Source organism: Chiloscyllium plagiosum, chromosome 31, assembly GCF_004010195.1.
Source record: "Chiloscyllium plagiosum isolate BGI_BamShark_2017 chromosome 31, ASM401019v2, whole genome shotgun sequence".
NCBI lineage: Eukaryota > Metazoa > Chordata > Chondrichthyes > Orectolobiformes > Hemiscylliidae > Chiloscyllium > Chiloscyllium plagiosum.
The window spans coordinates 35,871,114-35,943,202 of record NC_057740.1 but is presented as its reverse complement, the minus strand read 5'-3'; the positions used below and the strand labels follow the sequence as shown (position 1 = coordinate 35,943,202).

The 72,089-nt window shown below is 43.5% G+C and overlaps 1 protein-coding gene and 1 long non-coding RNA gene across 2 annotated transcripts in view; both read right to left on the bottom strand.

Annotated features, from left to right (window-relative positions):
- Nucleotides 1-22,728: 22,728 nt before the first annotated feature.
- Nucleotides 22,729-49,135, bottom strand: rgmd (RGM domain family, member D). The gene is made up of 3 exons (XM_043720745.1): nt 48,886-49,135; nt 47,915-48,453; nt 22,729-23,638 (listed from the first exon to the last, which is right to left on the bottom strand). The coding sequence occupies exons 1-3, from the start codon at nt 49,058-49,060 to the stop codon at nt 22,979-22,981; spliced, it is 1,374 nt and encodes a 457-aa protein (XP_043576680.1). The 5' UTR covers nt 49,061-49,135; the 3' UTR covers nt 22,729-22,978.
- A 14,864-nt stretch (nt 49,136-63,999) lies between these two features.
- LOC122565111 overlaps nt 64,000-72,089 on the bottom strand; it is a 68,984-nt gene continuing 60,894 nt past the window's right edge. The window contains exon 3 of the long non-coding RNA XR_006316090.1: nt 64,000-64,040. This is a non-coding gene — a long non-coding RNA (uncharacterized LOC122565111). The remainder of the gene's footprint in view (nt 64,041-72,089) is intronic.

Genomic DNA, 72,089 nt, shown 5'->3' with positions numbered 1-72,089 from the left:
AGAATCACATTGGAGGCATTCAGAGAAAGCTCAGTAGAGTGTTTCCCGAGATAAAAGGAGGGGGATGGATTAAGAGGAGGGATTGAGCAGTTTAAATGTGTACTTGTTAAAGTTTAGAAGAATGAGAAATCTAATTGAGGTATCTAAGAGGTTAAAGGGAATTGAAAAAAATTCCACATCAAGTGGATGTTGCTCCTTGTGGGGCCATCTAGAATGACATCATAGTTTTAGGCTAAATGGTTATAGATTAAAAAAAACCACAGTTGAGGAGAAAATACTTTTCTCAAAAGGTCGCGAGTCAGTGGAATTCACCACCAGGATGTCATGGAGACTGGGACACTGAATAGATTTAGGGAGATGGACACATATTTAATTAGTAGTGGGTTATGGAAAGCAGGCAGGAGTTGAATCTGGGATGAGATCAGCCATGATTGTATTGAATGGCAAAGTAGGCTCAAGGAGCTGAATTGCCTACTCCTGTCAGTTCTTATGTTCTTAAAAACCCTGAATTAAAACACTACAGCCTGTAGTTTAACCAGAGAGCATTCCTTCCCAATAATTAAGTAAATTGGGATGGTGCTGTGTTCCCAATTATATCTCTGATTGTCCCCTGGTGCAGACTGCAGCATTTTGCTGCCTTAAGTCTGAGCGATGTTTATATGGCACAACTAGATGGGCCATTCATCATCATATTTGCAGTGAGTGATGAGGATCTGGATTGTGCTGCTTCAGAGTGAGCCATGAAGACAGCTTCACTCAGAGGCTTTCAACAGAGAGTTGGGTTGTTACTTGAAAAGGAAGAATGGGCTGGACTGTGGGAGAGAAGGTACGTGGCTCACTCGGAGAGCTAGTGCAGACTGTGATGGGCCAAATGGTGCTATAACAGTTCTGTAATTCTGCCTGACCCACATCAAACACAATGTAGTGTTCCACCAGCAAGACATCTCTGTACCCCGAGTCATCCTCGAATTCAACCTCTTCTGTACTACCAGCTATTTCCTAAAAGCCTTCTGGTACTTGGGAATTACAAGCAGGCCACTCAGCCCCTTGGGCCTTCTCTACAATCTATCGACCTCTCCCTGAAAAATATTCAAAGAACTCTGTATCTAATACCTTTAGAGGCAGAGAGTCATAAAGACTTAGACATCTCCTCTAAGTCTGAAATAGGGCCCTTTATTGTTCAACAATGATCCCTAGTTCCAGATTCTTTCACAAGAGGAACCATGCCACAGTCTATCCAGACATCTCAGAATCTTACATATTTCAATCAAGTTGCCTCTTACTCTTCCAAACTCCAGCAGATATAAGCCTGGTATGTCCAACATTGCCTCATAAGATCACCTGCCCATTCCAGCTATAAGTCCAATACTCTCTCCTTTTGCATTCTCACCTCCAACAGCCAGTTGGAGAAGTTCTAGAACCTCCTATCAAAAGGTTGAGACCATCTACTCAGCTGCCCCTTTCTCTCCTTTTCTCTGTTCCCGCCTGTTGGTATTTCTACCAAGGCCTAAGAACAGATCTGAACTAATGTCTCTCTCCATTTTTTATCCATTTCCCCTCATGCTTAAGTTTATTTTATCTGTTAGAACCATATATTTCTTCCTAAACTTCCAATGATCCAACCCGTCCTCCTTGGCACCATGAAAACTGATACCGTAAGTAATTTCCTCTTTTCACCTGGATTATATCTTTGACTAAACAAGATCTATCGGGCCAAACCTCTTCTAGTCACTACAATCTGTGTTTAAGTTTCAAACAGGACCCAGGATCACAGTACTTAAAACAAGATTTTTTTTTAATTAAGGAGGTGTTTAGTCTACAAGACTAAACTGTTATACTCCAAAAAAGTTGAAGATGACATCATCATATCACATTCTTATAATTGAGTCCAACTTACTTAGATAAATACACAACAATGTAAATATATATTATCCATACCGTAAGAAGACAAAGGAAGGGCCACTTTTATATGAAGCCTTATATAGCGAACTCCTCCCTCACCCTAATCATATTCAGCTTTATGTGTGAAGATACTTCTCTCGATCAACCAGGTATTTTTCATATGAGTATCACAGTGCTATGTCATGTTTTTCACATTCACTTGTGTCTCTTATCTCAATAATCCAATGATTAGCTGTTTAGGGGATGAGACTTTTCAAATCCATACGTCCATAGAAATAAACAATTCCCACAGCCTCAGGTTCCCAGGTGTTTGCTGTGAGTAAGGCCTTTTAAAACTTCATATAATTTTCCCATCACCGTGGCATCTTTCTATATTGTGTCCTAGTTCTAAGTTTTTCCAATTTACAAATTCCTAATAATGTTATATCTTAACTTATAACAATAAAGTTAGATTTTTAACAATTAGTAGTTTATTAATCTTACACCAGTGCCACTTCCCCAGTGTCCTGTATTAATCACCTGAAAAATCATTTTGATACATTAGGTTCCTACACTCTTCCTCACCCAAATGCATCATTCTTATTGGTTAATATTCCATTCTTCATTCCATCACCACCCACCTCCCTCAAAATCCCAAATTTCCAACAACAAATAAATGTTTTAAGAAAAGTATCTAAATATATTTAAGAAAAATATATAAATTATATACATATGTATAATTTTTCAAATGGTTCCCGTAGGTTCTGACTTGAGTTGCCAATTCATAGAGTCTATGGGCCATTTCTGGAGGATTGATATCCTGAACAATGATCTGCTGTCTGGTGTCACTCTGTCACAATGCTAACAGCTTCCCATGTGTTGTCACCATATGTTTTTGTTTTAAGCAAATTGACGTTTTAGAAAATGCAATGAAAAGCATGTTTTTTATAAAAGATTTTTTTTGTATTCCTTGCTTTTTTTTTGCTTACAGCTTGAAGGTGTGTAGTTTTTTATCACTTCGTCTACAAATAGTAATATGATAACAATCAAATGATGTTGGTTGAAGGATATATTATTGGCCATGACATTCTCCTGCTAACACTGTTCCCCACAAAAGCATTCATCCTGACCAGGCATTGTGATTTTCAAATTAAATGGTAGCTTTCAAAAGGGAAATATACACACTTGAAAAATAAAATCTGTATTCTTAAGAAGAAAGATTTTGAAGGTTAGAGTTTCAAAGAATGAGAGTGATCTTCTTGAAATGTAAGACTCTGCAGGTAATAACAGGGTAGAGGTAGGATAGATGAAGAAATCTGGGACTAGGAGGCACAGTTTAAAACAAAGTGTCTCCCTTTTAAGGCAAAGCTGAGGAGGAATTTGTTCTCTCAAAGGGAGATTAATCTTTGGAATGCTCTTCCCCAAAACTAGGGAGTCAATCAGAATAGCCATGATCTTATTGCATGGTGTAGCAGGCTGAATGGCCTCATCCAGACCCTTTTCTGACATTAGAGTTGTATAAAAGAGAAGGAATATGCTGGGCTTTGGGGAAAGTGCCAAGGTAATGGAACTAATTGGTTAGCTCTTCAAAATATCTGACAAAAGCATGATGCAACACAGACTCTTTCTATGGTAATTAATTCTAGTATCTTACTAGCTATGTTAATTAAAATAACTTGCTGATATTGAAACCACTTTTTCCCTACTTCAGGGTCTCCAATATGCACTGCACATTCTGCGTCAGTTTATCTAAACTCCCGCTTAGACAGTCTGTGGGATCATTCCCCAGCCCAGTGTCATCACCCTGGCAACATCAGGCATAAATCCTGCTGTGTGTAATGGGAATGCAGGATGGTCAGGTGGTAGGAAGTGCACAGGAGTCACCATGTCTGGTACATTTCTGTCAATTCTTAAACTTTTCTCCCATTGAAATCTGTAAGATCTTCGAGGATGTTGTGCCAATGGCTGTAAAGTGGGCGGCACATAATCTGTTGGAAGGAAGAAGTCCATGGAATGTTCCTATATTTCTTGATTTTGTATGGTCATTAAAGTGTAACCTTACTTAACTAATGATACTGACTTTCAAAGGGCTATTACAAGAAGCAAGCTCAGAAAGGGTAAAGTTTCACCACCTCTGGTCCAAGGTGACCCCCAGGGTGGTGAAGAACAGGACAATAAAATCATAAGACATAGGATCAGAAGTAGGCTATTCAGCCCATTGAGTCTGTTCCATCATTCAATGAAATTGTGGTTGAACTGATAATTCTCCACCACACTTTTCTGCCTTTTCCCATAACCATTGATTCCCTTGCTGAATAAAAATCTATCTAACACAAATTGACAACCCAGACTTGACAATTGAAGTATCTGGTCATTCGAAAAGTCATTCAAAAGCAATTGCTTCAGCTGGACAAACATCAACAATCCTGATGCTCCTCCAATTCTAGCCTCTAACCTGAGCATCACAGATTTTCTTTCCTTCACCACTGGCAGTCATGTCTTATTCTAAGACTAAATCCTGGAATAAGATTAGATTTGATTCCTTGCAGTGTGGAAACAGGCCCAACAAGTCCAAACCAACCCTCTGAAGAGTAACCCACCCAGACTCATTTTTCCTACATTTTATCCCTGACTAATGCACCTAACACTATGGGCAATTCGTTGTTGAATAGCCTCCAAATTGAAGTGAGAAGCAAAACAAGGAGAATAAAACGGTTCCAGAAATGGAGCAAGGAGCCTTCAGTATTAGCATCATGAAGTTTAAGAATAAGAAGTTTAGGAAGGTTTCGTTGAACTCTTGGGAATTCAGGAGAGGACAACTCAGGAACAATGACCCTGAACAAAATAGAGATCTGTCCTCTATATGGATCCTTGTGACCCAATGGCCTGTGAGAAAAATCTTTACATTAAAAATATTCATCTCAGTGATGAAGTAATGACATCCTTGAACATTTCCGAATTCAAATTAATTGTGACCCGTTATGATATCATTGGCATTCTGTTCTTCCTATTTTGAATCTAATAGCTGACAGTTGCATAGCAACAATTTCACTATAACGGAATAGGATTTTCCTTCTACACTGCTAGAACTATAAAACAATTAATTGAATAATATTTGTCAAGTTTAATATGCCCCGTCTATGAAAAGTTCTTAATTCTCAATTGTTGCAGTTCATTCAAGAATTGGATATTGTTCTTCCATCTGCTTTTACTTTACTCCTAGACAGGATACAAGAAACACCCTATAGCCTGATGGGTAATCTCTCTCTCTCTCTCTCTCTGTCTCTGTCTCTCCTGTTGAATTGCTCTCACATTGACTCTCCAATTCTTCTCACCCGCGAATCGCTTTCTATTTGTTTAATAGGATATTAATTCATGTGAGCACTGTCTCGAGGAAGGCTTTTAGTTCATCTGCTGATGCTCCATCTGGAGCCATTTTGTTGACCATTGCTTTTGATGATGGTTTTCCATCACTTTCCATCGCTGTCAGGGGCACGACAGGGAGAGAGGTCCCAACTCACCTCCTCCTGGACAGGACACAAACCCATACTTCTAAGCCACTATCTGAGCTAACTGACCTCTCACATAGATTAGACAGCATAGAAACTAACTGTTTAGCTCCAACCAGTCTATATCATTGTTTATGTATCATGTAAGCCTCCTTCCATCCGCCTTGTCTAACTCTAATAACAGTTACGTCAACCCTCTTCTTCAAGTGGACATCCAGATTTTAAACACATCTATCCTATTCACTTGAACTACTCCTTGCAATAGTATGTTCCATATTCTCACCCTTTGCTTTGGTAATCAGTCTTTTCCAAATTCCCAGTTGGATTTCTTGATGACTGTCTCTTGTTGATGGCCTGATTAAGCTCTTTCTCACAAGGGCAATATTGGAAAGCCACATTAAACTTGGCTAAAGAGATTTCATACAAATCCTTTATTGAGTCATAGAGTGTTTGCAAAGAGACCCTTCGGCCCATCATGTCTATGCCAGACAAGCTGTCCTAAAGTTATGACCCCTGGTTTTGAACTCCCCCAGAAGAAGAAACATCTTCTCAATGTCCACAATGTTGGTTCCCCTTCTAACTGTAAAGTCTTCTTGGGTAGACAGTCTTAGTTATTTCTAATACTTACAGCTTTTCGTAAATCTTCCTTTGCGTCTTGACTGAAGAATTCTTGCCCTTCAAAGGGTGATTTGCTCACTTTATTTTCTCAATACACTTGTTGACTATTATTGCATTTATCACCCAAATTATTCCCTTTTCCCACTCAAAATGTGGATTTAGGCTTTGTGTGCAGTTCCATAGGAGCTGTTTTTCCAAGGGACCATCCCATCTGTATGTGCTAAGATATCGAATATTATTATCAGAGCTGGGTCTGATCCCTTTCCCACCCAAAGTCCTCCAAGGTCTACAAATGGCAGATGGCAGTATGGGGAGGGGGTGACAGAGACATCATTGGGGTACTGACACTTTTGCCATTTCTAGACCAGGTCACAAGGGGCAGTAATAGCACTGATCAGGGGTCAAACTAAGACCAAAATATGGCTCAATACAAGGACACATCCATTCACAAACTTGCTGCCCAATGTCAATTAGCACCTTGACCATAAGTTGCAGAAACAGTCGTGAGGTGGCACAGTGGCTCAGTGGTTAGAACTGCTGTCCCACAGCACCAGGGACCCGGATTCGATTCCAGCCTCAGGTGACTGTCCGTATGGAGCTTGCACATTCTCCCCGCGTCTGTGTGGGTGCTTCCTCCGGGTGCTCTAGTTTCCTCCCACAGTCCAAAGATGTGCAGGTTAGGGTGAATTGGTCATGCTAAATTGCCCATTGTATTCAAGGATGTGTAGATTAGGTGCATTAGTCAGTGATAAATTTAGGGGAATAGGTGGGTTACTCTTTGGAGGGCTGGTGTGGACTTGTTGGGCCAAAGGGTCTGTTTTCACACTGTCGGGATTCTATGAGATTGACGGTGGTGGTTACCCATTACCGAGTATTCAGAGGTTTCTTCTTTAGTCAATTTGTTCAATGACCTCACTCATGTGACATCGTTTTACTGCTCTTGCAGATGACCCACATGGCAAAAGAAACATGGGAAGTGGAATGGAGGAAATCCAAGTGATGCAAAGCCCACCTTTTGTTGGAAGAGCCATGAATCACTTTTCAGGGTAGGAGTGGCAGCGGGTGGTGATACCCTGCCTCACTGCCTCCCAATGGGAAACTGCAGGACATGAGGAAAATCCCTCGGAGGTCAGCTCCCGATCGTACTGTGTCAAACAAAGCCAGTTACCCCTGTGGGTTTTCAAATCCCCTCTTCTTGGCCTATATCCAGAATGTAAAGCACTCCAGTGGAAGAGATTCAAGGACTAACTGAAGATAAACTTGGTGTTGTGTTATTACTTTTCTACTAGATGTGATCATTTTTATTTTTAATTTATTTTTCTTCATAATGTTTATTTGTAAGATTGTGATACAAATAAAATATTTATTCCAAATGGTAGGAGCTACAGATTGGATACCCAATCCTGATTGGATCGGAAACACCGCATGTTCCCTGAACTATGTACTTGGATAACTTTGTATTAATTTTAAAAAATGGCTCGGTGCTGAATGAGATGCCAGTGTCCGAACATGTGGGGGTGGAGGCAGATGGAATCATGACCTTTAATAGGAAACTGGGTGATAATCAGTAAAGATAGCTTTGTGTGGCTACAGCGAAAAGGTGGGAGGATGGGATTTACTCTCGTAAGAGAGCTGGAAGAGATATGATGGGCTCACTTTAACATCAGAGTCCCTCTGACAGTCTCACAGAAACACCTTGGAGTTTCAATCTTAAATTTTTCTGCTGAAGTCACGACCATAACTAAAAACAAATGGTGTCACCATAGCTGTCTGAAGGAGGTGCTAAAGTCTCCCACCCAATCAATTGTTTTCATTTCATTCTGTGTTTTATCTGCAACATTGATTCTTAGTTAGTCGCTGCTTTTTGCTACAGTAAACACACATTATAATTCTGCCGTCATCAACCTGATCTAAGACATCACCAGTACCTGAGCAAAATCGCTCAAAGGATCTAACTTTCAACTTATTCCGTAGCAACTACACTAGGGCAGGACCCAACGTAGCCCATGAATCACTTAAAGCAGGAGTGCGACTAGTAACATCAGATCAGAGGAACATCCCTCAAAAGATGCTCTCCTGTTGACAAGGGCTATAATATCACTTCTCTGCTCCATCAACGTGATTTCAGATGTTTGTCTTCCCTTCATCTTTGTCAAATTACCAGCTTCATGCCACGACTGTTGCAAATTTAGTAACCACTTTTGATCATTTGTTGCATTTTCCACTGTAAGTTTAAGCATGGGGGTTCCAATTACAAATGTTGTGGATAATTGCTGCGTGTTCAAGAAATCCGGTTCATGTACCAAGACACAATATCAGAAATTGCTGGAAAAGCTCACCAGGTCTGGCAGCATCTGTGGAGAGAAATCAGAGGTAATGTTTTGTCCAATGAACCTTCCTCGGAAATGCTGGTAGCTAGTTTGGAGAGAGGTGCAGAATTTCTTCAAGGTGCGAATGCCACTAAGACAATGTACCAAGACTATCTCTACATCTTTCTGGAGTGCTCATTGTGTTCTAAACTGGGGCTAAGAGAAAACACTAGTACAAGTCCATTTGCTTCCAAAACCACATATGAGCAGACTTTCTTCCCAAGGACAAACAGTCAAAGGACATAGTCACAGCCTCATCTCTTGAATTTTCAAGAACCATCTTTAGATTATTTTCATTTGTAAATTTACCATCACGAGGAATACAATCTCAGCAGGGCACACCTGGTGTAGCCAATGCTGTCCATATAAATGTTAGCAGGACATGGATTTGTGACGCTGACACCCACTGAACAGTAGATGGCCATTCAGCTCCTTAAGCCTACTCTGCCAATCAATAAGATCATGGCTGTTCTCATTACTTCACTATCCTACCTACTCCTGATAACTTTTCACCTCTTAGCAACAATCTTTCCATCTTTGCTTTACAAATATTCAAAGACTGTGCCCCAAGATCTTTTGAGGAAGAGAGTTCCAAACCATGACTTTCTCTGAGAAAATATTTCTCCAGATCTCCTGCAACTCCTTATTTTTAAACAGTGATCCCTTGTTCTTGCATTTCCAGCAAAAGGAAGATTTTGTTCTCTCAGCATCCACCCTATCAAGACCCCCTCAGGATCTTACTGTTTCAATCGCCTCTTACTCTGCTAAACTCAGCAGATAGAAGCCTACCTCATCCAGCCTTTCCTCATAAGGCAACCCATAGATGCAGAAGGACATTAATGAAACTAATTGTACTGGGCAGCAATTTAATGTTTGACGGTAGACATATATGGGACATTTTCTTTCCTATTGTATTCACAAAAGTACATATGGACATTTTGGATATGTAGTCATGGCGACAGGCCTTTCAAGAACAAATTCATTTACTTGAACCTATGAAGCATCTTAAACATGGTGAAATGTCCCAAGGCATTCCAGAGCAGCATGAAGCAAACAAAATGCTAATACTGGCTGTACAGGGTGATATCAGGACAAGTGACCAAAAACTGTCTCAAAAGAGTGGATTTTAAGGAGTGTTTTAAAGGAAGGAACAGAGACAGAGACGTTCAGAAATGGAATCTCTAGAACTTGAGTACTTGGCAACTGAGGACACAGCCACCAATAATGGAGTGATGGAAATAGGGAATGAGCTAGAGGCCAGAACTGGAGGAGGAGTGCAGATATCTGAGGGCTGGTAGAGGAGTTTGAGTTACATAAGAACATAAGAAATAGGAGCAGGAGTAGAGCCATCAGGCCTGCTCCACCATTCAATAAGATCATGGCTGACCTTTTCTTGAACTTAGCTCCACTTATCCGTCTGCTCACCAGAAACCTCAATCCCTTTACTGTTCAAAATCTATCCATCTTTGCCTGTCCCACAACCACCTGATGAAGGAGCGAATCTCTGAAAGCTAGTGCTTCCAAGTAAACCTGATGGACTATAATCTGGTGTTGTGTGATTGTTAACTTTGTCCACCCCAGTCCATTACTGGCTCCTCCACATCATATCTTTGCCTTAATAACATTCAACAAGGTAGCCTCAACTGCTTCACTGGGCAGGGAATTCCACAGATTCCCCACCCTTTGGGTGAAGAGGTTCCTCCTCAACTCAGTCCTAAATCTGTTCCCCCTTATTCTGAGGCTGTGCCCCCTTGTTCTAGTTTCACTCAAGGGTGGAAACAACCTCCCTGCTTCTAGCTGAGTTAGAGATGTTAGTTTCTTACCTTAAAAATGGCACTGATTTGCTCTCAGTTGGGTTTATGTGGTGTGATCCTCTCCCTGCCTCTCTCCCTTGTTTCGGTCTGCCTTGTTTACCTTTGACTGCTTAAAATCTTTGAAACTTTGAGGGTTAGAAGGGAGCCCCACTTTAGTGTGGTGCCTGGAGAGAGAGGAGAGATTTGACAGCTCGGTGTTTTTGGACTTTTTCCAGTGGAAGGACTGTAATCTGAGAGCTCACCACATTCCCTGCGGGGTCTCATATTTTGCCTGTCCTTTTGCCACACCATTCTCTTTTCCCTTTCTTAGTCCTCTGGAGAGATACTGTCACTGATCTAGCATTCCAGTGGCCCAGTTAATGTTCTGAGAATAAAAGCTCAAATCCCATTTCAGCAGCTGGTGGAATTCAAACCCCGTTAATAAATCAAGATTATGGTGATTACTCCAATCATCATCAATTGTGCAAACTCATCTTTCTCCCTGATGTTCCTCAGGGAATGAAATGTGTCATCCTTAACTGGTCTGTCTCCATGTGATTCCAGACCACAGTGACATGGCTGACTCTGAAATGGCTGAGCAAGCCACTGAACTGAAGGGGTAATTAGAAATGGGCAACTTTTTTACTTGTTCATAGGATGTGGGCATTGCTGGTTAGTCCAATATTTATTGCCACCCTTAATTGTCCAGGAAACTTATCAGCAACACTCACATCCCATGAAAGTGAAAGAAAAAGTCCAGTTGTACTTTTTTTTAATTCACTCCTGGACTTGGAGTCGTTGACTGGGCCAGCATTTATTGCCTGCCCCTAATTGCCCTTGGGAAGGTGGTGGTTAGCTGCTGTCTGCATGCTGTAGGTTGACCCACAATGCCCTTAGGGAGGCAATACCAAGATTTTGACCCAGTGACATTGAAGGAACGGCGATATATTCACTGTAGGGATTCTATGATCCAGGATAGAATGCTATCCTGACATCCTGTTTGCCCATTCAATTGGATGAGTCAGATTTGATTTATTATTGTTACGTGTACTGAGATACAGTGAAAAGTATTGTTTTGCATGTAAACCAGACAATCATATCTTACATGAGCGTAATAGAATGGAATGCAGAATATAGTGTTACAGTTACATAGAAGGTGTAGAGATGGATTAACTCAAATATATGAGAAGTCTGTTCATAAGTCTGATAATAGCGGTCTGATGGCATTACTTGAGGAGCGGGAGATCCCCTGTGCTGTTCTGATCAATATTGATCATTGAACCAACACTGAAAGAACACAGCACGGGAACAGACCCTTTCGCTCACCAGGACTGTGCTGTTACATGTTGCCTTCTAAACTACAAAACATTTTGTCTCCAAACAGTCCATATGCCTTTATTCCCTGCCTATTCGTAAGTCTGTCAGGATGCCTCTTTAATGTTATTATCGGATTGGTCTTCACCACCACCTCTGACAGTGCATTCCAGATACTTACCCACCTTCTGTGTCAAAAAACGCTTACCTCTCACATCTCCTTTAAACGTACCTCCTTTTACCTTAAACCTATATCCCCAAATAATTGACATTTCCACCCTAAAAAGACCCCACTAGCCATTCTATCCATGCCCCTCATAATTTTGTGAACTTCAGTCAGGTCGCCCCCTCACCCTTCAACGTTCAAGTGAAAACAAAAAAGGTTTGTCCAATCTCTCCTCGTAGGTATTACCAGGCAATATCTGTACCCTCTCTGAAGCCTCCACATCCTTCTGATAGTGTGGCAACCAGAACCGTAAACAATATCCCAAACGTGGCCTGACTAAAGTTGCAACATGAGTTGCCAATTTTTATACTATATGCCCCGACCAATGAAGGCAAGCTTGCCTTATGCCTTTGTGACCACCTCATCCACTTGTGAAACTAGATATGATTAGTGGGAGCTTGTTGGGTGTAAGTGCCTTGCTACACTTGCTGCGTTACAAACGTCGCTAAGCTTCAAAAAGCATTCCGTTGTCTCTGAGGGGCTTTGGGGCATCTTGAGGTCATGAAAGATGTGTAATGCAAATCTTTTTAACAGAACTGCCTCAGCATCCCACACCTACTGTCAAACAGCAAGAGAAGCCTCAGGGCAAGGTTCCTTGCTGATGACTGCTGGAGTGTGTTGCCAAAGCAAGGAATAGTTTTGAGCCAGTGTTCATTTTTTCACTCAGCAAAGTGACAGGCACATTAAAACCAGATAGTGTTTTTAAATCAAAATGGGTGATTGTCACTTCCAACTGGTGGCTCTTGGCAGCTCTGAATTATCAAAGGTGTCGCAAAGCTACACACTCTGATAGCCTGTCATAATAACCAGACTTCAAGATGATTGTTCGAGAGGGATTATCAGGACAAGGTTACAAGGGTAATTCTGAAACAGTTATCAGGCTGACTGTTGACAGAGCTATCAATCCTAATGCTCTACAGAGGGACTTTGACGTGGCAATTTCAGACAACCGTTTCTTCTTTTTAATTTCTCACCTTCCCAACAGATGGTACAGAGCAATTTGCTTTATTTATTCACTTGCCTGTTAGTTTAAAATTCCACTTCCCACCCCCAGACTACCCAGGTCACATGAACAGCATTCAGTTCCTTTCATAAATCAAGATAGTCCTTGGTTTACTCTAAAGCTGGAGAATACTCATGGGGAGAGATGCTACCCATTGCTTTACCACTACCACCAACCCCCCCCACCCCGGCCACCATACACACACACACACATACCCCACCCCCCAACCTGACTTGAAGCCTTGGACTCAGCCCTGGGAGTGGACAATAAAGCATGAGGAGTCTTGTGTGTCTTATTTTGCCCTCAGCAAATAGGCACCTCTGCCAAGGTGGTGGTGGTGTAACAGGAATGATATTACGACTAGCAAATCCTGAGTTAAAACCAAAAGAACTGCGGATGCTTTAAATCAGAAACAAAAACGGTAATTGCTGGAAAAGCAATTTTCTGAAAACCTGGAAAAGCAAGCTGGGCGGCATCTGGGAGAGAAATCAGAGTTAATGTTTCGGGTTGAGAAGGTTTTCTAAGGAAAGGTCAGTGGACCCAAAATGTTAACTCTGATTTCTCTCCACAGATGCTGTCAGACCTGTTGAGCTTTTCCAGCAATTGCTGTTTTTGTAGCAAATCCTGAGCCCTTGGTTATTACCCTGGGGATGCAGTTTCAGCTTGTCACATTTGAAATCATTAAAATTGTTGGTTATTGTTCAAACTCTATCTGGTTCACGAACACAATTTACCGAAGGAATTTTAAAAAAAACATTCACAGGATGTGGGTACGACTGGCGAGGCCAGGATTTATTGCCCATGCCTAATTGCTCAGAGGGCAGTTAAGAGTCAACCACATTGCCGTCACATGAGTAGAAAGTGAGGACTGCAGATGCTAGAGATCAGAGTCGAGAGTGTGGTGCTGGAAAAGCACAGCAGGTCAGGCAGCATCCGAGGAGCAGGAGAATCGACGTTTCGGGCATAAGCCCTTCATCAGGAATGAGTAACGTCGATTTTCCTGCTCCTTGGATGCTGCCTGACCTGCTGTGCTTTTCCAGCACCACACTCTCGACTGGAGTCACATAGGGTCAGTCCAGGTAAAGATGGCAGTTTCCTTCCCAAAAATCCAATAATGAACCAGATGGGTTTTTTTTCATGACAATTAGGAGGGGATTTATGGTCAACATCAGAATCTTAATTCCAGATTTTTCTTATTGACTTCAAATTCTGCCATTGGCCATGGCAGGATTCAAATCCAGGTCACCAGTATATGACCTGGGTCTGTTCATTAACAGTTCACCAGTAATGGCACTAGGACATCACCTCCCCGCAAATCTACTGTCCTTAGCTGGTCTGGTCTACATGGGATTCCAGGCCTACAGCGTTGTGGTTCACTTATTCACAGCCCTCAGGGCAATTAGAGATGGAGCAATAAATGCTGGCCCAGTCAGAGATGATTGTAAGCCATTAATGACTATGAAGAAAGTCACTGTCCATCCTTTGTTTTTGTGTCTCCTTGTCCTCTTAGTGGCACTATCTGGCGATCACATGCATGATCCCAATGCCAACTCCCTTCTTTGAGAAACATTCATAAACCAGTTGGGATTTTACATAAGCCTTTCATTGATCGTTTAAGAATGAAAGAATTAGAAGTAGGAGTGGACAAACAGGCTCCTTGAAACATTCCACCGTTCAATGCAATCAGCTGATCTTTTACATTGACTTCACTTTCCCACCCACTCTCCACAGCCTTTGATTCACCAAGAGGAAACTCAACATCAATAGGAACATGGGATGAGGAGTAGGCCCTTCAGCCCATTGAGCCTGCCGTGCAATTCAAGAGGGCTATGGCTGATTGAACACTTCAATGCCTATTACCCATCTCCATAACCCTGTATGCCATGGGTAATTGTAATCTATCAGTCTCAGTCTTAAATATACTCAGTGTTGCAGCATTCACACCCTCCAGGATAGAGAATCTCACTCCTAAACGATCAGCCCCTCTTATCCCAAGAATGTACGTCTGTGTTATTGATTACCCAACCGGGGGAAGCAACCACTAAGAATCCTGTGTGCTTCAATGAGATCACCTTGTAGACTCCAAGGAGTATAGGCCCAGGTTACTCACTCTCTCAGAGTAGGGTAATCCTCTCATCACCCTGGAAACTTTGCTGTACCACTTCCTTAGATATGGAGACTGTTGCATTACGCTACAGACAGGCCAGTACCTTTAAGACAGTTACATGATATCACTACAGCTGCCTCTCTGTGCAATCGGACATGTCCAGTCAGTCAGCTATGTCCATGTAATGTCTGGGAACTCCAAGAAGCACAGAATCCAGACTGTGTATGTGTGTAAGTCTGTGATATTGTAGCTGTGTAAATAGTTAATATTGTAAATAAACTTCAACACATCTGACTGGATAAGAATCCAAGTTCTGATGTCATGGGCTAACATATAGTAAACCGCAGAGTCCAAGTCTACACACCATTCTGTAGGTGTGGGCTCACTAATGTACTCACAATGGTGGCTAAACATCTTTAATCCTGGACTCTAATATCCTTACAATAAAGGCAAGTGCACGATATGCTTTCTGAATTGGTGCTGTGTTCCATGTCCATGCACAGCCAACCTTCTCTGAACATTAGCATTTACAAGTTTCAAGCCTTTTGTAAACACATTCTGCTTTTATGAATAACGTCACATTTGTCTCAAAAATGTCGCTGTCGCAAAAAAATAAATGCCTGAGGCACACCCGATACCAAATCACACAGGCCGCAAAACACCAAGTTTGGAAAAACTGCTTTTTAATGCCTAAACTTTCAGGAGACTTACCACACAGAATCATTTGAGAATTAACGGTTTTTGCTTCCATTCTCCTCATAACAACTTCATTTGTACGACACCTTGAACATAACGTCCCAAGGTATTTTCCAACAGTAGCTTTGACACAATTTCACACTTAGTCACCCTCCAGGACAGCGAATCTCAGTCGTAAACGATTGGCCCCTCTTATCCTGAGAATGTATATCTGTGTTATAGATGACCCAACCGGGAGACATTAAGACAAATATGCAAAATCTGAGTCAGGGCAATAGGTTTTGAGAAGCACTGAAAAGGAGGAGAGAGGGACAGGTGAAGAAGTTGAGGACCTAGTAGCTGAAAGCACAGCCACCAATGAGGGATCAGGGAAACTCCTGGCAAGAAATCAGTTTGACCTTTGCATTGGTCTAAACCACAGCAGGTCGAGAACAGGCATAGAGTCACACAGCATGGAAACAGACCCTTTGACACAACTCTTTTGCATTGACCAGCCACCCCAATCTGACCTAGTCCCATTTGCCAGCATTTGGCCCATATTCCTCTAAACCCTTCCTATTTATGCACCCATCCAGATTCCTTTTAAATGCTCTAATTGTACCAGTTTCCACCACTTGGTCTGGCTGCGCATTCCATATACACACCATCCTCTGCGTGAAAAGATTACCTCTCAGGTCTCTTTTCAACCTTCCCTCTCTCACCTTAAACCTATGCCCTCTAGTCTGGACTGCCCCACTCTCGGAAAATGATCTTGGCTATTCACCCTATCCATGCCCCTTATGATTTCATACACCTCTATAAGGTCACCCCTCAGCCTCCAATGCTCCAGGGAAAAAGCCCCAGCCTATTCAGCCTCTCCCTATAACACAAATCCTCTAGACCCAGCAACATCCTTGTTTTCTGCACCCTCTCATGTTTAACAACATCCTTCCAATAGAAGGGCGATCAGAATTGTACGCAATATCCTAAAGGTGGCCTCATCAATGTCCTGTATAGCCGCAACATGATATCCCAACTCCTATACTCAATGTATTGACCAGCAAAGACAATGGTGTCAAACGCCTTCTTCACCATCCTATCTGTGACTCCACTTTCAAGGAACTATGAACCTGCATGTTATGGATTACCAATTTATTGTGTATCTTATTTGGCTAGTTTATCTCAGACTAATACAGAAATGAGACTAATTCTAAGGTTTATTTACAATACTTTAAAATATCTTCACTTACAATATTTCTGCATGGATGCTCTCAAAAACCCAGGGTTGATTCCAGAACCTTTTGCCGATGTTAGCTATTTAATTCTCTAGCTCTATCCGTAAGTTCAAGCAATCAAAGTAGGGAACATAGGTTTAACAATTAAACACAGATTAATGAAACAAACACCAAAGAGGGTATAGAAGTATGGAACAAGTGGATACTGTTTAACAGACTGTGGAGATTCGGTGTTTCTGTTTACACTTGTACATCTCTTGTTTCTCTGCCAATTTTAAGTTATTGGCTTTACAGTTGGAAGGATTTATCCTCAGCCCTGTTTCCTGGATCGTGGAGTAAATCCCAGGTTGCCTGTAGCACACTAATGGGTTAAAGGGTAAAGGAGCGATTTTATGTGAATCCAACCACATAAAATTACTTTTATTTATCCATGCCAGTCAGCGTTTGTGTCACAATTAGTTAGCACTGGGGATCTGCAAGTCTCCAAAGATATGCAACGAAGTGTTTAACAAAGATCAGTAAGTTCAAAAAGAATGCTGTCAGTTAGGAGGATTTGAAAATGGGTGCAATGTGATTGATTGAGGTCCTTTGTAGTTTAAATGGTCTCATTTTTTGTTCAGAACAGTGCAGGTATGGGTGAAGTGGATGGTACTCTTGCTTTGAGTACAGAAGATCCTAGTTGTTGTCGATGTTATATCATGGAGCTGTGCAGATGTCACCCAATGAGTACTTTTATTCACAATGCTCTAAAATGTCTCCTCCATGCTTCAGCTCTGGCTTCCAAATCTTTCTAAACGTTTGTTACCTTTCCCCCTGAGTTCACACCCAGGTTTGACCAATCAAGCACAGTGAGCATCAACAGTAATCAGGCTCACATAATAACATGGAATAATTGAACATCACAGTGTGGTTTCAAGCTGCAATTGAAGATGTAAACACACCAATTCTAAGTGAATGTACCCAGTGCAGGACTGAGGGAGTGCTACAATGTTGGGGGTGCCATCTGCTCTCTCGGGTAGATGGAAATAATCCCAATGGTACGACTATCCACAATGATACTACTGTTGGGCGGGGGAGGTGTATCCTGGATAACACTTATCCCTCAATTAAACCCATTAAAAATAAGTGAACTGATCATCATCACTTTGCTACTTTTCCCTTAATTGATCTGTTCAGGGATGTTATTACACACCTCTGAAGCAGGTGGGACTTGAACACACACCCCTGTCTCAGAGGCAGGGACACTATTGTTGCACCACAAGAGCCTAAGTCAGCACATTGCTGCTTTTGAGTTTAAATTAGCTACATGCTTCCTACATTCCAATGACAACTATTCTTCAAAGACACTTAGTTGAGACCATAGTAGCTGGATGAGGGTGAGGGTTAGATGGAAGGGTAGTTGTGGGGGTGACAGATTAGGTTAGATTCCCTACAGTGTGGAAACAGGCCCTTTGGCCCAACCAGTCCACACCAACCCTCCGAAGAGTAACCCACCCAGGCCCATTCCCCTCTGCATGATGCACCTAACACTGTGGGCAACTTAGCATGGCAAATTCACCTGACCTGCACATCTTTGGACTGTGGGAGGAAACCGGAGCACCCAGAGGAAACCCACGCAGACACAGGGAGAATGTGCAAACTCCACACAAACAGCCACCCAAGGCTGGAATCGAACCTGGGACTCTGGTGCTGTGAGGCAGCAGTGCTAACCACTGAGTCACTGTGCCGCCCATAATCTGATGATTCAGAGTCACCTAATCACCTAATGGGTGGCACAGTGGTCAGCACTGCTGCCTCACAGCGCCAGAGACCTGGGCTCAATTCTTGTCTCAGGTGAGACTGTGTGTGGAGTTTGCACATTCTCCCCGTGTCTGCGTGGGTTTCCTCCGGGTGCTCCGGTTTCCTCCCACAATCCAAAAAGAAATGTGCAGGTTAGGTGAATTGACCATGCTAAATTGCCCGTAGTGTTAGGTGAAGGGGTAAATGTAGGGGAATAGGTCCAGGGTTACACGTCGGTGTGGACTTGTTGGGTCGAAGGGCCTGTTTCCATACTGTAAGTAATCTAAAAAATGACTTCAATTTATTTTATTGAATCACAAAATTGTGATCTTTCTGCTGGTCAACTCACTCACAGTCTTGCTCGAACACACAAACATAACTTCCAGAAGTTCTCCTGCAAATATGGGACCAAAGGCATTCCTTAAGGAACAAGGTATTTAATACACGAGACAGCCCTTAAAGTACAAGGCTGTTGGTTACCCGGAATGGGAAGCTTTGAAGAACAGTTCTGAGGAAGGACTCCATTCAGATTGGAAAGGTTAGCTCTTCTGTCTCTCTCCTCATAGATGTTGCCAGATCAGCTGACCTTCTCTAACATTTCCTGTGTTTGTTGTGGAATTAATAATTGGAGCAGCTTGGTGACTCAGCACCAGGGACACAGGTTCAATTCCACCCTTGGGTGGCTGTCTATATGGAGATTACATTTTCTCCCCGTGTCTGCACGGGTTTCCTCCCACAGTCCAAAGATGTTCCGGTTAAGAGGACTTGCCATTGGAAATAAAAGGCTACAGGAATAAGGTAGGGGGCGGGTCTGGGTGGGATGCTCTTCAAATGGTCAATATGGACTTGATGGGCCGAATAGCCTGCTTCCCCACTGTAGGGATTCTATGAAATCTAATAATTTCTACTGTAACATGTAGCAAAACAAACTTGTCCTTCTAAATGAAAATATACTCCATCTGATAAATATCTATTCAAGTTCCTGTGCACAAAACAGAGAACTGGAATAGTCAATACCCTTTTTCTATTCGTGCTCTGGCTGTTTGCTCCTGTCCAGATTTTACACGGCAGTACCAGCAGTTATCTGCAGGTGGTGGCATTGAGCAGTTGCGGCTGGTGGCTCAATGGCACCACCTGCAGAGAAGTGAAGGTACAACAGTTATTTCCATTCCCAAACCAACTTAATGGTGCACAAGATTTGAAGAAAATGAACTAATCATTTGAGGAATATGGCAACACCAGACCACTTTTTCCTATCATTTGTTGACCATGAGACACTTGGGACAATTTCTTCAGCCAGTGCATAGTGAAGGTGTTTAATGACTCTCAAAGTAGGTATGGGGCTCCACAATTAGCCTAATGGCAGTGAATAAATCAGGATGGAGCATAGCTCAGGAGTTTAAAACGTATGGCATTCCCATGGCCCTGTTCTGCTCAGGGTTAGAGGTCACGAGTTCAGGATATATTGTAGGGGGAAAAAGCCATCAGGAGCAGCCTCACAGCACCAGGGACACAGGTTCCATGCCAGCCTTGGGTAACTGTGTGGAGTTTGCACATTCTCCCTATGTCTGTGCAGTTTTCCTCCCACAGTCCAAAGACATGCAGGTTAGGTGAATTGGCCAATCTAAATTGCCCATAGTGTCCAGGGTAGGTGGATTAGTCATGGGAAGTGCAGGATTATGGGGAAGGGGTGGGTCTAAGTGGGATGCTGTTCAGAGGGTTGGTGTGGACTCTATGAGCTGAATGGCCTGTTTCCACACTGTCGGAATTCCATGAGTTGCTGCAGCAAATCCTGTATATTACACAGATGTGTATGAGAAGCACAGGAGAGTCAGAGTGAGCTTCACTGTCTTCAGGCCTTTATCTGGAATAGGATGTGACATCACACATTGGCTACCACAGAGGTGAGGCCATCCAGCCCACACTGAATCTTGACAGAAGTGCTTCACCTTGGCCCATCCTAACTGCTTTTCAGAGGGGGCTTCGACAGAAGAGACAGTAAAAGGGAATTTAGATCAGCTGTGTCCTGTTGAATAGACATCAGGCCTAAGGGCAATAGCCTATTCCAGGGTTTTATTGAATTCCTTTTTAAAAGTCATGATTGAACCTACCTCCATCACACGGTGCATTCCAGATCCCAACCACTCTGCTGAAGAGCTTTCCCTTATGTGGTTGTCTGGCTGTGAACTGGTGTCCTCTAACTTCTGGACCTTCCGCCAGTTAGAAAGGTTCTATCGACTCTGCTTGGACTCTTAGAATCAAGCATCTCTAGTAATCTCTCAGCTTTCTCTTGTTCTAGTCAACTCATGAACAGCTTCTCCTCACAACTGAAGCGTAACAGAATATTTCACTGGGTTGATGCCTGATAAGTTTTAAAGGTGGTTAAGACCACAAGTTGCCCATTCAGCCCATCAAGTCTGCTCTCCCCTTCAATGAAATCATGACCAATCTGATCATTCCCAACTTGACTCTCCTGCCCTTTTCGCCCATTATCTTAACAGGTGAAGAGAGCACTTAATAAAGCATACAGTTCGTGCACTTTGTGTCTCACACCTGCACACACACACCATGGGTGCTGGGGAAAAAATAAGCACTACCGCACTTAGGTGGTAGTGTGGGGGTTAAATTAAAAAAAAATAAACAGCAATGTTAAGGGCAGTGCTTGTCACTGGCCACTTGGGTGTTTTTCCCTAAAAAAAAGCATACAGTATTCCAGGCTTCATTAATGGTGGCAGAGTTCAAGAGCAGGGAGGTTACAATAAACCTAAATAAGGTATAGTTAGGTTGCTGCTGGAACACTTTACAGTTCTGGGCGCCAGAGTGTAGTCAGAATGTGAACACATTGGAGAGACCCTGTGCGAAAGAGGTTTATCAGGATACTCCCAGAGATGAGAAATTTAATTTGGTGGCATAGATCAGAAGGGTTTGATGGGTGTTCCTCAGAGAGAGGTCTAAGAGAAGATCTGAAAGAAGCTTTCAAAACCACGAGAGATCTGGACAGAGTTTGAAAGGAGGAAACAGATCCCATTCAAACTGATCAAGAAATAGAAGACAATCTTCAAAATGTTTGACAAAATTAACAAATAAAGTGTGAAAAAAAAAAGTTGAGTGCGGCTTGAGTCCAGAATGCATAGCATGCAAGTGTGGCAGAGGCTGTTTCAGAAACTTTCAGGAGGCATTGGCTAATGACTTAAGTAAAAACAATAAACAGGCCATTGACACAGAATTAAAATGCTCAGAGCTGGAGTAATAACAGTGGCCCAGATAGCCTCTTTTCACACCATAACAATTCTGTGACATCTCAAAATAGTTAAGAGTTCACTGCATGAGTTCCTGTGAGCTCTGTGCATGTACACACCCAAACAGAGGGAGTGCTACAAAAGACTGACTAGCTGGGTTCCTGGTGCAGTGGACTTGTGCTACAAGAACAGGAAACCTGACCTATATTCTCTCCAGGTTTGAGGAACGAGGAGTAATCTTATTGAGACATCCAAAATTCTTCCAGGATATTTCTCAGGCTTTGGGTTCTGTGACAGCCACCAATGAGAAAGAAGAGGCAAGCCCTTTTCAGATTAAAGATTAGGAGGAATTTCCTCACTCAGAGGGTGAGGAATGCTCAACTCCAGAGGGCAGTGGAGGTTCAGACAGCATACTCCAGACAGATTTCTAGATTTGGAAGGTAACAGAAGACTTAGAAAAACGGGCTATGGATAGTTTCTCCCACTCTCCTTTCAAGCTCTAAGTTACTTTACACTCACTTGCAAGGGATGGTAGGACCTCAGTCTGATGCATCCACTGAAAGACAGTACCTCTGGCATCACAGCGCACCCTCAGTCTCCGAGAGGGTGGGCCAGGACTTTTGTACCCTAAGTACTGATGCGGGACTTGAATCTTGACTGAAGGAGGCAAATGCATTGTCCATCAGCTGCAGAGGACACGGAATCTGGTGATGTAATTCTCAACAGAGGCCTCTGGCTGGAAATATTAAAATACTGGAGTAAAGAACACCAGCAAATTAGATAGAGTGTGTGGGAAGGCAGTGAGACAGAGAAAGAGGGGGATGGGATCGGGAGAGAGAAAGAAAGAGGACGAGAGAGAGAGGAAGAGGAAGAGTTTGAGTGCATGTGTTTGTGATGGGGAGGGTTGGGACTTAAAGGAATATCTTTCAACAGCACCCATAAGCAAAATAACAAACCCAAACCACACAGGACAGACCTCATAAAGCACTTTAGCACAATAATTTTTAATAGGCAAAGATTAGATGCCCATCTGATATCATTCCCGGAAAAAAAAAGCATTCTTAAAACCACGAGTATGCAAAAAAAAACTCTAGTTACTAACAAAGGTTCTCAACATACAATTCATACGATACAACTATATGTACAGGCACTTTACACATCATTTTCACATATGTACACTTCAATATATTATTATATAGACAATTTGCATTCTGTGGGTATACACATTCACTACATGAGGGTTATTGCTAAGACAAGACATGCCAGGTAAGTGAGGGCTGTCTGGTGACAGGATGGAGCTCCATTCCGACCCTCCTCAGTCCTGGGTGAACTGTGCAATTTGAGAACATTGAGGTGCAGTGCTTTCAGGTCCTCCAAGGCCCCATGGGCAGCCATGGAGAACGCCGGGTCCCCTGTCGTCAGGAGGTCGAAGACACAGGACTGGAAGTACACGTCCTCCACCTGGAGGATCTCCCGGCACTTGGCTGTTGCGCTTTCCACCGTGTATGCCTGGCGGGGGCGCTGCAGCCTGGCACCGGACGGCCTCCTGGGTAGCGTGTGCTCCTTGATAAGCTCGTTACGGGGGCAGCCATGCAGGCAGAGCTGCAGGCACACGTTCTCATCCGCGTAGTTCAAAGTCTCTTCGGGGACCCTGATGGCAAAGGTCAGGTAGTCACCCACCTGGCGCACAATGATGGTGGTGCCAATATAGTGGGCTTGGATTTCCACCTGGGCACTGCCCACCTTCTCAAGTATTCTCAGGCTGTTCTCACCTTCCTTCTCGCTACCACCTGTCGTACCATCCACAAACGCTGACGGAAGGTCATCTGTGGTTGCTTGATAAACCTTCTGCTCTGTGCAGCCCTGAAAGCTCTTGAATATGATTGTAATCTGCAAAATTAAAAAAAGCAAGAGGTCAGAATTAATAAAAGGTATCTCAAAATTTCTGAAGTAATTGACAAACGCAAATTCACAGTCCCTTGCATATTAGAGGGATTATGGGTAACTGGGCTAGCAAAGGCCAAAACAAAACAACATGGGGGCTCAGTGGTTAGTACTGCTGCCTCAGAGCGCCAGGGACCCGGATTTGATTCCCGCCTCCGGCAACCGTCTGTGTGGAGTTTGCACATTCTCCCAGTGTCTGCGTGGGTTTTCTCCGGGTGCTCCAGTTTCCTCCCACAATCCAAAGATGTGCAGGTCAGGTGAATTGGCCATGCTAAATTGCCCATAGTGTTAGGTACATTAGTCAGATGGAAATGGGCCTGGGTGGGTTACTCTTCAGAGGGTCGGTGTGGACTTGTTGGGCCGAAGGGCCTGTTTCCACGCTGTAGGGAACCTAATAAAATAAAACAGATGAATGGCCTCTTGTCGTGCTGAGTCATTCCATGCTAAAAGGTGGCATGACCAGACAGAATGAACGGAGAGCCAATGGAACATGAGGAAGCAATCAAAAATCTAGTTAATGGCATCTAGAGTGTGCGGAGTCCACAGCATTGAACATTTGAGAAGTTATAGTTCTTCAAGCTAAAGGTAATAGTATGAAAGCAGGAACAGGGTACAGAGTTGGATGATCAACCATGACTAAATATGTGATAGTGAATGGTGCAGCAGACCTGAAGGGCTGAATGGCTAATTCTTGCGCCCATTTTCTAGGTTTTGAGAAGAGTGAGTGCAAAATCAAGAGAATGAGGCTGCCATTTATGGAGATTAAGAAAATTTGAGATTGATGGAATAAGGCCCACACAATTTGTATCCAGGAACATCTCTCATGATAGCCGACCAATCTGAGATATCAACCTCAGAAATTCAGGAGCGTATGAAACCACTTAGCAAGTCACTAACTTTTAAAACATTTAGAAGAGATATGCTATAATGTGAAAAGCCCATCACATTGTAACCCGCGGGGGACCTCAATTACTGATGGTCGGATGTTCATTTGAATCAAGGAACCCTTTTCTTTACCAAAAGCTAACGTCTCGGTTAAAAAAACTATTTACTGTTGGAGTGGATCGTCGCTACTTCAAAACATCTTACTATTGTTGAGAAGAAAATCATATTGAAATGGAATGGATAATAATCCTTGGTCTGTGAAGGGTTTATCCTGAAGGATTCAGTCATACCTGAACACTGAACAAAAACTTCACATTGTTTGGATCGAGCAAGTTACAGTAGACTTTGTTTTAACCAGCATTTGATAAACTGGTAGGAGACCATATAACTCAAACACCTCCAAGTTTTATTGCGTTATCGCAATCTCTGCCAGGAAGGTGCGAGTAAGAAGACAATCCGTCAATAAGTTTTATTCAAGGCAAAGTTGCATTAAGTGATTTGTGCTGTAATTAAAGTATAACACACATAGATACACCCCCTCCACATTACATTTTTTTACTTAGTGTTTTACATTAATTATGTGGCTCTCTTGATCAACTGGAATGTTTGATCAACAGACACATTCCTGGTCCCATACGTGCTAATTAATAAAAGGTTTGCTGCAGTTTTCTTAAAGTTTCTGTCTTTATGGTCTGGGAAAAGGAGAGAACTGGTCCTCAGATTGGACAGCTAGGAGTATCTGGATCAGCTAAAATTTGTCAACTCTTTAGATTCAAGTCAAGTCTTCTACAATGTTAAAACATATCGGCACTTAAAGTCTATTTGATGCAACCCTACAGCAATTAATTAACTAGCAGCATTAAATATTGTTGTTTAATTGCGGAGAGACAGCAGCTGGCAAAACAAATCATTATTTAAAACTGCTTGCTGCAACAAGTGTGCTATGAACTCTAAACTCCCATTTCAAAGACCGTTTTTCTGGAGTATCGACTTCATAGACATATATCATGGGCCTCTGCACCCACAAGTCTGATTAATTTTGCACAAGGCACTTACAAGAACAAATTGCATTGACATGTGTAGAATCGACGGGGCAGAACAGGTCATTCAACCCATGTGTTAATTCCACAGATAAAAGAAAAATGATTGGATGGAAGACTGTCACTGGCAAGACCAGCATGTGCTGCCCATCACTAAGCTGCCTTGAATAGAAGGGATTGCTCAACCCTTTCAAAGGGCTGTTAAGAGTCACCCACATTCTCATGCTTATGTTCCATATTATTCACTTCCAGTGCTCTAGCACATCCTTTTATATCCTTCTCCCTCTCTTGCGTTTATCCTTAAATGCATATTTACCTCAACCAGTCAGCAAGCTCCACATTCTCACCACCTCTCCCCACCCCCCCCAAAAGTTATTCCTGAATTCCTTGTTGGACTTGCTTCTACTTATGACCCTAAATTTTGGGCAAAATCCCCAGAGATTCCATCCAGATTACAACCAGTCACAGAGGAGGCGAAAGGAATTGAAGACAGTCTTTCCTAAACCTTTCTCCTCTGAATAAAATGGAATGCCAGTAAGGAAGAAGTAGAATTGTGGGGAAGGATTCCTGGTTTTGATTGGGTGGTTCGCGTTCAGGGTTTTAGGAATGGCAACCACTAACACGGAGTACAGGAGGTGAAGAGTAAGGTCATTCATTGATAACGAAGCCCCATTGCTTTACTGTCAAGGTGGTGCAATAGAATCTGACTCGATTTGAATAAGTTTCCAATAATTTGTGGTGGATGACCTTTGCCTGCTTGGGATTTGATCAATGAAGCACTCAGACTAACATTGTTTTTTTGACAGGTGCATAAATACTTTCAAAAAACTCATCTTCAGCATCAACTTCAAACATTCAAATCATGATGGATACGTGAAGGTGTGTGTTTGGAGCTCATTTAGTCAGGATAAGCTCATCTGTATCAATGCTTCTGTTTCTAAAAAGACAGTGGGCACCTTGGCTAATATCTCACTTGCTTCTCATCAGAGAGGTTGCCAATGATAATTGTTATGATCAATAACCTCAAAAGATTCGCACACAGACTAAAGTGCTGTATGCTGGTGGTTCCAGGGCTCTTGGAGTACAGTGATAGTATCTGAGCTAGGAGGCCTTGGTTCAAGTCCTCCCCTCCTTCAGGGGTGCGTCTTAACATCTCTCTCAACAAGGTGATTATAAAATATCTATTTCACATGAGATTTGGATAAATTAAGCTTCCAATTTAATACTTGCATTTGTATAGCACCTTTCACGCCACAAGGTTATCCCATTGTGCTTCACAGCCAGTGCCATCCCTGTCACAGCACACTGAATTCCCATAGTTTATACACAAAGAGATCATGACCAGATCACCTACTTTAATGATAGGTCTCAGCCAAAGTTCCCAGAAATAAAAACCCTGACCTCTTTGAATTAAGCAGCATTTTGTCTTATATGGCCACAGAACAGATAGGAGTCTGGTTAACATCTCAGGTGGAAGATGGCAGCTCTCAACATGTGGGCGGTTAAGTGGTTAGCACTGCTGCCTCACAGCACAAGGGACCTCAGTTCGATTCCACCCTTGGGTGACTGTGTGGAGTTTGCACATTCCTCCTGGGTGAGCTTCAGCTCCAGTTTTGTCCCACAGTCCAAAGATGTACAGGCTAGGTGGATTAGCCATGTTAATGTGTCCATAGTGTGCAAGGGAGATGGATTAGCCATGGGAGATGCAGGGTTATAGGGTTGGGTGTGGGTCTGGGTGGGATGCCCTTCAGAGATTCAGTGTGGACTCCACGGGCCACACTGTAGGGACTATGATCAACAGTGCAGCACTGGGACAGTTAACCTGGAATACACACTCCTGTGTCAGGAGCAGGACTGGAATCCACAACTTTCCACCTCATCAGGTGGGAATGTTACCAATTAGGTACTATTGATATACAAATTACTGTGTCAGTTAACTTAACATCTCTGAAAATCCAACACACTGCTGATGCTTTAAAGTTTACACTCATCAGGATAAATGCAAGATGCCAAATTACATCAATTTATACTGGAGGGGAAGTGGGGGTCAAATTCACCAACTGAAATGTTGCCTTGCAGTAAGCAACAGGGAACTTCAAACTCCCTAGAACCCCAGGTAATTAAAATAAAATATAGGTACAAGGTTTGAACATATTCTCTTGTTTGCAGGGAGTGGGCATGGATGCTGCTTCTAGCAAATAAAATAGGCCACATTATGAGCTCAACCAAGTATCTTAATTTGGTTGTTACTGCAGTTAGTAGCACACTTGCCTGTTCAGCAAGTACCATCCAATCATAGAACATAACAGCACAACACAGGCTCTTTGGCCTTTGATGTTGCACCAACCTGCAAAACCAATCTAAAGCCCATCTATCCTACACCATTCTATTATCATCCATATGTTTATGGAATGACCATTTAAATGTCCTTAATGTTGGAAGTCCACTACTGCTGCAGGCAGGGCATTCCATGCTCTTATGACTGAGTAAAGGACCTACCTCTGACATCTGTCCGATATCTATCACCCCTCAAATTTAAAGCTATGCCCCGCGTACTAGTCATCACCACCTGCCTACTCTTTCTAGCCCTCTGATCATCCTGTATACCTCTATTAAGTCACCTCTTAATCTTCTTCTCTCTAACGAAAACATCCTCAAGTCCATCAGCCTTTCCTCATAAGACCTTCCCTCCATACCGGACAGCATCCTGGTAAACCTCCTCTGCATCTTTCTAATGCTTCCACATCCTTCCTATCAGGAATCATACCTGATCAGAGACATTCGCTTCTGGGTTTTGCAGCTTAATACTGTGCTTATTGTGAACAACCCTACCCAGCATGTCAATGCTTTGGCATTATGTCTTTGTTCTCAACAACACTCCATCTGTGCTCGGAACCATTTAAGCGTACAAATGTTTTGTCTTTAGGGTTACCACCTCTCCCAACCTTTTAGGTAGCAACTTCCAGAGACCTACAACCCGCTGGGTGCAAAATCATTTGCTCTAATCTTGTCTAAACCTCCTGCTCCTTACTTTAAAACTGTGCCCCTGGTTATTGACCCCTCACCCACCCTGTCTATGGCCCTCAGAACTTGGTACACCTCATCTTGGAGTACAGGAAAAAGGGTGTCTTGCTGCAATTATACATGGCCTTGGTGAGACCAAACCTGGAATAGTGTGCACAGCTTTGTTCTCCTTATCCAGAAGATGGATGTTTTTGCTATAGAGGGAGTCCAGCGAAGGTTTACTGAATTAAATCCTGGGAGAGCAGGACTGATGTAGGAGGATTGAGTCAGTTAGGATTCTATTCACTAGAGTTTAAAAAACTAAGATGGAAATTGCATAGAAATCTATAAAATTCTAACAGTGCTAGACAGGTCAGATGCAGGATGGTCCCGATGGTGGGGGAGTCCAGAACGAGGGGTCATGGATAAGGATAAAGAGTAAACAAGGAGAAATTTCTTCACCCAGAGAGTGGTGAGCCTGTGGAATTCACAACCACAGAAAACAGTCAGGGCAAAAACAGCATCTTTTCATGAAGGAGCTGGATTTAGCTCTTATGGCTAAAAGGATCATGGGTTGTTGGGGCTGGAGGGGGGATTTAAGGTAGGGAGCATGATCATATTGTGGTGCACCATGTTTGAGGGCCAAAGGGCCTACTTGTCCTCCTATCGTCCATACTTTAATCAAATCCAACCCTTGCTCCCCGCGTCCCCACCCCCACCCCACCAAGCCTTCTCTGCTCTCCGGAAAAGAACTCCAGTCTATCTGGCTTCTCTTCATCACTGAATCAGTCTAGCCCAGGCAGCATGCAAAACAAATAGGAACAGCAGGCCATTCGGCCCCCTCGAGCCTGCTAGACTATTCAATAGGATTGTGGCTAATCTGACATTCCTCAATTTCTCTGTAATCCTTTGTTGCCCTATAATATACACACAAGGACTCTGCCCCCACCGAGCTCCAAAGACACTCCATCCTCAGGAGAAATTTCTCATCTCTGTCTTAAATTGGCACTCCTTTATTCTGAGACTATGCCCTGTGGTCCTCGACCCTCTTCCAAGAGGGAAACATCTTCTCAACATTTATCTCACTAAGCCCTTGAAGAATCCTGTGTTTCAATGATATCACCACTAATTCTTGTAAATTCCAGTGAATAGAGTCCCAACTTATTTAGCCTTTGCTCACAAAACAATCCACACCAGGGACCATCCTAGTGAACCTTCTCTGAATGACCTCCAGTGAAATAATATCCTCCTTTAAATGAAGGGGAGAAAAACTTCAGAACTCCAGATGTTGTCTCACCAGCACATCCTGGTGAATCCCCTTTGCAACACTCCCACCCTTCCTTTTGGAAAGGACATTTGGAAACCAGATGAGATGGTTACAATAATAGTTGCCATGGTCACCGTTACAAAAACAAGTTCAATGCTCCAGATTGTATTAATTGAAATTAAATTCCACAAGCTGTTGATATGAACCAATGTCCCAAAAAGACTCTACATACAGGCAATACCTTCCTTCTTAACATCAGATATTTGGCTTGAACTCTGGTAATAAGCAGCAGTGAATAGGCAGTGCCCAGCCTCCAAGCAAACCATACAGTTTAACAACGCTCCAGGCCAACGGGGAGGGGGGGATGGGGCGGTCCCATAATTAAGCCTGGAATGTTGGAGATCGGAGGCAGTGTGCGAGGAAGAAGGGAAACTCAGACATTGGATTCCTTCTGGGTTTCAAACAATAAAGCGGCTCGATTATGAAGCTGGGAGAAAGTGAGGACTGCAGATCAGAGTCGAGAGTGTGGTGCTGGAAAAGCACAGATCAGGCAGCATCCGAGAAGCAGGAGTGTTGATATTTCAGGCAAAAGCCCTTCATCAAGAATGAGGTTATGAGCCGAGGGGGTGGAGAGATAAATGGAAGGGGTGAGGCTGGGGGGAGGTAGCTGAGAGTGCGATAGGTAGACGGAGGTGGGGGCAGTGGTGATAGGTCAGAGAGGAGGGTGAAACAGATAGGTGGGAAGGAAGATGGACAGGTAGGGCAGGTCATGAGGGCACTACCGAGTTGGAAGTTTGGAACTGGGGACCTGCATGTCCTTGGTGGAGTGGGAGGGGGAGGGGAAGTGTTTGGCCATGGGGCGATGGGGTTGGTTGGTGCGGGTGTCCTGGAATTGTTCTCTGAAGTGCTCTGCGAGTAGGCGTTCTGTCTCCCCAACGTCAAGGAGACTGGATCGGGAGCAACGGATACAGTTAATGACATGCGTAGAAATGCAAGTAAACGTCTTGTGTATGTGGAAGGCTCCTTTGGGGCCTTGGACAGAGTGAGGGGGGAGGTGTGGGCGCAGAATTGCAATTCCTGTGATGGCAGGGGAAGGTGTGGGCATGGATCTGACAAGGGAGTTGCAGAGGGAATGGTCTTTATGGAAAGCGGATAGGGGTGGGGAGGGAAATATATCTCTGGTGGTGGTTTCAGTATGTAGGTAGCAGATGATGCGATATATATGGAGGTTGGTGAGGTGGAAGGTGAGAGAGGAGGGATGGGGATTATGTCCTTTTTATGGTTAGAGGATGGAGTTCAAGGGCAGAGGTGTGGAAGTGGATGAGATGCACTGGGGGCATCATTGACCATGTGGGAGGGGAAATGGAGGTCTTTGAAGGAGTCCATCTGTTCTGTGGTGGAACTGGTCCTCCTGGGAGCAGATGCAGTGGAGGCAGAGGAATTGGGAATAAGGAATAGCATTTTTACAGGAGACAGGGTGGGAGGAGGTGTAGCCCAAGTAGCTGTGGGAGGTGGTGGGTTTGTAGAAGATGTCAGTGTTGAGTCGGTCACCGTTGATGGAGATGGAGAAGTCCAGGAAGGGGAAGGAGGTGTCTGAGATGGCCCAGATGAACTCAAGGTCGGGGTGGAATGTGTTGGTGAAGTTGATGAACTGTTCAACCTCCTCATGGGAGCATGAGATGGCACCAATGCAGTCATCAATGTAGCAGAGGAAATGGTGGGGAACAGTGCCAGTGTAACCTTGGAAGATGGGCTGTTCCACATAACCATCCCTTTTTGTCTGGAGGCAGTGGGAGGATTCGAAGGAGAAATTATGGAGGGTGAGGACCAGCCAAACAAACGAGTATGTCGATGGAGGGGTACTGGTGGGGACACCGGGAGAGGAAGAAACGGAGGGTTTGTCATGGCGGATATTTGATCATGAAGCCAACTTCCTACCATGAGAAGAGGGAGGCAAGTGCCTGTGGAACTGGTGGGATTGTCATGCTTCTAGGGGCAAAAGGGAGATTGTAGAATGGGGTAGGTGGGTGTGGGATGGGGGTGGGGGGATCAAGAGCAGGCTGGAACCTTGCCAGATGCTGGGCGAGCTGCTGACTGACTGATGTGCACAAGGACCCACCTTGGAACAGTAACTGCGTTCACACACTGACACACATGTTTCCACAGGTAATGTTTTAAAGTCTGTGAAAAGCTCTTGTGTAACTCTCCAACGCACTGCCTGTTTAATGCTTATTGATACTGGAGTTCAGCCCAACTATCTAACATGGGCAACTGTATCAGCCTGGAAACAGGGTCAGGGAGGGGGAGCAAGGACTGTAGTACTTCAAAAACCTTCCTGCAAGATCCTAAGATTATGACCATTTCAATGCCTAACACATCATCTGAGCCACAGAAACACACAGTGGTGGGGGTGGGGGGGTGGGCGGGAAGAGAGAGAGAGAGAAAAAGACACAGACAGAGACAGAGAACGACAGAGGGGGAGACACAGAGAGAGAGAGAGAAAAGAAAAACACTTAGGTGGGGGCCAAAAGAGGGAGTCAATCAACATTGCAAGCGAAAACAGCCTGTATATGGGGAGGTGGAGATCTGGTCTATGACTTGCTCCCCCTCTTCCACCTCCTGAATATTGGGGAGGAAGGGGTAGCTGATTCTCACTGGTGAAGACATCCTAACCCATGTGGCTGGATGTTATACCCAAGACAAAGCACCAACACAGCCCAGAAGGGCATGCAGCATTGTGACCTGCCATGCTGAGAAAAAGCAATGTACCACAAGGGGGCACAAAGACATCTCCTTTACTTCACAGCCTTAGACAGGGGCAAATGGTCATCCTGCCACTGGCCTACAAGCTAATGCTTTGGGGAGATGGGTTCAAATCCCACCATGGCAGATCACAAAATCTAAAGACAATAAAAATCTGCAATTAAAAGAAAAACTGGCCTAATATTGATCGTGTAACCATTGCTGATTATTGTAAATACCCCCAAGGTTCACTGATGCCCTTCAGGGAAGGAAATTTGCCATCTTTACCTGGTCTGACCTATATGTGACGTCAGGCCCACGCCAATCGAAGGAAGGTGGTTAATTCAACCTGAAAAGTCCTTCTGGATCACTAACTAGGCCTCAACAGATCCTACTCCATCTTACTCTGTACCTCAGGTTTCTGAAGAGCGCCATCGTGATTTGCCCAGCTATCAGCCTACCTCCAGGTCCAATCAGACATTATATATGGGTGTTGCCCCTGTACCATGCACGGGTACCCACAAGCCTTCTTCACATGAACCAGCCTCCTCCACAGCATTTGGACCAGAGCACAACTCCTCTTTGATCAGCTGTACTACACCAAGCTTGTGTACTTAGTTTCTGGTCAAGCAAAATATCTTGCAGGAATATTAAAACAGCCTCAGTTTACCATGTTTATAGACCTGACTTGCACATCTAGTCAACTTCATAAATTGAAACAAACTCAAGTGTTAACCAAAGAGATAACAGAAGGATGGTGATGGAGTCAATGAGAGTAAACCTTTATCCAGCAGTTGTGGTGAATTGGAGGCCATAAGAGGTTCAATGCAAGAAACTGGGTAGGAATATGCAAGAGGAAACATTTCAGAGTTGGGAAACAAATTCAGTTCCAGGATTTGAGATGGAGGAAGAACTTTGTCAACATTCAAGTTTAGAAGGGATGAAAGGATATGGAATCAGGGAGGGAAAGTAGACAAAGCACAGAAATAGAAAAATGGGAGGAATAGGCCATTCAACCCTTCAAACTTATTCAGTGTGATCATGGCTGATCAGGAGTTCGCAAGCACTGCAGATGCTGGAGTGACCAGAAGAAAGGTCTGCTCTGAAATGTTGACTCTCCTGCTCCTCAGATGCTGCCTGTCCTGCTATACTTTACCCAGCTCCACCCTTTATCAACTCATGGCTTATCATCCAACTCTGTATCCACTGCTGCCTGATACCCTTTGACCCCTTTAGCCTTAAGAACCTTCAACGCTTTGGCCTCAACCACTTTGTGGTAGAAGATTCCAATGTTTCCACACTGTAATCTAATCTAATCTAAACACGCTTTGGGTGAAGAAATTTCTCATTCAGTCTGAAATGACCACCCTTGCATCCTTAATCTGTGGTCCCTGGTTCTGGACTCCCCTGTAATCTAGAACATGTCTCTTGCATCAACCAATCTTGAAGACCATTCTGACACCAATCTAGACTGAATGAATATCTTTTTTAACACATTGCAGCTTCTAAACATTGTTTTACGTCTTTAATTATCTGCATATGCTCCACAGGGATCAGTGTTTGCTAACTGCAGGAGGTGGGGTCCACACCCAACACATGTGGTTACAGTGGCTGTGACATCACTACATTCCACCAGAAACTGTGGGACAGCAAAATGCAGAAGAACCCAACTGCTCACTCTGAAAAACTGCATCACTAAAGACATTGATGCAACAAACCCACCTAAACTCTTAAAAGGCAACACATTTTGTGCGATTGCAACATTCAAGTACAAACAGATTAATCATGCGACCCATCACCAGCTCTCCGAACACAACACCGTTTAATAAAATATTAAACATGTGCAATTTATATCAATTCAATAATGCAAATGGGACCTGCTGATAGTTTGCGTTACAACTCATCAGCTTAACAAAAATGGATCTTGGATTTAAAATTAACTGATCTAGCATCAATTTTTTGCCATTTGTGGGAGGAAATTAGAAACATCCTCCATCCTGTGTGTGTGTGTGTAGAAGTGCTTGCATAAAGCAAAATCAATCTCGCCATGAGACTTCACTTGTAAAATCAATATCATGGACCGATTTTCTCCCAACATCCTGCTACTCAGCCAGGCGTTACCTGCTGAGCCCAGATGACGAGCTGCAATACTCAACCAGAGATGCTAATATGAGGAGACTAGCTCCACTCACTGCTCACAATGTGGTCTCCTCTGCACTGGGAAAACAAAGCGTAGACTGGGTGACCGCTTTGCAGAACATCTACATTCTGCCCACAAAAAACACTGAGCTTCCAGTTGCCTGCCACTTCAACGCACCACTGTTCCCTGGCCAACATTTGTCCCAGGCTTGCTGCAGTGTTCCAACAAAGCTCAGGGCAAGCTGGATGAACAACACCTCACTTTCCACTTGGGGACCCTGCAGCCTCCAGACTTAACACTGAGTTCAATGATTTTAGGGCCTGAACTCCCCATGTCCTAGCCCCCTATCCCACACACCAGGCCTTGTTATCACACAGTCCGCCATTACTCACTGTTAGCCAAAGTTAAAAATCACACCACACCAAGTTATAGTCCAAAAGGTTTATTTGGAAGCACTAGCTTTCGGAGCGCTGCTCCTTCATCAGTTGATGTTGGAGCAGTGCTCTGAAAGCTAGTGCTTCCAAATAAACCTGTTGGACTATAACCTGGTATTGTGTGATTTTTAACTTTGTCCACCCCAGTCCAAAACTGGCACCTCCACATCATATTGTTAATCATTCAGTTTCCATTAACAGCTATTCAGCCTCTTTGCCAGATTGTTATCCACTCCTTTGTCTGTCCAACTGTTCGCTCTCTGTGGGCTCTATCCCCACTTTTCGTTTACTCCTCCGCCCATCCTATCCTCTGCATATAAACCCACATTTTCCTAGCTACCATCAGTTCTGAGTAAGGGTCATCAGGACCTGAAATGTTAACTCCGATTTATCTTCACAGATGCTGCCAGGTCTTCTGAGCTTTTCCAGCAATTGCTGGATTTCAAATTTACAACATGCACAGTTCTTTTTTGCTTGTATAAATTACAAAATTTGCACTTGCATCATACAGTTTGACTAAGGCACAGGGTCACAGTGATAGGAACTGGTCCATTAAATATTAATGCAAAGTAGCTTTTTTTTTAAAAAAAAAAGCAGCCAAGAGTTTGCTTACTTCTTAAGTCAAACTCTCATGAAATGCAAACATTTTTCCTTACACAAATTTTCACTTTGCAGTGTTAAATAAGCTGCTTAATTCAAACAACAGAAATGATTTGCAGTGAACTGTACTGCCTATTGAGAACGTGGTCAGAAACTGCACCCTTTAAAGAAAGTTCAGATACTTGATACGAAGGAACGAGACTAAAAAAGCAACACGGGCGCACAGAAAATATATTTTTTAAAAACACACTTGAAAAGGTCCATTAAGAAGCAGAAACATCTGTGTTCAAGCAGAGCCTGGAAGAGACTGAATGGTACCGGGAGTTTGAATGCAGTGCCTAGACATGAATACAGCTTGGGCTGACTGCATTCAAACAGAGATTGGTTCTTAGGGGAGTGAGTGCGGGACCATTTCCCAGAGGACCAGAATCCACAGCACAAAACTGCTTATTCACCACTAATTGGAAGCTCATTTGTGTTACCAACTTAGTACTGCAGGGTCCCTCATCCCCAAGGAGAGAAAGCAAAATTGGCAAATATCCAGTTTTTGGCTTGACATAGCCATAAAAATGCTGCTTCTGTTCACGTCCCATGTAAAAAGAGAAAGATTTCAACAGCGTGCAGAAATTCCATCTCTCTCACTAGAGATTATGGAATAGCTTCAGTAACTTCAGATTTTAGGCCCTACCCCCACATTTTGGTTTTGATTCCACACCCTTTGTTGACTGGGTCTTTTAGCTACCCACCCCCCCAATGTTCATTATTCTCACCTTTTGAAAGCAAATGCTTAGAAATCACTTTGAAAGCCCTATCGTATCCTTAAACCGCTGTTGTCTGCGAGTAATCTCCTGCTTCAGTGTCCATTTGTTTGCATATCTCCTTTGCTAACAGGGATTCTGTTAATTCTGCAATTGCCTCAGAGAAATTAATTATGCAGTTCAAAAGCACAATAGTATCTGCTGCATTTGTGCTTACAGTGGTTGGCTGAACTTTCTCTGGATTCAAGCATGCATCGTTCCATTGTGGAATTATTCTGCTTCATAGAGATAGAGAGAGAGCGAGAGCGAGAGAGAGAGATCAAACCCATAGATCATTTGTGACTATAGTTGTAAAAAGTTAATTAAACTGTTGTCATGGCTTTAGAAAATAAAGCACATTGAGGACAAGGGATAGATTTTACCAGATCCTGAGAGTACTGGGCTACAGGCCACTACTTTCAAACCTTTGAAAAAGTACGATAGCTAGATTAAAAATACTCCCAAGTGTACAACAGTGAAGGCAAGAACTGTCTGTAGTATTGATCTGCAAAACCTTCCCACGAGGAGGAGATCCGCAACTGTTGGAATGCTGGGGTCCAGGACTTAAAAGACCCACAAAAAAAAAGTCTCGAGGGCCAACTCCCTCCATTCGCTTGTTACCTGTCCACTGGCATTGGCGAGCGTGTGGTGGCGGGAAAGCACAGCAGGTCAGGGAGTATCCGAGGAGCAGGAGAATCAAGGTTTCGGGCATAAGCCCTTCATCAGGAAGGAGGCTTGTGAGCCAAGGGGGTGGAGAGATTAATTGGTTGGGGGAAGGTAGCTGACAGTGTGATAGGTGGGGGAGAAGATGATAGGTTGGAGAGGAGGATGGAGTGGATTGGTGGGAAAGATGATGGACAGGTCGTGACTTGTAGAGAGAGGCAAACTTCTTTAAGGTAGGCATCCTTGGAAGATGCTTCAAGTAAGGCATTGCTCTATCACTGCTAAGTATTCATTTTTGGGCCTGTACTGCGCTGTATTCTTCTATGTTCTATGTTCTATGTTCTAACTTCTTTAAGGTAGGCATCCTTGGAAGATGCTTCAAGTAAGGCATTGCTCTATCACTGCTAAGTATTCATTTTTTTTAAAAAAAGGGGGGCGCGGTGTATCAGCAATGGCAGCAGGCTCCCTTCTGCCTCAGAATCCTAAGTTCAAGGCCCATTCTAGTCCAGCACTGAGGGAGTACTCCACTCTCAAGGCAGGCCATCTTCTGAACGAGACACTCAGAAGGCTGGGAAAAAATCCTTGGCATTTCCAGAAAAGAAGAGCAGCCCTCCTTGGTGTCCTGGAAAACACAGATCATTAGCTCACTGCTGTCTGTGGGAGCCTGCTGTTTGCAAATTGACTGCCACATTGTCCTACAAGATGACACTGACTATATTGCAATAAGGTGTTTCTTGGGACAAAAACACTTTGGGTCTTCCGGAGGGCAAGGCTCGATCGAAGTGCAGACCTAAATTGCTAATAAAAGGGAATTCCCAACCTTCGCCAGTCTACTTTATGTTCCAGTTGTTGTAGAACCAAGGCCCAGATATTTAAGCCTAGCAGGCACATATCTTGGAAATACTGCAAGTGGAAATGCTGAGGATCAGTTTGCAAAGTAATGCCATCTGCAAATAGAAACAGCTGATATTCAGTATTTTGAGGGAACTCCTGATGCGTGAAATCTTGGCTTGTTGGTGCTACACAGCAGGAGTTCTTGCCATTTCATCAAGTCCTGTTTTCTAGAAAGGAGTAAGTGAAGACTGCAGATGCTGGAAATCAGAGTGGTGTGGTGCTGGAAAAGCACAGCAGGTCAGGCAGCATCCGAGAAGCAGGAAAAGGACTTATTCCTGATGAAGGGCTTATGCCCGAAACATCAATTCACCTGCTCCTCGGATGCTGCCCGACCTGCTGTACCTTTCCACATGCTCCATCCTGTTTTGAGAGAAAGCTGCTTCTGTCACTGCATATGTGGTACCCCTTGTGTTGGTCAGCAGTGGTTAAGAAAGGTGGCCTCTTTCCAGATACCCTGAGGTCTAAAAACTGAAAATAGCTGACCGCCACTCCCATCGAACCCCTTCCTACCCTAGTGTCTAAGGAGTGATTACCACAAAAGCAAACCCATGTGCCACCTTGAAGCTCCCAAGAAATGGAAGGTGCTGGAGGTGAGAGAGATTGGGAAAGACCAGGCCACGGAAGGATATAAAAAATTAATTGGCCTAACAACAGCCAAATCATCATGGTAGCCATTGACCCATGCTCAAAAACTAAATTTACTGAGAATATTGAGGCTGCTGGAAATTGGAAATGGAAGAAGCAAGCACTGGAACCCATGCAGTTGGCAGACAATCCAGGTTCATGTGGGCCAACAGTGCTGAAGGCTGGAACCGCTCACTGTGTGCATGGCCTCTCCAGATGCTGGCTGATCTGCTGGCCGTTATCCAGTAAATGTGTGCCTTTGCAGCTTACAGATGAGCTTGTACTAGGGCTCTTGTGGTGCACCTCGTGATCCTATCTCAAAGGCAGGAGACCCAGGTTCAAAGTTCACCTGCTCCTAAGATGTGCAATAACATCTCTGAACAGGTAGGATTACAAAATATCCAAGCGTATTATTTTGGTTTATTAAGAGTCTGTTTACAGGTCAGTCTGCAGTTGTGTCCCTGTGCTTCCCTGCACTATACAAATCGTGCCAAAAACCACTATACAAAACCATTATACCCGTCAGTCGAAAGCCTGCGTTAATCAAACAATGTCTACAATTTGTTCGTATTTAGCCAATCCGTGCTGATGAAATACATTATAGCACAACGAACTGTACTTTTTAAAAAGGTTTGCATTGACCATTTGGTTGCATCTTTGATGCAGTGCCTCAACAGAGGCTCTCTAACCATTTGCTGCTTTAAATGAGTAAAAAATATCTAAAGACAATAGGAACAGTTTGGAGGGATATGGGCCAGAAGCAGGTCGGTGGGACTAGTTTAATTTGGGATTATATTCGGCATGGACTAGTTGGACCGAAGGGTCTGTTTCTGTGCTGTATGATTCTATGATGAGCTCATCTCTGTCCAAATAATCTTTTGCCTCATTTATTTCCATTAAAACTTTCACCCAACTACATCAAGCAATGGTTCGCTTGTAAAATGTGATCTTAACTCTTGAAGCGCTCTCCCTTGCCACTCCACAGCAGCCCAGTCCAAACACACATCAGGAGCAGTAGGCTTTGAAACTTAGCCCTGTTCCTGATTCAGCTGTCTGGCTGCCAGGGCAGCAACTGTCCTTTCTGAAGCCACACATCCATGTGTTCAGTTATCGTTGACCAAAATTTATCTGGCACCAGCCCATGGTACCACCACACCCACTGCCTGGAATCAGCTTTTAGTTCGCCAAAGCCCATGCTATTTTGTAAAGCTACACGCCACCACAATACAAGTAAACTAGGCTATATACACACTATGCAGTCTGTTATAATGTGTACCATAGCAGAACCTGGATATCCCCTTGGTTTGTGTACACTTGGCCAAGAAAATACAGGAACACAGTCACATTCAGATTTGCTTTACAATTAATGTTAGTGGCTCAGCAAATTGCAATTAGAGTTAATTGACAACACTAGATATTTAGCACTAGCACACTCAATGATTACTCAAAACAAAAATCAACCCTTTACCCATGTATTCTCCAAATTAATGTCCCAATTTCAAAGCTCAATGCTCTCTCCAGAGTCCTAGACTGTGTCTGCATCTCCTAAAGTCAGTTCCCTCCTACTCCATTTCAGCTTGGCAACATTCAGATGACCCAGATCCAAATTCATCCAACTTCCTGCCCCATCACTAGAGGCTCTATCTTCATGCAACCAAGTTCCAACACTGGAATCATTTCCTTAAACCACACCACTGTTCTCTTAAAAATAACTCATCTTAGAATCTCCAACAGGGCTCTTGTGATGCAGTGGTATTACCTCTCACTCTGAGCTAGGAGGCCCCACTTGCACCAGAAATAACATCTCTGAATAGGACGATTAGAAAATATCTTGAACCTAGTTTTACTCAAGACTTTAGGCCCGCTTCTTTGGCATTATATCTCACTATACTTCGGTTACACTCAATGGGATGCCAATAAAAAGACACTAGACAAACACAAGATATGCAAACGGCTGATGTAATGCACCTCTTCAATCTTTCAGAGAGCCAATGACACCACAGCTCTTCTGTACCTTTCCAGTTATCTAAATTCTCCCTTTGAAAATTTGATCTTTTGTACATTCACTCATGTACGAGAGAGGCAATGGTCTCATGGTATTATGGCTGGACTGTTAATCCCGAGATTCAGGTAATGTTCCGGGGACCAGGGTTCAAATCCTGCACAGCAGATGGAATTTGAATTCAATAAATGTCTGGAATTAAGAATCTAATGATGAATGATTGTCAGAAAAAAAATCCCATCTGGTTCTCTAACCTCCTTAAGGGAAGGAAATCTGCTGATCTTACCCGGTCTGGATTTAAGAATCTAATGATGAATGATTGTCAGAAAAAAATCCCATCTAGTTCTCTAACCTCCTTAAGGGAAGGAAATCTGCTGATCTTACCTGGTCTATCCTACGTGTGATTCCAGATCCACAGCAACATGGTTGGCTCAACTGTCGTCTGGGCAATTTAGGGATGGGCAATAAATGCTGCCTAGCCAGTGTTGCCCGCGTCCCATGAATGACTAAAAACTCCCTCTGCCTCAACAACCATGACCTTCAACTGCGTAGAACTCACATTCTGGAATTTCCACCCATGACTGCCATTACTCCAAATTCAAACAAGGTCTTTTTTTTTTAAAAATAATCCTTCCTATGCTACCTCACTGCTGAGCAGTGATATAGACACAAACACGCCTTGTATTCTCCATGGAAACATCACTACCAATTAGTGCCCGCCTGCCAAGCAATCAGCAATGTCCTCTCATACAGCATGGTTTCCTTTTTACATTGGTATTCGTGAGAATGGGCCTCAATGCATTTTTCAGAAACACTCAAAAGTCAAGTTGTTGTTGGTATTCCAAGTAGAATGTACACACACCCACAGCACCCGCCCTCAAAATTTCTGCTGTCTATTTTCTGCGCCCCAGTTGAGGTCAAGCATATGGTTGGAGCTGAAATTCAGCGCTGTAAATCTTATAAAACTTCAGATTGGCTGAATCGTCTGTAGCTTCCCTCTCCCACATGTTGTACGTTGTTGCCATCTTCCCCACCCACTCGCCCTCTCACTGCACCTTCATGTTTCATTGGGTCGCAACTGGTCAAAAGTAATGGGTTGAAATTATTTTTAAGTTGAAAGCCTTAGCAAAAACAAAATAACCAATGCTACCAAATGGAGGATATGTCATTTGAAAATTTGAATTACTTCTGCCAAAAAAAACAAAATTGATTTTGCAACCACAAGAGCGCTTAAAGAAACCCAGTGGGTCCATCATGTTAGGCAAACTACTAGGGTCAGAGATATCAAATACCTTCATCAACAGTGAACAGGAGACAAGCTGCCTCTTTGAAACTTCCCCTTTAATTTCTGATGTCCTGCTACAGCATTTTGCCAGTTTGGTCCAAATGGGTGCACTCCTGCCTTGGAGCCGAAAAGGTTCTGGGCTCAGACCCCACTCAAATTATACGTATTATCTGATAATTAAAGGGAAGGTTTCTTTGCTTATTAAATTGGCCTCGAGCACTGAAATTTCCTCTCGACACCACACCACCTCGGTCCCATCCTTGAAGATGTCCTTAAAACCCACCTCTTCGACCAAGCTTTTGATCATCTGTCCTAAGGTCTTTTCACTTTGGCTTCAGATCAACCTTTGTTCGATTATGGTCCAGTAAAACGCCCGAGGTCATTTTACTAAGATTAAAGCTCTAAGTAGATGTTGTTGAACAAACCCGAGAATGTATAATTAGCATTACAGCCTTCTGAGAAAAAGGTTGAAAAATCCAAGGGACTGACCATCTCCTGACGTGAACAGGAAATATTCCCAATCACTGCTGGACAAACAGCAGGAAATGTCACCCAGTGTGCCGGACAAAATTCCTCCTTCGACTAACATCACAATCCAACCAACCAGCCCTGATTAAATGTGGAACCTTGCTACAACAGAAAGCTGAAAATAGTGACCCAAACTGATTCAGGGGTTTGAAACATTCTGGGAGAATGACAAATTGCTATACTGGCAGGTGTTTAATTTCTACAATTCAAATGATTAAATTTTAAAATGCTAAATATATTACACAAAGTGTTATTACAAATATGGCAATGGAAGATTAAGTTGTTAAAGTTGTCTAACAAATCCTTCAGGACTCAAATAGGATTGCGCAAACAAAACTGTCAAAAGGACAGAATGAATGGTGTGTAACTTTTCATAGACATACACACATGATAGATATTACTGGTTAAGATCAACTATACTATTCTGTCAACCATCACTATTTTACAACATTGATTGCTAGAATGGTAACACAGGATTCAACATAATCACAACAATCATCATTAAAACAGGACCAAGGGACTTGAGTAGAGTGCTGCACTGGTTTAAAACACGTCACAGTTACACTTTGATGGCCCATTTAAACTTATGTCCAATTAATAACTGAGAAATTAGAAGCCATTTATTTGAATTCAAATCATCTTTACAAATTCCTTCTGTAAACAAAGAGACTGTCAATTCATGTAAAAGAACTTCCCTGTTAAAAGTTTAGAAATACCTGGGATCAATGCTAAAACTATTCCCTTTCAGGGACTTCTCCCCACCTGACAAAGTCCATTGCAATAATATTCAGGAAAACTTAGACTTAACATTTCTGCAACTTTCGAATGGGTGTGGAGGGAAAAATTAATGCTTGAGAGAACACGGTGGTTTTTAATTAAGGTTCATCCTGAAAAGCTCCCTAACTCAGGACTCTGCTCCAAGTACTATCTAATATGACATTCCCTTCTCAATCTGACAATCGCTACAGTGTGGAAGCAGGCCATTTGGCCCATCAAGACTGCACCAACCCTCCGAAGAGCATTTCACCCAGACCCACCTTCCTACCATATCCCGATAACACTGCATTTACCATGGCTAACCCACTTAGCCTACACATCCCTGGGACTTTATGGGCAATTTCCCATGCCCAATCCACTGAACCTACACATCTTTGGACTGCAGGAGGAAACCAGACCACCCGGAGGAAACCCACGCAGACATGGGGAGAAGGTGCAAACTCCACACAGACAGACAGTCACCCGAGGCTGGAATCAAACCTAGGTCTCTGGTGCTGAGGTGACAGTGTTGACCAACTGTGCTACCCCAACATATTTGCAAAGGAACTGAAGGGCAACAAATATCCTTGTAAACCATACCCCAAAAGGACCCATTTTGGACCGAATTAATGGCAAATATTCCAAACTAACAGAACCCAAACACATGAACAAGGAAAAAGAGGCCATTTGAACCCTTCCAACCTCTTCTGCCAACAATGAGATCATGTCCGATCTAATTTTAACCTCAACTTCACATTTCTGTGTATTCTGATAACTCTTAGCCCCAATTAGAATGAAAAATCCAACTTTACGCTTAAAAATTTTCAGAAATTCTGTATCCTTAGTCTCTTTGGGAAGGGAATCCCAAAGACTTCCAACCCTCAAAACTGCACAACCCAATGCAAATGTAATACTTTTTGAAACAAAAACATACAATGGTGTGAATGGGAATGAAAAGTCAGTTGCACTAAGAGGACAAAAACATAAAACTCAGACACAAAACCCTTTGAAGAGCAATACTGCAATCAATCAATGCCAAACGCAGAATAAAGCACTTGAGTGCATCTTTGAACTGTGTTTATGAGCTGCACTGAATTGTTTTAAGATTCTCTTTGAATCTATTTTTAAGCAACGTTTATGACTAAATGATTGTTCTTGTGGGGTGGGATGGTGGGAGGAGGGAAACATAATATTCAGCATTTCCAAATCACAGATAACATCCAATGTTGAAATTGTTCCTGATTTTATTGGTTTCCCTTTCACACTTAGCTTTATTTGAGGATGATATGTGCTCGCTGTATTCTTCCACACTTCCCATGACACCCGAGCGGGGCAAGTCGCTCCTTGCAATTTGAAAAAGTTACACAGTGCATACAACAAACTGTACCAGTGGAAAACAGCACAGGAACTGCACCTATTTGCTGATCTGAGCAAAACTGTGGAGTGTTTGTCTTTAAAAGCTGTTCCCAAACCCCCTTGCAGATTTCCTTTTACTACCAGCCCCAATTAAAATCACAGTGCAAGGTTACAGTTCATTAGCTGTGTTGTCACACTTTTGAATGATAACAGGTGGTGGGGGGCAGGGCAGGCTAAAGGAATCAAACTGGCTGCAAGCTTAACCCATTCAGATACGCAATGAAAAGCAAATGCCACAAGTTCCTTACTTTAAAAAGTTTAGGCAAATATTAAAGAAAATCATTTTAAAAAAGGTTTGCCAAATTAAATTTATATTAAAAACTTTCACAACTTATCCTCAGACGGTTTTCAAAAGTTGCGCATGCACAATACATTTAAAAAACAATTTTCACACAAAACATATTGACAATTAATTCAGGAGGTAACTGCCAGCAAATCGCTGGTATTGAGAATAAATGTCAACAATAGTTGCAAGAAGGTATTCTTTACCTGATGCAATAACAGTAATAAAACTGATAGGTTAGGGGTTAATCAAGATTGTAATACAGTTAAAAGTAGCATTGCTTTGAAAAAGTATCTAATTCTTTTTTTTTGGTACAGAATCTACATACACATTTCAACCTAGGGAAAGCATATACTGGAGGCTGTTTGGCCCTTTGTCCACATGCCAGCTCATCCAGAAAAACTGTTCAGTTCACCTCCCCCCACCCCGATCTCCATGCATTCTGACAATTTCACCCTCCGTATCTTCCAACTTCAATCCAATTCACTTATGAAAGTTGCCTTGATTATTGTCAACTTTCAAGCAAGACACTCCCATGTGCTCACAGCTCACGGACACAAACAAACTCACACACCCTTCCTGGGTCATTCGGGTCAATGATCTGAAAACCCTTGGTCAATAGACCCTCTTGGAAATCAGCAGAGGGTAGCCTCAATTCATTCATTCAATTCATTAATAACAAATGTGAAAAGGGCAAGGGGAGAAATTTCATTTTGATGGGAAAGGGTTAGTGGTGATTGTGCAAAACTGAGATGTTCACCCAGCACTACCTTGCTAGTGGCTGTAGGGCAGAGTGAGAGAGAGGGAGAGAGCAAGAGCGAGTGAGAGTGACACACACACAATTACCTTGCGAGTGGCTGCAGTGCAGAGACACACACACACGGTTACCTCGTGAGTGGCTGCAGTGCAGAGAGACACACTTACCTGACGAGTGGCTATGGTGCAGACACACACACTGTTACCTCGTGAGTGGCTGTGGTGCAAAGACACACACGCACACACACAGTAACCTCGTGAGTGGCTGTACTGCAGCGACACACAGTAACCTCGCGAGAGCATGTCTAACAGACACATAGTTACCTTCCTGATGGTTGTGGTGCAGAGATGGTACACACACACACACACACACACACACACACAGTTACCTTGCTAGTGGCTATGGTACAGACTGACTGACAGACAGACACACACAGTTACTTTGCCAGTGGCTGTGGTACAGACAGACACACACAGTTTTGTGGGTAGGGCAGTTGATGTGGTATACATGGACTTCAGTAAAGTCTTTGATAAGGTTCCACATGGTAGGCTGTTGGAGAAAATGCAGAGGCATGGGATTGAGGGTGATTTAGCAGTTTGGATTCAAAACTGGCTTTCTGAAAGGTGGCAGCCAGTGGTGGTTGATGGAAAACATTCAGCCTGGAGTCCAGTTACTAGTGGTGTGGCACAAGGATCTGTTTTGGGACCACTGCTATTTGTCATTTTTATAAATGACTTCGACGCAGGCATAGCTGGATGGGTTATTATGTTTGCAGATGACACTAAAGTCGATGGAGTAGTGGACATGTGGAAGAATGTTGCAGGGGGACTTGGATAAACTGCAGAATTGGGCTGAGAGGTGGCAAATGGAGTTCAATGCAGCTAAATGTGAGGTGATTCACGTTGGGAAGAATACCAGAAAGGCAGAGTACTGGGTCAATGGAAAGATTCTAGGTAGTGTGGATGCGCAGAGGGATCTTACAGTCCATGTACACAGATCCCTGAAAGTTGCCACCCAAGTGGATAGTGCTGTTAAGAAGGCATACAGTGTGTTAGGTTTCATTGGTAGAAGGATTGAGTTCCAGAGCCGTAATATCATGCTGCAACTATACAACACGCTGGTGCGGCCACACTTGGAATATTGTGTACAGTTCTGGTCTCCATATTTCGGGAAGGATGTGGAAGCATTGGAAAACGTGCAGAGGAGATTTACCAGGATGTTTGCCTGGTCTGGAGGGAAGGTCTTATGAGGAAAGGCTGAGAGACTTGGGTCTGTTCTCATTGGAAAGAAGAAGGCTAAGAGGGGATTTGATAGAGACATAGAAGATGATCAGAGGATTAGATAGGGTAGACAGTGAAAGTCCTTTTTCTAGGATGATGACATCAGCTTGTATGAGGGGGCATAGCTACAAATTGAGGGCTGATAAGATTTAAGATAGATATCAGAGGCAGGTTCTTTACTCACAGAGTGGTAAGGGCATGGAATGCCCTGCCTGCCAATGCAGTTAACTCAACCACATTAGGGAGATTTAAACAGTCCTTGGTTAGGCATATGGATGATGATAGGATAGTGTAGAGGGATGGGCTTAGATTAGTTCACAGGCCTGCGCAACAGCGAGAACCAAAGGGCCTGTTCTACGCTGTATTGTTCTATGTTACCTTGCTAGTGGCAGTGGTACAGACAGACAGACAGACACACACACACAGTTACCTTGCTAGTGGCTGTGGTACAGACACAGACACACACAGTTACCTTGCTAGTGGCTGTGGTACAGACAAACACACACACAGTTACCTTGCTAGTGGCTGTGGTACAGACACAGACAGACACACAGTTACCTTGCTAGTGGCTGTGGTACAGACACACGCACACACAGTTACCTTGCTCGTGGCTGTGGTACAGACACACACACACACACACACACACACACACACAGTTACCTTGCTAGTGGCTGTGGTACAGACACACACACTTACCTAGCGAGTGACTATGAGTGACACAGACACACACACACACACACACAGTTACCTTGCTAGTGGCTGTGGTACAGACACACACAGTTACCTTGCTAGTGACTATGGTACAGACACACACACACACAGTTACCTTGCTAGTGGCTGTGGCGCTGGAGCCCTCTACCACCGGTACATTGGTGACCTGTACAGACAGGTAGACGTTGTCGATCAGGGGCCAAGCTCCCTCTACCTTGCAGGTCTGAAACTCGTTCCGAAACGTTCTGAGGTGGGGGTCCCCGAACAAGCCGCAGTGAGCGAAGGAGAGGGGCTGCGGGCCGGCGCCCCTCAGCGCGCTGCCTTTGCTCCGGTAGCGGCAGAGTTCCGGGACACGGCTCCTCTCTGTAGCCGCCGGCCTTACCGGGGCCGTGGGTCCCGTCTTGGAGCAGTTGTGCTGCAACATCAGGTCGCTGATGCCCAGCACAGCCGAGTGGTAGACCAGGTCTCCCCGGCAGTACTTAGCCGTCTTCCTGGTACATTGGGAGTAAGCTCGGAGAGCGATACAGAAATCGCCGCTGTTTCCTCCAGCAGTGCTTCCAGCTCCCTCGCCTTCCTCTTGTAATCCAATCCCCGGAGAAGTAGCAGCTACAAAATCGGCGTTACACCTCTGAATCCTACACTGCTGGCAATGCACTGAGAACAGCAAGGAGAAAAATTAGCTCATTTCTCAAATGCTGGAGTAAAAAAGATCTTTCTAAAACGTTGCATTTAGCAAAACAAAATTCCAACGAAACAAATCTGCAAACTTTTAAGACAAAGATAAACTGAAACAGTTTCCAAACTCCAGGCCCCTTAACGAAAGCGATCAGAAACTCCCAAAAACGTTTTCAGGCAAACTTTTATAAATCAGGTCCACAAATTCTTCCAAATTTCCAACTTACTTTAAAACACACACACCATGTTGTGAAGCTGTCAGGAAAGTTTACAAATTTCAAACCATTTTTGATAAAAAAAAACCCTTTCCCACAAGGGCTGCATGCAGTTTCCCCTCCTCAAACCCTGCCAGAAAAGTCGTTTAGCCAAGGCACACACAAGAAAATAAAGTTTGCTTTCAAATTTTCTTACCTGAATTCAGACACAGGGAGAAAACGAACATTGTAACAGCAACCGAACACAGCCTTTTAGCCAAAGGATAGCGGCTTCCTGTCCCCATACCAATCCATCCAGCGTAGCTTGGGTTTATCGACTGCTCGGCAAACACAACAACGCTCGTTCTGCAGAAGAAAAGTTCCAAAAGCATTCGAGCCCCAACCTATCAGTCAAACAGCCCAAGACAACCCAACCTGCTGAGGCCAGCCTGATAGACAGGCGGTCTGACAAATCACAAACAGGAAGGCGGTCTCCAGCGTTAAAGGGGAGGGTCAAATCTGGCGTGGGGACAAAAAAAAGGCAATTTCTTAATCCAACCCCTGAAGCTTCAGAAACCAAAGCAGACAGTGCTGGAGAAACTGAACTTTGGGGTTGCTTCAAACGAGGATGCTGCTTTCTAAGCCATTCATCGGGAGTCATAGAGTCCTCCAACATGGAGACAGGCCCTTTAGCCCAAATTGGTCCATGCCGACCAAAATGGCCATCCACACTAACCCCATTTCCCTGCACTTGGCCCATATCCTTCTAATCCTTTCCTATACAAACATTTGCCCAAATGGAGTGGCACGGTGGCTCAGTAGTTAGCACTAATGTCTCACAGTGCCAGGGACCTGGGTTCGATTCCACCGTCTGGTGACTGATTGTCCATGTGGAGTTTGCACATTAGATTAGATTAGATTACACTACAGTGTGGAACAGGCCCTTCGGCCCAACAATTCCACACCAAACCGCAACCCACCCATACCCCTACATTTAACCCTTACCTAACACTACAGGCAATTTAGCATGGCCAATTCACCTGACCTGCACATCTTTGGACTGTGGGAGGAAATCGGAGCACCCGGAGGAAACCCAAGCAGACATTCTTCCCTTGTCTGTGTAGGTTTCCTCCAGGTGCTCCGGTTTCCTCCCACAGTCTGAACATGTGTTAGGTGAACTGGCTATGCTAAACTGTCCATTGTTAGAGTCATAGAGAGGTACAGCATGGAAACAGACCCTTCGGTCCAACTCGCCCATGCTGTAGTGTTCAGGGATGTGTCGGTTAGGTGCTTTAGTCAGGGGTAATAGGGTAGGGGGTCAGGGTGGGTTACTCTTCGGAGGGTCAGTGTGGACTTGTTCGGCTGAAGGGCCTGTTTCCACACTGTAGGGATTCTAAATACCTTTTAAATGTTGTTAATGTGCCCACTTCTACTGACAGCTCATTCCATATGCGTACCATCCTCAGCTTCCCTTTTACTCTTTCCCCTCTAACCTTAAACTGATGCCCTCCAGTCCTCGATTCCCCAACCCTGGGAAAAACAGAGTGTGGAGAAAGTGAGGACTGCAGATGCTAGAGATCAGAGCTGAAAAATGTGTTGCTGGAAAAGCGCAGCAGGTCAGGCAGCATCCAAGGACAGAGAGCGAGGTAACGTTTCCAGTCTGGATGCTGCCCATCAGAATTGATCAGCGCCGCCTATTCGTGAATAAAATCGCAGCTTCTGATAACCACTAGAAGAAAATGTGACACTGGATTATTTCTCCAGTGTTGTGGAATGATTAGTCAGTGTTGGATTGAGTGCGTTGGAATGAGCGTGTGTTTCAGAAGTTTGTTTTGCTAGCCTGGCCAGTGTTGTGTTCCATCGCCCCTTTAAGTGCCTGGGCAGAGACAGGATAATGAGAAATGGGGCTTGGGACTGATCCAACACGTTCGGATGAGGTAGCAGGAGGTCCGGGCGAGTGGCTGTTTTTTTTGCACTGACTCCGCCTTGCAGCCAGAACTATCAGCGGTCAACATCTCTGAATAAAAGCCCACTGGGTGCAATCAACAGCAGTGAGGAGTATTTACAAGCACATAACCTGCAAACCCCTTATCAGAACTGAGAATCAGACAGGGAAGGTTGTACGGTCAGAGGCGATAGGCGATCATTGGGGAGATCGAGCTTTCAAAAGACTTGAAGGTGGAAAGTTTGCCAAGGCGTTTAAATGATGTTCCTTGTCTCTTTCAGGAGGCAGACTTTGCATGACTTTATTTCAGCGAGATGCTCCCTGTTAGGGAAGGTATCTATGCGGTTATTTTAAAGATTTATAAATATATGTGTATCTCACTAGTGAAAGTAATAGTGATTCAATTTGACTTAAATCATTGGATCCTTCCCATTTTATATTTTTTAAAAATTATAAAAACACAGTCGAAGTCCTTTATATGTTCCTTTGGCTTATATTATCTGTATTTTTGCATCTACTATCAGAACCCCCCCCCCCCAAAAAAAAAAGACGAACAAGAGCGTCTGTTTATACAAAATAAAAATCACACATCACCAAGAGCTGCTATCAGTTCTGAGGAAGGGTCACTCAACCCTGAAACGTTAACTCTGACTTCTCTCCACAGATGCTGCCAGACCTCCGAAACTTTTCCAGCTATTCCTGTGTTTGTTTATGATTTACAGAATTCTCAGATCTTTCGGTTTTTTATTTAAGAATAAGGAAAGGACTGGCTCTCGTTATTAGGTTATTTCCTCTAAAATCTCCAACCTGCAGAAATAGTTTCCCTCTACCCATCCAAATTGTTCCTCTTAATCCCCTTCCAACAAGTCACCCCTTAACTTTTTTAAATTCCCAAGTTTTATAATCTCACTTGAACATTAATTTAACTCTTGGCACCCTGGCATTGTTTTGGTAAATTAATACTGGCCTTTTTCTGAAGTCCTTCATAGGGTATAGGGCCTTGAACTGCTTACAGTACTGTGCATGCACAGAGGTCAATAGACATAGTGGCCTGCGAGTGAAATTGGAAATCACTTTGATACGCAAAACCAACTTCAGAAGGTAATAATTGAAGCTCAATCAATTGTAAATTTTAAACCTAAGATTCATTGTGAGATTTTGGGCAAAGTTGAGTTAGAATTAGGTGACAGATCAGCCTCGATCTCTGAGAATGACAGAAAAGATGTGAGGCTCTGAATGTTGGTGTGTGTTGTAGGAGGAGAAATCGGCCAGTCAGCTCACCAAGCAATGAGATCATGGTTGGTCTGATAATCCTCAACTCCACTTCCCTGCCTCTCTCCCACAAGGGGAAACAACGACTCTACCCTTTCAACAAAACTTTTCACTGTACTTAGGTACATGTGACAACAATAAATTAAATCAAATCAAGTCCCCTAAGAATCTTATATGCTAAAATAAGGTCAGCTCTCATTCTTCTAAACTCTTCTAAAATGACACAACTTGTTCTGATAAGGAATGAATTCATGTAAAACTCTGTTATCTCACTTTTTAGATTAGAATCAATCTAAACATTATAGCGTAGACAGAGAAAACAGGAGGCTAACACCTTCAACATATTGTCTAGCTAACACCAATTGTTACAGCTAACGTGAGAGTGCAACTTTTAAAAAAAGGTTTTGTGATTTACACACAAAAGAAGTGAAACTATCATGGTATTCGAACAGATGAAAGACTCAACAGACAATCAAGGTATTTTTCAATGTATAATTTCAGTTACATCACACTGTAAATTTTTGCTATAAATTCTGTGCCTTACAATGGTGTCCTCCACAGTCACCTGATGAAGGAGCGGCGCTCCGAAAGCTAGTGCTTCCAATTAAACCTGTTGGAACATAACCTGGTGTTGTGTGATTTTTAACTTTGTTCTGATAAAAAATCTCTCCTCCACACTTGGGATTAACTAGTGAACTTTCTGTGGAATGCCTTCAATGCCAGTTCCCACGTTCCTGTCCCTCCATACTCATTCCTGTTGAACAAGGTGTTAAACTATGGCCAGTCTATGTTTTAGATAATAGTTTCAATAATGAGTGAAAAATGAAAAAAAATAGAGTTGGTGACAGAATTTGTAAGGCCAACTCAAATCTTCCTAATACAGAGACGAAGAGTGCACATGGTGATGAAGTGGAGATACACATTTTTAAGTGTGCTAATGAGGGTTATAGGTTAGAGCTGCAGTTATTCTACATTTGATTTATCCCTTAACTTCAACTGTCCTCCTTGATTCTGTAGAACTATGTGAACAGAGAAGTCCATTGAATTTAGATTAATCTGAATGACAGATACCTTTCTCATCAAAAGAATAAATATGTTAGCAAATGTGAACAATTGTAATGTTAAAATGTGTTCAACATTGAGTGGAATGCAGCAAAAATGACGTTGAAATTCAAATGTCTCGGTGAGAGTTTGGTTGAGATTCCTTCACCTCCCACTGGAATGCATCACACAGTCTGCATAGGGGTTATAGGGGCTGCATTTGGAAGGATTGTGCATTATTTAGGAGGTGCTACCTAAACCCCTAGGGGGTGGGTCCTTGTATCACAAGTCATTAACTGGCCACAAAAGAGAAAACAGCTTATGTAATAAGGGAGAGGGGGAAGGGAAAGTGATGGTCCTTGCAAAATCGGAGAATTGCACCTGATGGGCTTCATGTCAATCCTGTACAATATGACTCCCTGAGATATCATCTGAGTATGTCATTGGATATACGCACACTGGCTTATTATTCAATAAAAAGGATGAGTTAACAATGGATGCACTTCACACTGTGGCTGAAGGTTCTGGTTTGAAATCTGATAAAAGTCACACAACATTCATTGGGTAACTAGTGGGTCAGGATCATGAGACACAGAATTTATAGCAAAAGATTATAGTATCATGCAACTGAAATTATATATTGAACAAATCTTTTGCTATAAATTCTGAGTCTAATGGTCCTGCTTCACAACCTCCTGACGAAGGAGCAGCGCCCTGAAAGCTAGTGCTTCCAAATAAACCTGTTGGACTATAACCTGGTGTTGTGTGATTTTTAACTTTGTCCACCCCAGTCCAACACCGGCTCCTCCAAATTATCATCTGAAATCAGTAACTACAGTAAAACTGCTGTTTTAGTGGAAAGCTACAAATTATAGACACAACATCCTTCTGTTCTCCTGATTACTCATTTTTTTACTTTTATCACAATAAAACCAACCACTGAGGAAACTGGGCCCTTAACCACAAATAAAAATATGTAGCTTTTTGGAAATTACTTTTAAATTAAATTGAAGTTTTCAGATATTCAATTACCTTTTTCTTGAAAGTAGAAACTAAAAGGCTCAAAGATGTTAAGGGGGAGGGACTGTCGCAGAGATTTGTTTTTATGAGTTTGGAACAAACAGCCACTGTAGGCCAAACAAAAGTGATACTGTCTCTTTAAACCTCTCGACAGCCAACTGCTGAAGGCTGTAAAGCGCAGATGTTCTCATGCCACGTAGAAACACCACTGGCCTCTGTAAAGTGGTCAGTTCCAATTGCTTATCTCTTCGGCCAGCCTTGGTGCCACTCTCTTACTCACATCCCACTGTATCAGAAAGACTGCACGTTTGCTGGGATCTAGGTCACCTCCCTTAGCTTCTCTCCCACTCCCTTTCCACTTTGTTCCTGGTAAAAGGACCCCTGGGACAAGTGCTCATATAAAAGGCGTAAATGGATACAAATGGGTGAAGTTGTGAGGGAAAGGACCGGCATCTGGTAAAGTGTTTCTCACATTTGCTCAGTCTTTTGAGTACAGGAGTTGGAAAGTCATGTTGAGGTTGTACAGGACATTGGTGAGGTTTCTTCTGGAATATTGTATCCAGTTGTGGTTACCTAGTTGTAGGAAGGATATTATCGAGCTAGAGAGGTTTTAGAAGAGATTTACCAGGATGTTGCTGGGTACGGAAGGTTTGAGTTACAAGGAGCAGCTGGATTGGTTGGGACATTTCTCACTGGAGCATAGGAGGTTGAGACATGACCGTATCGAAGTTTGTAAAATAATGAGGGGTACAGTTAGAGTTAATGGTAGTTGTCTTTTTCCTAGGATGGGCGATTTCAAGACCAGGAGGTACATTTTTAAGATGAGAGATGAGAAATTTCAAAAAGACTTAAGATGTAAACGTTTTACACAGAGGGTGGTTCACATGTGAAATAAACTTCCTCAGAAAGTGATGGATGCAGGATTAATTACAATGTTGAAAAGACATTTGGATAGATACATGAATAGGAAACGTTTGGAGGGATGTGGGCTAGGAGCAGGCAGGTGGGACTAGTTTAGGTTGGGATTATGTTTGGCATGGGCTAGTTGGACCCAAGGGTCTGTTTCTGTGGTGTATGACTCTATGACTTCACAACCAATATTTTTTTGCATGCTGTTACTGTTTTGTGGAGAGACACGCACTGCAGGACCCCATCAACTGCCAACAAAAGAAAAAGTACCCGTTTCCACAGCACTGGTCATGACCTCAGGACATCTCAGAACATTTCACGGGCCATGAAGTTGAACCAGTGAAATGTTTGAAATGTAATTCTACTTTTAGTGTCAACGAAGAGGCCAATTTATGTCGAGCAAGCTCCCATAAACAGCAAAGCGATCCTGACCTGAAAATCTGCTTTTTCGATGGTGTTTGAAGCTTCACTGTTTGAACATTAGCCAGGACAATGTAATTGCCTGACCGTTCAACAGATCCTCCCAAGATCCAAAGTGTCAACTTGGATTATAGAGCCCAAGTCGCTAGACATGAGCCCACCACTTCCTGATTCAAAAGCAATAGCACGCCCACTGAGCCGCACCAGAATAGTGGCCAGTTAATATGTTTCAAGGCTTTGGTTGAGAGATATCCTTTAACCGGGGATATCTGGAGAAACCTGTGTTCTTCTACACGTAATGCAGTGGGATCATTCATGCCCACCTGAGATAGCATGAAGGTGCGTTGATGTTTTGTCCAAAAGAGATGGCACCTCTTACAGTGAAGCACTACCTCAATACTGCATGGAAATTGTTTTGCACACTGCAGATGACCTTGGAGTCAGCTCACAGGGAACACAGACAGTGCAAATAGGGCTTTAACTCCCTCAATGCACACTCTAATCTGCTCTGAAGTGCAAAAGGAGTGCCAGTTCATGTCCATTCTTAGCGAATGGGGTGGGCTAAAATTGCTTCATGCACAGGGAATACTTCCTGTAACAGTGAGAATGAGAAGCTGTAAGAAATAGCTCTACCAGTCAGAGGCAAGGAGGACTAAACTGCTGTCTAACTTGGATTTGGAGAGATTAGAGAATTAACTCGCTGGTTATTAGAATTTAATCAGAATGGCACCAGGGATATAGATCTGCAGTTTCATGGAGAGGTCAGTGAGTTTGAGATTGTTCTCCTTAGCACAAAGAAAGTTAAGAGGAGAATGGAATAAAGGTGTCAAAATCATGAGAGCTTTGATGGAGCAAGTCACAAGAAATTGCTTCCTCTGGCAGAATAGTTAGCCACCAAAGGATACAGATTGAAAGTAATTTGGAAATTTATCAGAGCAGAGGAAAATTTTTTTTTGCGGGATGTGAAGAGCTGGAATACGTGGTCTGGAAGGTCAGTGAAAGCAGATTGAGTAGTAAGTTAAGAGTCAACCACATTGCTATGCATCTGGAGTCACATGTAGGCCAGACTGGGTCAAGAAAACAGATTTCCATCCCTAAAGGAACCAGGTGAGTTTTTCCTGATTATCAACAGCAGTTTTTATGGTCATCATTAGATACTTAATTCGAGATTTAAATAAAAAATGGAATTCAAATTCTATCTTTGGTGGGATTTGATTCCTAGAATATGACCTGGCTCCCTGGATTACTAGGTCTGATGATAATACCACCAGACCATTGGTTCCCAATGAGACAGAATGCTAACATTTAAAAACATAGATCTATTAAAGAGTGGGCACTGGCACTATAGGAAGTATGCCTCTCAGAGTCGTAGAGGCATACAGCACAGAAACAGACCCTTTGGTCCAACTCATCCGTGCTGACCAGACATCCTAAATTAATCTAGTCCCATTTGCCAGTACTTGGCCCATATCTTTCTCAACCCTTCCTATTCATATTTTGGATTTGTGGTGCTGGAAGAGCACAGCAGTTCAGGCAGCATCCGAGGAGCAGCAAAATCGACGTTTCGGGCAAAAGCCCTTCATCAGGATGGGCTTTGCCTGCAACGTCGATTTTGCTGCTCCTCGGATGCTGCCTGAACTGCTGTGCTCTTCCAGCACCACTAATCCAAAATCTGGTTTCCAGCATCTGCAGTCATTGCTTTTACCTTCCTATTCATATACCAAACCAGATGTCTTTTTTATGTTGTAATGGAACCAGCCTCCACCATATCCTCTGGCAGCTCATTCCATACACTCACCACCCTCTGCTCTCATTCTGTGTGATGAGGTTAGTCATAGAAGGGGTCACTTTGAGAAGGCTCCACATTCAGTTTGGTCCGGGGTGAACCCCCCAAAGTCTTGGTTCTCTGAGCCTTGTTGGCCGACAATGAGACTCCCAGTGGAGCTAGGAGATTCCCTGATGTTGAGATCGCAGAAGCTGGATTCAGAACCAAGGCAAAACAACAGGCAGCTCGTTCCCAACACAGTAACTTCCCATTGTCTCTCAGCCTGTGCTTTTACGCCTTTACTCTATCAACCAGCCTTGCACCTACCTTGACCTCTCCTAATAATCAAACCTGTACAATTCCTGCACTGTGCTCCCCACAGAATGTGCAGTATCACATGGTTTGCCAGCACAGGATGGGGCCACAATGAAGTGATTCTGGTGAAGGCAGCAATGATAACTTGTGCCTGGATGTAGCCAAAGATGGATGGCTTCAAGAATGGGCCAGTCTAAGTGGACCAAATGCGGTTTTGGTTTGTCCTCAGCCCCAGCTGTTCCTCCACAGAGAGCCCCTCCCCTTTCCCTCTGGAAACTTTAGACTTTACATTTAGAATGTTAAAATCAACTAGGAGAAAGTGAGGAGTGCAGATGCTGGAGATCAGGATCAAGAGTGTGGTGCTGGAAAAGCACAGCAGGTAAGGAAGCATCTGAGGAGCGGGAGAGTCGATGTTTCAGGCATAAGCCCTTCATCAGGAATCCTGATGAAGGGCTTACACCCAAAATGTCAATTCTCTTCTTAAAGAGTTGGGGTCATGGAGAGAGGAGGAGGTGTCAGAGTCAAGGGCAAGAGGGTGGGTTTCAGAGGTTACCCCCTTTGATGCCCATCCATGTCTCTTATTGCTCCCCCCTCCAGATTTGCACAATTAGATCGTATGCCCAAACGCAGTAGGCTGGTCATCCTGACTCCCCAGTCAGGAAACTAGCCACCTTTCCCTCCCACCAAAGAGATGGCTGGTTGGAGAGGTGGCGAGTTGATGCACTCAAATGGCCTTTAATTGATTCACTTCAGCACCTCAGTTGGTGGGTGGTCAGGAAAGCCACCATTAGATGTTCTCAACTGTAAATGTAATAGTGAAGTGGCACAAAGGGGGTGAGTATCTCACCAGGGTCAAGTCTGCTAACTATTTCCTCTTCTCAGCAATTTGTTAATTAAATACGAATCTCCCGTGGCACTCTACCATTCTGAACCTGCTGCTCTGTAGCCGTACGATCACACACCATGTAACAATAAACAGTGCTTATCAGATGCTGAGGACCTCACCCTTAAACAGAAAAGACCTCGAGGTAGCATGGTGGTTAGCACTGCTGCCTCACAGCGCCAGGGACTCAGGTTTGATTCCAGCCTCAGGCGACTGTCTGTTTGGAGTTTGCAAATTCCCCCCGTGTCTGCGTGGGTTTCCTGTGGGTGCTCTGGTTTCCTCCCACAGTCCAAAGATGTGCAGGTTAGGTGAATTGCCATGCTAAATTGCCCGTAGTGTTCAAAGATGTGCAGACTAGGTGGGTTAGCCATGGGAAATGTAAGGTTGCAGGGATGGGGATGGACCACTCCCCAGAGGGTTGGTGTGGACTCGATGGGCTGAATGGCCTGCTTCCGCAGTGTGGAATTCTATAAAGATCTAGTGGAGATCTTTAACTTGACACATTTGAGAGGATAGAGAGGTTCAAGTGATTTTGCTGTGGGGAAACACTAAAACTGTCGAATATAGGATAGTTACTCATAAATCCAACAGAGAAATATGGAGACATGTTGTCTCTCATGTGAAAGATTCAAAGGTTGAACTTGCTCCTGCAGGAAATGATTGAGGCACGTGACTTAGACCAAGTTAGAAAGCCAGACAAGTCTGTGAGAGAAAAGGGTCAGACATAGATTAGAGTGGTGCTGGAAAAGCACCACTCTGATCTCCAGCAATGGCAGTACTCAATTTTGTATAGTCAGATATAACCTGGCCTACCCTGTAGGTTGAAACATCAGTGATGTCCATCCTCTCCTATACAGGACCACTCCAGATGGAACCCAGTTCCACTGTCGTACTGGTCACAGTCACCAAACCCTACAGCAAAGGAGGCCCATCCGTGGAGCCTATTTCAACACAAAATGAAGGCAGGGGTCAAACCCCACACATTTGAACTGATACAACTTATTTCAGTAAGGCATTTGATAAGGTTCCCCACGGTAGGCTATGCAAAAAATACAGAGACATGGGTTTGAGGATGATTTAGCGGTTTGGATCAGAAATTGGCTAGCTGAAAGAAAACAGAGGGTTGTGGTTGATGGGAAAAGTTCATCCTGGAGTTCGGTTACTACTGGTGTATCTCAAGGATCTGTTTTGGGGCCACTGCTGTTTGTCATTTTTGTAAATGACCTAGATGAGGGCATAGAAGGATGGGTTAGTAAATTTGTGGATGACACTAAGGTCAGTGGAGTTGTGGGTAGGATGTTGCAGGTTACAGAGGGATATAAATAAGCTGCAGAACTGGGCTGAGAGGTGGCAAATGGAGTTTAATGCGGAAAAGTGTGAGGTGATTCACTTTGGAAGGAGCAACAAGAATAAAGAGCAAATGGTAAGATTCTTGGTAGTGTAGATGAGCAGAGGGATCTCGGTGTCCAGATACATAGATTCCTGAAAGTTGCCACCCGTAGGGTTGTTAAGAAGGAACACTGTGTGTTAGCTTTTATTGGCAAAGGGCTTGAGTTTCAGAACCATGAGATCATGCCGCAACGGTACAAAACTCTGGTGCAGCTGCACTCGGAGTATTGTGTAGAGTTCTGGTCACCGCATTATAGGAAGGATATGGAAGCTTTGGAAAGCTTCAGAGGAGATTTACTAGAATGTTGCCTGGTATGGAGGGAAGGTCTTATGAGGAAAGGCTGAGGGACTTGAGGTTGTTTTCATTAGAGAAGACAGTTGAGAGGTGACTTATTGGGACATATGAGATAATCAGAGGGTTAGATAGGATGGACAGTGGGAGCCTTTTTCCTCAGATGGTGAAGGCTAGTACATGGGGACATAGCTTTAAACTGAGGGGTGATAGATATAGTAGAGATGTCAGATTCTTTACTCAGAGTAGTAGGGGCATGGAACACACTGCCTGCAACAATAGTAGACTCACCAACTTTAAGGGCATTTAAATGGTGATTGGATAGGCGTATGAGTGAAAATGGAATAGTGTAGGTTAGATAGACTTCAGATTGGTTTCACAGGTCGGCGCAACATCGAGGGCTGAAGGGCCTGTACTGTGCTGTAATGTTCTATATTCCATGTTCTCACAGTGAGGGGAGGTTGTGGTTTTGAAGGTGGCTCTTGGCAGCCCAGCCTTGAGAACTCTCCAACTGTCAACAAAAATAAAGGAGAGGGCAACATCTTCCGGCATTTCGAAGCCAAGTGCAGTGAATGAAATGTTTGAAATGGTTGTTAGCAGGCACACAGGGAAACATGAAAAGGGCAGTCATTGATAATGCTGTGTTGTGTGCTCTCCCTCCGCTGCACAATGAAATCTCAGGATGCAGCCATATGGAAGCACTTCACAGGAACTCAGACTTTTTTTGAAACTTAATAAGGAAGTGATTGTTAGAAAAAGCAGGTGCAGAGAAGATTGCGCATAGTTTCCTTAATCACAGTGGAGCCTCAGCTATCCAGCTTTGCCTGCTGCAGAAAATTCCCACCGTTTGCATCTTGGTCATTTGTGAGTTTGTTTACCCTCGCCACCAACCATTGGGTGCACCCTGTCTCCCAACTATGGCATCAATGCCCTCCGAAAAGGCAAAAACATGATGGAAAAATGTAGCACAAATAGGGAAGCATTTGAGAATTCGCTCATGAAACTGTAACAAGGTCTACCTACAACTGAGGCCAACATTAATAACCCTGTTCTTGCTCACTCTTGATGTAATCACGAGGATGGGGGTGGATGGGGATATGAGTAAGTGTTGAATAACAGTGTAGAGTTTGAAGTTGTATCTGTTATTTTAAGTCTTAAATTGTTAGAAATATGTAAAAAAAAGGATTAGGTGTAGGCCATTCGGCCCTGGGTGCCCGCTCTGCCATTCAATATGATCATGGCTGAATGGTAGGTACCTGAATGTCTGATGGACTGTAGAGTCATAGAGTCATACGGCATGGAAATAGACCCTTCGGTCCAACTAGTCCATGCTGACCATGTTCCCAAACTTAACTAGTCCCACTTCCCTGTGTTTGACCCAAATCACTCCAAATCTTTCCAATTCATGTACTTATCGAAATGCCTTTTAAATGTTGTAACTGTACCTGCAGCCACCACTTTCTCTCACAGTTCATTCCATATATGAACCGCTCTCTGTGTAAAAATGTTGTCCCTCATGTCCGTTTTAGATCTTTCTCTCTCTCCTTAAAAATAGGTTCCCTGGTTTTGAACTCCCCCACCTTTGGGAAAATACCCTTGCTATTCACCTTATCTATGCTCCTCATTATTTTATAAGCCTCAATCAGGTTACCCTTCAACCTCCTGTGCTTCAGTGAAAAATGTCCCAGCCCATCCAGCCTATCTCTGTAACTCAAACCTTCCAGACCTGACAACATCCTGATAAGTCTTCTCTGAACTCTTTCTAATTTAATAATATCTTTCTGAAAGCAGGGTGACCAGAACAGTACACATTCTCCAGAATAGGCCTCACCAACATCCTGTACAGCATCAACATGATGTCCCAACTCCTATACTCAAAGATCTGAGCAATGAAGGCAAGCGTGCTAACTGCCTTCTTACCAAACTGTGTGACGTAAATTTCAAAGAATTATGTACCAAACCCCCTAGGTCTCCCTGTTCTGTAGCACTACCCAGGACCCTACCATTAATAGTATAAGTCCTGCCCTTGTTTGTTTTACCAAAGTGCAATAGTTTGGATTGCTGCAAGTTAAACTCCATCTGCCACTCCTTAGCCCATTGATCCGATTGATCAAGATTTCTTTATAATCTTAGGTAACCTTCTTCACTGTCCACATACCACCAATGTTGGTGTCATCCACAAACTTACTAACCATGTCTCCTGAATTCTCATCCAAATCATTGATATAAATCACAACGAAAATGGGCCTAGAAACTGATTCCTACGGAACACTGCTGGTCACAGGCCTCCAGTCCTAAAACCAACCCTTGGCCACCACCCTCAGTCTTCTACCGTAAAACTAATTGTATCTAATTTACAAGCCTACCTTGAATCCCATGTGATCTAACTTTATTAACTAGTGTACCATGTGGAACATTGCCAAAGGCTGTACTAAAGTCCATGTGAATAACTTCTACTGCTCTGGCCTCATCAATTGTTTTGGTTACTTCCTCAAAATATAGAGGTGGATGCTGTGCTATTGAATTCATTCCAGGAATGTGGGCATTGCAGGAAAGGGCAGCACAGTGCCCCGCCCATTCCTCCTCTTGGCAAGGTGCTGGGACACTGTTCATAGAATCAACTAGGAGAAAGTGAGGACGCTGCAAATGCTGGAGATCAGAGTCGAAGAGTGTCGTGTTGGAAAAACACAGCAGGTTAGGCAGCATCCGAGAAACAGGGGAATCAATGTTTCGGGCTAAAGCCCTTCATCAGGAATGAGGCTGGTAGACCCGGGGTTGGTGAGATAAATGGGAGGGGGGGTGGGGCTGGGGACAAGGTAGCTGAGAGTGCAATAGGTGGATGGAGGTGGGGGTGAAGGTGATAGGTCAGAGAGGAGGGTGCAGCAGATAGGTGGGGATGAAGATGGACATGTAGGAATGGTCATGAGGTGCTGCTGAGTTGGAAGGTTGGAACTGGAATGAGTGGGGTAAGGAAAATGAGGAAACTGGTGAAATCCATATTGATGTCGTATGCTTGGAGGGTCCCGAGGGGGAAGATGAGGTGATCTTACTCCAGGAACATTAAGTCCACACTGACCCTCTGAAGAGCATCCCATCCAGACTCACATCCCTATCCTATCCCTGTAACCCTGCATTTCCCATGGCTAATCCACCTAACCTGCACATCTTTGGACTGTGGAAGGAAACTAGAGCACCCGGAGGAAACCCACACAGACTCTGGGAGAATGTGCAAACTCTACACAAATAGACAGTCACCCAAGGATGGAATGAAACCCAGGTCCCTGCTGCTATGAAGCAGCAGTGCTAACCACCATGTACCCTGTGACAGATTTCTTTCTCAAAAGAACAGGAGATGGGTTTATAATTACAATCTGGCGGCTATATGGTCACCATTCTGATATTCACTTTTAATTGCAGATTTATTTAATTAACTTAATTGAAGTTCTCCAGTTGCCATTGCCAGATTGTGAGTTCATGTCTCTAAATCAGTCATTCAAACTTCTAATTATTAATTCATCTATAAACACATTTAATCATACTCCTATCGAGTGCATTGTTTTTATGTGCATGTGTATTGAGAGAGTTTGAGTGCATTTATGCATGGAGCGAGTGTGCAGGTCTGTTTTTCTGTATGGTTCTATTAAGCTCATTTACCACACCCATGATTTGCAGTTACTTTATGTCCTCGTTTATTCCTGGTCCGTGAGCATCATTGGCAAGACCAGCATTTGTTGACCATCCTTAATTGCCTTTGAACTGAGGAGCTTACTGGGCCATTTCAGAGGGCACTTGAGAGTGAACCACCTTGCTATGGAGCTGGAGTCACATGTAGGTCAGACTGGGTAAGGATGGCAGATTTCCTTCTTTAAGTGGCTTTCGTGAATTAGATGGGGTTTTTTTAATGACAATTGAGATCGGTTTTATAAACACCATTAGATTAAGGTTTACATCCAGATTTATTAATTGAGTTGATCTCACTGGCTACTATGGTGGGATTTGAACCCTTGTCCCATGCCACCTTCCCCAAAACCTCATGTCATTGTCTCAGAGTGAAGCAGAACCCCGAGGAAACATACTTACTGCAAAGAGTAGGTCCAAGGTCTCATCATGTTCATAGTCGGCTGGAAAAGATGAGAGAGAAAAGCTCCAGTGACAAGTACATCAAATTTTACGCGTAGGCACGTTTGCACCATGCTTGATACACACATTGACCCACTTTGTTTTCTGCTCCAATTACTGTTGTACTTAAGAATTGTTTATTCACAGGTCTTTCTCGCATTGAGGATATTCTCCCTTTTTTTATCCTTATGGTGTCTTCTTGGAGTTGAACCGATTTGATTTCTGAAAACCGAAAGAACTATGGATGTTATGAATCAGAAACGAAATAGAGGTTGCTGGAAAAGCTCAGCAGGTCTGGCAGCATCTGTGCAGAGAAATAAGAGTTAACCTTTTGGTTCCAGCGACCCTTCCTCTGAACTGTTCTGAGGAAGGGTCACTGGAACAGAAATGTTAACTTTGATTCCTATTTAATTTCTAGACATGCAAATAAGTTTTAAACTGTCCTTAGGTTAAAAAAAGTTTCATTGTACTATTTGAAGGAGAGCAAAGGAAATTCTTCCTATTGTCCTGGTCAATTCTTATCCTTGAACCATCATTATTTAAACATTATTGGTTGGAGCTTGCTATGTGAAAACTGACTGGCATGGAATCCTTACAGCATAGGGGCAGGGCCACACTGACCCTTTGAATAGCATCCCACCCAGACCCACCACCTTACCCTATATTTCCCATGGCCAACCCACCTAACCTACACATCTTTGGACTGTGGTAGGAAACCCACACAGAAACGGGGGAGAATGTGCAAACTCCACACAGCCAGTCACCTGAGGCTGGAATCGAACCCAGGCCCCTAGCACTCTGACGCAGCAGTGCTAGCTACTGTGCCACCCTGTGGCATGTTTCCCTGCATTGTTACACTTCAAAAGTACTTCATTTGCTGTGAAGGTCTCTGGGAAATCCGAGGTCCCTGAATACAAGTGCTCTGCTTAAAAGTTAAAGTCTTCCCAATATTTAAAAATCCACAGCCTTTCCATCGGGTGATCTCTCCTTTAGCTACAGACAGAATGGTAAACAGGGCGAAAGAGTGAGCCCTTCATTCCTGATGAAGGGCTCCTGCCCAAAATGTCAATTTTCCTGCTACTCGGATGCTGCCTGACCTGCTGTGCTTTTCCAGCACCACTTTAATCTAGAATGGTAAACAACCTACTTTGCCAGTTCCGCTGAGTGAGGGAGAGTCGCCATTTTGTTGGCTTGCCAAATTACCACCGCGGTTGCCCAGTGGTTGGAAATACAAATCGATCTGAGTGACATCATGAGGATAGCAGAGCAACACTCTCCCACCAACAACTTTTCTGAGTAAAGCTGGCTGTGAATGTTTCTTATTTTTTTTCTGGCTTTGTTTAGATTGAATTGCTGGAAGAATTATAGAAAGTGCAATAAAGTTGCTTTATTGGTTAACAAAAGTTTAACCGGAGGGTTTGAACGTCTGCTTGGTCATGTTGATCTGAGCACTATCGTTTCTACCTCAGAAGGCAGGAGGTTAAAATGAAAGTAAAGTAAGACTGTAGATTCTGGAGATTGGAATTAGAAACAGAAAATGCTGAAAATCCACAGTACACCTGTGAGCATCTGAGGAGACAGAAACAGAGTTAACGTTTTGAGTCCAATCTATTTCTGTTTAAATCCCATTATAGATCATAGAATACAGAATAGTATAGCACAATGCAGGCCCTTCAGGCCTCAATATTGTGCTGTCCTTTTACCCTACTCTAAGATTAAACTAACCTACGTACCCTTCATTTTACTATCGTCCGTGTGCCTATCTAAGAGTCGCCTAAATGTCCTTAATACATCTGACTCTACTACCACCGCTGGCAGTGCATTCCATGCACCCACCACTCTCTGTGTGAAGATCTGACCTCTGACATCTCCCCTAAACCTTTCTCCAATAACCGTAAAATTATGCCCCCTCGTGATAGCCATTTCTGTCCTGGGAAAAAGTCTCTGACTATTCACTCTATTTATGCCTCTCATCGTCTTGTATACTTCTACCAAGTCACCTCTCACCCTCCTTCGCTCCAGTGAGAAATTATAGTTTTAGCTGACACTTCAGGCCAGCATTGATCTTGCTGGAGTTTTGCATGATGGACCTGGGCCCTTTTTCTAGACTTCTCAAATTCAATTGATGAGGTTAGGACACCCTGTGGGTAATAGTAAAGGAACATAAGGTGTTTTATCTTGTTTTTCTGAAGCCCCATTCTCCAGTTCAATGTACAATGCAGTCTTAAAAAGATATCACTGATCTATTCCCTCGCCCTTACCTACTTAATCTTCTCACCTCATCCCAGGCCACACAGTCCCTGCAGGTGTGTGCAGAAACTAACATTCCACACATCTTTCACATTCTAAAGTAGCTCTTTGCCATGCTAACCCACTGTGTAACCTGATGCGTTATATAACAACACTATTGCAGAAGAAATTAGTTAGTGCTATAGTTTACATTTTTACTTCGGCGAGTAAAACAAAGATTGATTGAGAGTGAAACAAGGAGTGGGGTGAAAGTACGCACACATATCTAGATTGGGTTCTTTTCGTAGTGAGCAAATGTTTGCCAGAAATCATCATACTATCTTATTCAGATTCCAGCTCACTCTCAAGCTAATTCAGACCTTGCATTTTTCAATCATCCTTCAACTTATCATCTCATCCAAAGGACAATACTCATCCAGGCAAGTGGGGAGTATTCCATCACACTCCTTCTTGTGCCTTGTAGATGGTGGACAGGCTTTGGGGAGTCAGGAGGTGAGTTACTCACTATAGGCTTCCTAGTCTATGACCTGCTCTTTTCACCATTGGAAGCATGTGGCTAGTTCAGTTTTGATTTTGGTCAATGATAAAACCCAGGATGTTGATAGTGGGGAGATACAGTGATGGTAATGCCATTGAATATGAAAGAGTAGTGGTAAGATTGTGTCTTATTGGAGATAGTCAGTGTCTGACATTTGTGCGGTGTGAGTGTTATTTACCACTTTTCAGCCCAAGCCAGGATATTGTCCGGGTCTTAATGCATTTGAACATGGACTGTTTCAGTATCTGAGTGGTCACAGTGGGGCTGACCACATTGTGCAATCATCAGCGAACATCTGTGCTTCAGCACCTACGTTGAAGAGAAGATCATTGATAAAGCAGCTGAAGATGGTTGAGTGAAAGACACTACCCTGAGGAACCCCTTCAAAGCTCCCCTGGAATGAAGGTAACTGACCTCGAAAGGCCACAACCATCTTTCTATGCGGCAGCAGACAGTTTGACTTCTGATTCCCATTGATTCCAGTTTTGATGTCAAGGGTTGTCACTCTCACTCACCTCCAGAATTTAGCTCGTTTGCCCATATTTGAGCCAAGGCTGGAATGAGATCTTAGAAGAGAAAGTGTTGAGATGAGATTTGAAAGCCAGGTTCAAAATCATGAGGGGTCCAGACTAAACATATAGGGGTAAACAGTACCCATCAAGGGACAATTTGGGAACTAAAGGATACTATTAAGTTGCTTAGGAAAAAAAAACTAATGTTGTCATGAGAAAAAACATTTTTACACCGGTTATGAACTGGAATACACAACTTGATAGCATGACAGAGGCAGATTCAATCCCAGCATTCAAAGGAGAATTGGCTAATTATCTGAAGAGGCTAAATCCGCAGGCCAATGGGAACGGATGGGTGGAGTGGGACTTGATAAGCTGCTTTTGCCAGCATGGATACAGTGAGCCAAGTGGTTCTGATTTGTAATCATTCTGTGGCTCTGTTTGGAGTATTGTCCTGGATTATGTCTTTGAATGTTTGCTGTAAGGCTATCAATCTGCAATGTTCTGCTACTGACTGAGCTAAGGCTGTCATGAGCTGATGAGTTGATGTTATGAAAATCTCTTTATACACTTCAGGAAAACAGGTGGATATGATATTGTAGGTAATTGAATAAGTAGGATCTATGACCGTATGTGAGATTTACTGCAAACCGAAGACTGGATGAACCAATTGACCTCCTTCTATGGCTTGCACTCATGATGGGCCGAGGAATATCCTTCTCATACTTAACACATCTATGCTTCTAAATAGATCTTCCTCATCTAGGTTTTCTTAACTTTGTCAAAGTTGGCATGCAAGGGTGTCTCAGTTCCATTAAGCTCCAATCAGAATGCGAACCTCAAATTGGTCAAACACAGTGTTGTACAGGAAGCCACAGCCCTTATTTTCTGCTCTCATGGAGTTCCAACACGTTGTATTGGTCAACAATAGGGACTTTTAGCCATGGCTCTGCCCAGGGTCTCAGTGGTTGATCATTGAGTGGGATGTGAGGGGGGTGAAGTTCCAACCTCTGTTAGGTGAAATCTTGATGTTCAGTCAGGTTCTTCCAATGGAGCTTGTCTGGGATCAACTTGCCTGAACGCAACATATTGGTAAGTCATGTCTCCTTTCTTAATTAATGAGTGTGTTACCAATCCATCTGTAACATTCCTGAGCTTTCAATGAAGACTCAGAGCCTCATCAATGACAGACTAACCAGCTCACTTCAAGTAGACAGACAACTAGTTAAGCACATCAGTATCCCAATACCCAAGGGTATTAACCAACTCACATTGATCTGATCTTAAGCCGTTCTGTTCAATGCTTAACTCCCCATAGCTTGTACTGATTACATGGAGATGAAGTTGCTTTGTTTGTACATCGATATTGTGCCTGCACTTTGACCTAGTGATGTCAGGTCAATGTGTGCACCTTTAACATGTCAGCTGATACTGCGTAAGGAATCCTATTGAACTCTGAACTGAAGGCTATTCCTCATCCAGCAGAGGTAGTTACCACCAGACCCATCCCTGCCCAATCCCAATTCCAACTGCAAAAACCTGTCCAAATGCTCTGCTCATTTCTCTTCAAGGCACCGACTGTTGCTTTGGCACAACCTGACAGTCTCACTCAACAAGCCTCCTGTTCAAGTCTGGCACAAAGACACTCAAGAAGTTGGAAGAACAGAAACTGTTCCAAAATGGTAGTATCTCATACCCAAAATATATTGGTTAGTGCCCTGTGTGGAACCTTAGGGGCGGTACAGTGGCTCAGGAGTTAGCACTGCTGCCTCACAGCACCAGGACCCCAGGTTCAATTCCAGCCTCAGGCGACTGTCTGTGTGGAGTTTGCACATTCTCCCCGCGTCTGTGTGGGTTTCCTCCAGGTGCTCCGGTTTCCTCCCAAAGATGTGCAGGTCAGGTGAATTGGCCATGCTAAATTGCCCATAGTGTTAGGTGCATTAGTCAAAGGGAAATGGGTCTGGGTGGGTTGCTCTTCGGAGGGTCGGTGTGGACTGGTTGGGCCGAAGGGCCTGTTTCCACACTGTAGGGAATCTCATCTAATCCATGTGTGCTGGTGAAGGGATTAGGGCTGCCTGAAGGTGTGTTTGTTTATTCTTTCTGAAAGACGATAATTTCTTTCCAGTGCTTTTGTCAAGGGCAATGTTGGAGGAAGAATTTTTGATGACTCCACAGACAGCTACGAAGCAAACCTGTGACAAGTAGACACAAGACGTTCCTATAATCTCATTGCAGCTGCCACTGTTGATTTTTCATACCTTCAGGATAACTGACCTGGCTCCATGGAACCTTTGTGAATTTGACATCCCCAGGAGACATCTTTATTCAATCTTTGACTGCACTTATGGCTGTCAATAATCCAAGCTGAAGTGTAGTCAACAGGAACAGCAACACATCTGACCCTAGGCCCTTTCTGACAGGGATTACCCAGCCCTGGTCAGCAGGCTTCCTTTTTCTCCTTTTGATTTTATTTCTGTCTTCTTCCCTTTCCTCGTTCACTGGTCACTCTGTGCCCCTCTGATCGGACATTCTCTCTCGTGTTTTCACTCAGACATTTTCTAGCAGGTGGATCACTGGGCAGGAGTGTAAAGCCGAGGTCTTTGGAGCCTAATTTCAGAGACTTAAGAGTGAGATGATGGGTAGAACCTTCTATAGGAGAGTAATACGTTTTAAAAGGGTTACTCCCAATTTCAAAACAAATAAATTAAGACTCTTGATAAATGTTTTACTCGGTTAAGCATAATAATGCTGTATATGAATTGCAAAGAAAATATTTGATATTAAATTCCTCTATTGCCTTACCCTTTCTTATCTCTTGTATTCTTTCCCAGCACTAAATTGCCTTCCAAAACCTACCAGCCCCCAGCTAATCTAACCTCAAACTCTTTTACACCTACTCAAACCACACCTTTGTTCTGAAGAAGGGTCATTGGACCTGAAATGTTAACTTTGTTTCCTTTCCACAGATGCTGAAAGACCTGTAAAGTCTGAGGGAATGTTGCTGAACAAAGAGACCATGGGGTGCAGGTTCATAGTTCCTCGAAAGTGGAATTGCAGGTAGATGGGATAATGAAGAAGGCATTTGCTTTGCTTTCTTTTATTGGTCAGAGTATTGAGTACAGGAGTTGAGAGGTCATGTTGCGGCTGTACAGGACATTGGTCAGGCCACTGTTGGAATATTATGTGCAATTCTGGTCTCCTTCCTATCAGAAAGATGTTGTGAAACTTGAAAGGGTTCAGAAAAGATTTACAAGGATGTTGCCAGGGTTGAAGGATTTGAGCTATAGGGAGAGGCTGAACAGGCTAGGGCTGTTTTCCCTGGAGCGTTGGAGGCTGAGGGGTGACCTTCTAGAGATTTACAAAATTATGAGGGGCATGGATAGGATAAATAGGCAAAGTCCTTTCCCTGAGGTGGGGGAGTCCAGAACTAGAAGGCATAGGTTTAGGGTGAGAGGGGAAAGATATAAAAGAAACCTAAGGGACAACCTTTTCACACAGAGGGTAGTGTGTGTATGGAATGAGCTGCCCGAGGAAGTGGTGGAGGCTGGTACGATTGCAACATTTAAAAGGCATTTGGATGGGTATATGAATAGGAAGGGTTTAGAGGGATATGGGCCAGGTGCTGGCAGGTGGGACTAGATTGGTTTTGGGATATCTAGTCGGCATGGATGGGTTGGACCGAAGGGTCTGTTTCCGTGCTGTACAGCTCTATGAATCTATGACTCTATGACCTGTTGTGTTTTTCCAATCATTTTTGTTTTCATTTCTCACCCTCTTCACCTCTCCAATGGTGTGTGTACTATCTGCCACTGGATCCCATTCTCCTGCAAACTCTTTTCCTTCCTTGCCTCCCTTGTGAGGATCATGCAGGGTGTTTGATCAGAATTCAATCCATAACCTTAAACATTCTGTCCCTCCACCATTACCACAGAGCTGCAGCAGTGTGTAACATCTACAAGAGGCACTGCAGCAATTCCTGAAGCTCCTCTGACAACACCTTCCAAATCTATGACCACTGCCATGTAGAAGGACAAGGACAGTAGATGCATGAGAGCATCACCACCTTCAACTTTTCTCCCAAGTGCTATGTCATGCTGAGTTGAAACTATATCACCGTTCCTCCACTGTTGCTCTGTTAACACTCTGGAAATCCCTTTCTAACAGCTCTGGGAATGTTCCTACACTGCACGGACGACCATGGTTCAAGAAGGCAGCTCACCACTGCCTCCTCAAAGGTAGCCATGATGTGGAGGTGCCGGGATTGGACTGAGGTGGACAAGGTCAGAAGTCACACAACACCAGGATGTAGTCCAACAGGTTTATTTGAAATCACAAACTTTGGGAGCACTGCGTCTTTGTCCGGTTACAAAGGAGCAACGCTCCAAAAGCTTGTAATTTCAAATATACCTGTTGGACTACATCCTGGTGTTGTGTGACTTCTCACTTTGAGAGTAATTAGGGATGGGCAACAAATGTTGTCCTTGCCAGTGATGCCCATATCTTGTGAACTAATTGATTGAAGGGTTTATCTTGTTGGTTGTGGGACCTTTACATTGCTGCTGTGTAGCCTTACATTTCACCTTCATTCAGAGTGTCCCTGGCCAGTGAGAGATCCTTCCCACTCATCCAAGAGACTAAATGGAGGACGAAAAGGAAGCTGAGTCCAAAACTGATGAAGCCTCAGATATGGCACCTCAGTCAGGTGAGCTTTCCTTGATGCTTTGCTTAATTATTGCAAATACCTCACGGCA

Bases quoted from the DNA above. Each gene is read 5' to 3' on its own strand.
- rgmd (XM_043720745.1), bottom strand. From the start codon at position 49,060: ATGCTTTTGGAACTTTTCTTCTGCAGAACGAGCGTTGTTGTGTTTGCC. The intron at 48,454-48,885 runs GTAAGAAAATTT...TGCTGTTCTCAG, and splicing joins CTCCCTGTGTCTGAATTCAG to TGCATTGCCAGCAGTGTAGG. The intron at 23,639-47,914 runs GTAACTGTGTGT...TTAATTTTGCAG, and splicing joins GCGCCACAGCCACTAGCAAG to ATTACAATCATATTCAAGAG.